The sequence below is a fragment of the Puccinia triticina genome, chromosome 8A, assembly GCF_026914185.1.
Source record: "Puccinia triticina chromosome 8A, complete sequence".
In the NCBI taxonomy this organism is placed as follows: domain Eukaryota; kingdom Fungi; phylum Basidiomycota; class Pucciniomycetes; order Pucciniales; family Pucciniaceae; genus Puccinia; species Puccinia triticina.
The window spans coordinates 191,277-263,365 of NC_070565.1; the positions used below are offsets into that span (position 1 = coordinate 191,277).

Sequence of the window (72,089 nt, forward strand, 5' to 3'; positions counted from 1 at the left end):
GTCATCAGGACGCACCGATGACCGGACAGCTGGGCGGTCATCAAGGTATACATGCCTCGATGACTGGTCAGACGGCTGGTCGTCAAGGCAGACAGCTCGATGACTGGAGCCGGCCGGTCATCAAGACGGTAGACACTCGATGACCGGCCATCTAATCGGTCATTAAGGCACAGATACAACTCGATCACCGGCCAGCTGGCTGGTCATCGAGGTGTCCTTGATGTCAAGGTACATGTACCTTGATGACCAGCCATCTGAGCAGTCATCGAGGTATACACCTCAATGACCGGCCAACTGGCTGGCCATCAACATATGTACCTCGATGACCAGCCAGCCGGCTGGTCTTCGAGGTATGAATGTACCTTGATGAACCGACCCGAGCTGGCCGGTCATCAAGGTGTATGCCTTAATGGCCGGTTGGCTCCGGTCATCAATGATCAAGGCCTTGATGACCGGCCGGCTCCGGTCATCAATGATCCAGCCTTGATGACAGGGATGATCAAGGTGTATGCCTTGACGACCGGCCTGCTCCGGTCATCAAGGTGCCTGTATACCTCGACGACCAGCCAGCTGACCGGTCATCGAGGTAAAATTTTGATGGCCAGCCAGTTGGCCGGTCATTGAGGTGTATACCTTGATGACTGGTCAGACGGCTGGCCATCGAGGTATACATGTACCTCGATGACCGGAGCCAGCCGGTCATCAAGGACACTTCAATGACCAGCCAGCTGGCCGGTCTGAGGTGATCGAGGTGTATCCTTGATGACCGGTCATTGATCAGTGTCTGCCTTCTTGATGACCGGCCGGCTCCGGTCATCGAGCTGTCTGCCTTGATGACCAGCCGTCTGACCAGTCATTGAGGCATGTATAGCTCGATGACCGGCCAGCTGTCCGGTCATCGGTGTGTCCTGATGACCCGCGGCTGTCCGGTCATCGGTGTGTCCTGATGACCCGCGGCTCGCCGGTCATCAAGTTGCACAACTTGGCTGGTCGTCATTTGACCAGCCAGATGAACGGCCCGGGTGAGTTATGTGTATCATCACCCCGAATGATGGTTTCCGGGGGCCGCACGAGTTTTCCGGGGGCCGCGCGAGTTCCGAGGGAAAACCACTGGCTGTGGCTGCGGAGAAAACCACACCCATTTGCAGGTGGTGCTATGTCAGCTATATTAATGATATCTTCGACCGTCAAGGAGTACATCAAGACCAATCACCTCCAAGCCTTCGGGGAAGCCGGCAAGTTGCCATCATACCCAAGCCCCTGCACAAGCGGTCAGGAATTCTGGACCTCCATCATACCCAAGCCCCTGCAAAAGCGGTCAGGAAATTTGGACCTGTGTTCAGCGACCAACAACCGCTGATTTGTTGGCCGATCACCAAGGGATGAGGGGAACCCAAGCGGGTGAGAGAGAAGAAAAAGAGGGGGGAAGATGTTCTGGTAATTTGGGTGGAAGAGAAGAAACAGAGAGGGGAAAATGTACCAGTAATATGCTACGGCCACAGCAGCTTATCGTTCAATGGCCTGGGCCCAAGTTGGCCTATGATGGATCAAAGTTCAATATCGTTTTCGAGCGCGGTGGGTAGCCAATTCATCCCGGCCGACACTTGATACCGCCAGGGAGCAGCTTCTAACCTATCTCGGCCGATACAACACCATCATCATCAGCATCTTCATTGCGTAATGTAGTTGGGCACACTCTGCTGGTGATTTCGGCGATCCCAACAGTGATTGTCCACCCGAACGGCTCATTTGCCTGCTTCATTGTGGCCATCATCTTCAGGCACCCTTTTTCACCTGTACTCTCCAGTAGCGCACATGTTTTGAAGTCCATTGAGCAATAGGACCACTGATCCGCTACTGAATTGCAGTCGCAGATAATGGGCATTGGCAACGGTGGATTCAAGTCCCTCGTGGCTGAACAAGCCAATACTGATAACCAAAAACCTCATATGCGCCGCAACGTGGTTTACCCCCCTGGGAGAACGTTTTAGTGCAGGAAGGGGCTTGCCCTACGTTTCAGTCACAGTATCAACACAGTTGTACTGTCGGATTCCACGGAATCCGACAGTACGACTGAGTTGGGGCAGCTTTGCCGGGGCGTTGGTGCAGCCTCAGGCAGGGGCTTGTGTGTTTTGGGACAGTTGTTCTGTCGGATTATGCGTAATCCGACAGTACGACTGAGTTGGGGCAGCTTTGAGGGAGTGTTGGTGCAGGCACCATAAAAAATCTCACTAATTTTGTTGAAGATTGAGAAAAATATTTGACAAAAGATTTGGGAACTTCAATTATGCATTGTGCTCCTATATCAGAATCAGTTATGAAATTATTCACCATGTTTGACGGTTGGTTGTTATTTAAGTACTGATAGAATGTTGATCTATTTTCATATATCATGTTTTCAATATTAAATCAGTCACATCATGGAAAACAAAAACTCAACAAAGCACCTGCCTGAGGCTTTTCTGAAGGATCTTATAATTTATGCCCTATCAGTTATTGTTTAATCATAGAAAACAAAATCTCAACAAAGCACCTGCCTGAGGCTTTTCTGAAGGGTCTTTTCCCTATCAGGGATTCTTGTTTGAAAATCTTTTGTGCCTTGGTGCTACTAAAATTTGAGTGTCCCAAATTGAACCTACATGATTGGCCACCTATTCAAAACTTGAATGTATGATTGGGCTACATTCTAGTGTTCCTCTGGTAGAAATCAAGGTCATATCCTCACTGTCCTTGTGTCTTTTTATATTTTTCCAATACCTTAATTTGTTCAGAATGTAAACTGATCACACTGTAAATTTCCAACTGGGCTCACCCAAAGCAATGTGTTATTATTATTATTTCTTGCTGTCTATATAGTATAAATGTTTAAAACATTGAGCCAAGAGACATACATTTTGGAAACTATGTACAACAAGCCAAGTGGTAAGAGGCATGTGAGGTACACAAAGTGAGTCTTGAAATTTCATGGGCAAAACAGGTTTCAGTTCAGTGTGTGATTCTGATGGAAAGAACAAAAACAGGGCTTTAATCCAAGCAAGTCAAAAATTTGATCAATTAATTCATGATTTTAATCACGTAATCCCATGGTTCTTACGTGTCACCGTGTGAGAATCCATTTCAATTATCCTAACCAAGAATTGTTAGCAATACTGAACCCTTGATCTTCGCATATTTAGCTCTTCTGAAATCTGATCCATCAAATCACCAATTTGTAGATAACAAAATAACTATGTCAAGTCAACCCGCTCCAGCATCCAAGGGAGCCCAACAAGGATACGCAAGCGATGCCTCCGAAGGACGTCTAGAATTACGACTCCTGTCAAGCGAAGTGGAATGGTACCAGCATCAACTGATTCCCGCCGATCAATAGTTTTTCCAACGGCTATTCCGAATAATCCATCAAAAAAACGTGTCCACAGTTCCTCTAAAGCTACCTCCGAGGCTAATTCAACTATCACCAAGGCAAAATCCCAAAAGAAGTCGAGATCCAATAAAAAATCTGGGGAGCCAACTCTGATCAACGCCGATGGCAAGTCATCAATTGAAATCATTGACTACGCTCAAAATTCAGACGAGGATAATGCAAAGGTCCATAATCCGGCTAAAAAGAAAAATAACAAATTCGATGAAATTATGCTTTTCTTCAAGGCACTGGTTTACATTCAGACAGATGTAAGTCAATTTTTGAAAGGGAGGAAATTTGAACTGAGAAAATTAAATTTGTAATTTTATTCAGGACCATAATCAACCTCCAGTCAACTTTGAATGTAAATGGTGCCGAAAGGTTGTCCGTGGTTCCGTGACGGGTGGTACTGGTAACCTCCGAGTGCACCGCGATGGATCTCGTCAAGCGGGAAGGTCTGCGACTGGGTGCACGAAACGGCATGTAGCAATTGATAACGGAGCCAAACTTCCTAAAACCGCGCAGCAAGAAGCCCAAGACGTCATAAATGCCAAAAGCGGTTTAATCACAAATCACTTCCATCCGACTGAAAAGTTTGACAACACCACCTTCAACCAGATTGTAACACTGTGGCTTATTCGTCAGGCGTTTCCTTGGAGTCGCGTTGAAGATCCGTACCTACGAGCGGCCTTCAACTATTGTCAAGCTGCCGCCACTTTGTTCAAACGAAAATGGGCTGCTAATTCCGCCAAAGTTTTGTACCTAGATTTGCAAAAATCCATGATTTCGAGCTTAAAAGTGAGTCGTTCTTTTCAGATCATCTTTAACATACTCCATTTTTTTGCAAGTCTAAATTGATTTTTTACCATTTAATGCTAGGCAAATGACAGTAAATTCAACCTTGTACATGATGTTTGGACGACCAAAGGTAATCGACATTGCTTCATTGGTGCCTCAGTTACATTTATCGACAACAATTGGAAATATCGGGTATATCATTTGAGTCTGAAGCTTGTTGCCTGGCACCACAAGGGGAGCATGTTGGCCGAGCCAATTGTTGACATATTGCAAAAATACCATCTTTCCAATAAGATAAGTATATTTTTGTCTTTTTTTCTGTCATGTGCAGCACAACTAACATAAGACAAAACTTGTTTACATGCTTTGCCAGACAACTGATTCAGCATCCTCCAACAATACTATGGCAAGAAAAATGCACGAAAAGATTTTTGAACAAGCTTCCGGGTCCGATTTTTCGTGGGATTATACGACCATGCACATCAAGTGCTTTTGTCACAAGATTGCTTTAGTTGTGACTGCTGGCTTGAAAGAGTTGAGACTCGCGACGACCGAACCAAATAAAACCAAGAAATCGTTTTTTGGAGTCTTTCCTTTCTCCAACTTGCTTGCAACAATACAGGAGGAGAATGAAGACGAAGGAAACTCTGATTCTGACGGGAATTTGGAGTCTGAAGAACTGGAAGAAGATGTTGTTAACGAGTCCGAAATTGATGAGGATGACGATTTCAGTTCAAGATCTGAATCGGAAGAAGAGAACACCGATCCCACCGACGACGAGAATCACAATTCCTCTAAAAAGAGAAAAACCAAAGGAAAAAAGAGGGGTACTACTCGTAACAAGGCTAATGAACTTGATGAGCTTACAAAAAGTGTAAGTCAATCTTTTTGTTTTGTAGTTAGCCATATTAAAACAATGATCTGAATGTTTTTGGTGTACATCTAGTTGGACGCTGTCATAATCAAAATCACAGGATCATCGGCTTGGAGACAGGCGTTTGAAAGGAAGGCTGCAGGAAAGAATCTTAAAAATCTGATTGCAGGGTACGGAATCCGCTGGAACATTAAGTATCAAAGTCGGAAGCGCGCTTATGATGCTAGAGAGGTCAGTGGTTTCACAACATTTAATCCGGTAAAAATAAAACAAAGCAAGATTTAAAAATCCATCTGTCATATTATAGGTTATTGATGCTCTTCTCAAGGAGGAATACGACAAATTTTCTGATCAAATCTCCAAGTCCAGCCGAAAAAATCGCCGAAAAAAGTTAGGCCACTTCAAAGAGGTCCAATTCAGTGGTTGGGAATGGTTGAAAATAAAAGAGCTTAACAATCTTCTTGAAGTAAGATTTTCATTTTGTTCTTCTTTTGAAAAATCACATTAAAGTTCAGTCAGAACTTTAATGTTTTTCATCCTTTTTCAATTCTAGCCTTTCGACCAACTCACTCGAGACATGGAGGGTGATGGACCAACGGGCTGTCAAGTTTTGCCACAATATTTCCAAACGATCGCAACCTTGAAGAAGAAGCAACAAGCCTGCCTGAAAGAAGACGCTTTGTATCCGATGTATTCTAAAATGATTGCCAAACTTACTCAATATCAGAATGAGGCGTTGGAATGCGAAACACTTGTGATGGCAACTATTCTTCACCCAAGTTATCGTTTGAAACTGATTGAGGTCTGCTGGCCAGACAAAGCAAGGAACGCTCGATCATTGTTGGAAAAACACTTTATCACCCGGAAGGATCTCCTGGCAGAGAAAGAAAGACATCTTCTCAACAAATCCGGCGTATTGGACCCGAATCCCGTTGAAGAAGAAAGTATATTCAATCAGTTTGATGCTCCTTCAGCTGATGTAGAAAGCAAGGAACTCAAAATTTACCTCCAAAAATTGGATCCTCCAACTTTCAAGTCAAAAGATGGGAGCAAGACTTTAGTGTGGTGGAACGTAAGTTTCATTTTATTCCAAAATTACTTTTAAGAGCGTGAACCCCTTTTTGAACATCTCATCCGCTTTTAGGATCATACTCACAACTACCCGGTCCTTTCATCCTTGGCAAAGGATTACCTTGCAAGTACAGCATCATCATGTGCTGCAGAGCGCACATTTTCTTCGGCTGCTGACATTTGTTCAAATAATCAAGGCAAACTAAAGCCAAGGACAGTTGAAAGATGTGTTAGCAGCCGCATGTGGCTCAAAGAAGATATACAAGTATCTGGTGTGTTTGAAAAGGCTCAGGGTGTTGTTAATAATTATTTGAAGTTTGTTGAAAACAAAAACAATCCATATTAGCACTTAGTCTTCACAATTATATTTCATTATTACTCAACAATACTTTTCTACACTTTATAAATCTCATATATCCTGAACTTATCCCCCACATGTTCTTTTTCCATTTTTTTGGCATCTGAAAAATACTCTTGAAATTTTTTGTCTCAATTTATCTCTACTTGGCTAGCCACTTCCAATTTTTTCACTAGGAATAACAATACACTAACTGTTATCCTATTGTTAACCTCAGGGATGCAATAACTGTTATTGTATCCACTATCACAAATACACTAACTGTTAGTGCATCCATTTTTGGAGATAACATGGATAACCACCACAAAATTTGAATTTGGTTATTGTTAACCTGCTATCTTTTAGCTACACTAACAATACAATAACAGCAAAAAATGAATAACACCAAAAGAAGTATTGTTATTTGCAAAAAAACAAGGATAACAGTATTATTGATGTAGTGCAGTGCAAAAAAATAACAATACACTACACTAACAATACAGTTAGTGTATCAGCCCACCGTTGCTCCAGGTAGTGAAGTTGGTCCCATTGAGTTTTTGGTGTAGTATTTGATTGAATTGAGACCAAGGGATGATTTGGACATGATGTTCAAAGATGATTGAGGTTTAGCATCCTCGATGATGTCTTCTGGCTGTAGTTGTTTGGCTAGACGGGCGGTTTCTCCGGTAGTATTGGTATGAAAAGAGTCGAAGGACTGATGATCATCTTTGTCTTTCACGTCTGATGTAGATGATGATGGAGATGATTGATCAGAGGGAATGAGGGTTTTCTGATTGTTGGAGGAGCCTGTTGGGTCTGCCACGGTGCTTTGCTTTGCAAGTTTGAAAGAAAAAGAAGGGGAACAGTCCTGTTGGTTCCGTGCTCTTTACAAGATCTGGTTCTAGCGTCAGTGGAGTGCTGGGCTCATAACCTATGACATGCCAGAGTGATGGCGGTGAGCTGCGGGACCGAGTGATGGGACTGAGAAGCAAACAAGAGAAATGCACCTGAAGATGGTGCGGGCAATCAGACAAGATGTGAGTGAGGAAGAAAAGAAAAAGGAAACACAAGGTATGAACTATCTTCTAATATACAAGCTTTGGAGCTAAACCTAATATGATGATAGTGAAACCTCAGTTGTTCCTCCTCACCCCGCCGAGTCGCCGAGTCGCTCCTGTGATAGGTCTGTGTAACTCAACAGCACCAAGAGGCTGATGTGGATTGATTGCACTACTTCTGGCCGGGTCATCAGGGCACGTGTAGGTGAAAAATCACGCAAAATCTTTTTGACCCAAGACAATGATCAGTATTTTTTTCATGTTTGGGTACAATGTGCAAGGAATGTATGACTTATACTAACAGTCACATCTGTGATTGTTGGGATTGCCTGTGGAACAGCCCGGCGTCTGATCCTTGCACTGGTCATAACCTACAATAACCAAAGTTGAGACAATTAGGTGTTGCAACGGATTAGCAAGCCCAATACCATACTTACCAACTTTGCAAGTGCACTCTTTTCATATTTGAGCATCAGTGACACTGGTGATGGCATCATTGTCTTGAGCATCATCTTGAGCGGCATATCCAGGGGGCAAATTCAATAACTTCCATTCATTGGACATTGCATCCAGATCGGCCTGCAAATGCAACGCATCCAGTCAACTGCCCTAGACATGGATGATTAAAGTTAAATGAGGTGATATGAGAGACTTACTTTGACCAATACAAGAGGAGTATTGGCGATGAGAGAGAGGTTGGAAACCGCTTGAGTTTGGCCGTAAGATTGGAGATTGGGCAGGAGAAGCTTCTGGGGAAGTTTTGCTCAAATCAGGTAGTTAGAGTGGGAATATTCATGCTTTCCAAATTCTGAACAGGAAAGCACATACTTGGACCTTGTGGTGGTAAACAAAACCCCTAGTGGTGTTGGCTGGATTAATGGATGGGACAACCTTGGTGCTGCCCTGGACCCCAATTGGACCAAGAGCAACTTGGTTTCAAATCAATTCAAGGTATATGAAATGAGCAAGCCAAAGATCTGGCTTGGGGAGCTGGGCAAGTGGAAATATTCAGAGAGAGTGAAAATTGCCTGAGATAAAATTAAACTCACACTTGCCATATGTTGAGCACGCTCCAGCTGACTGGTTGTGAGGCCAATCTCAATTCCAATTTGTCCGACCCTATTTGCTTTGCGGGGCATGGGAGTGTCCTCTGGGGCATGTTTTATGGGGTCCTGTGGGGATTCAGGAACACATTCACCAATATTGCCCTTGTGAGGTTGGCCTGGATTGCCATTGGCTTTGTCGGCGTTATTGGAGCCGGGTTTTCTGTATTCGCCTTTGCTGAGGGGAGTAGGGGTGAGCTCCGGGAGTTCTGTCGCTCAATAAAGGTCAGGATGTATCCTTGGTGGTGGCAAAGAGTCTCAAACGGTGTGGTAGAGGGAAAAGTGAAAAATCAAAAGTTTTTTCTCATACATATATTTACTTGTAATACGCCTCAAGATACCATTAAAAAGACCTCAGGAATGGATTCTACGGCAAATTTTACCCCTAGTCACCACTGGAAGCATCACCTGAACCCCACTGGATTGGAACCTACACTTCTTTGGACACTGGACACCCATCACACGTTCAACATACCCAGTCACCAGCCTGTCACAAGCCTCAAGTCAAGGATCACAGCATTATGCTTATACAAATCACAGGATACAAACATACATCTCCCCATCAGACTACAGTCATTACATATTATCAAGTACTCTTCTATTTCCATATTATGATGTCATCACACACTGACTCTGCAGCCTCAGACTTCATTTATGCACCCCCTGCATCCACCTGTTGACTCATGCAGTCTAATTTCACTTTACGCAGCCTTCATGCGGCCCTACTGCATTCTTATGACATCATTTATGTACCCCTGACACATTATGACATCATTTGTATCTACTCTCACCAGCTAAAATCCCTCACACTGTTGTTTAGATTAGTTGAAACCCTAACCCACAAGCCCTCTGGGGCTCCACTTTTTGTCTATATAAGGAGCTCTATCCTCCCCAGTTGTCAGCTCCTCAGCTCAGTATTCCCCAGTTATTTACATACCACCCTCACACTTACCATCACATCTATACCTCACCACAACCCTCATATTTGCAAATAACCACTGGACTCACTCTCAACTCTCACATACCTGTTGTCGAACAACTTCATCTGGAACTAGACCAGACCTATCACTTGATTAAAACTTGCCAAGCTTAGCTTGGTGGGTCTTGTTATCTGATAGTATAGAAGGGCAGAGTTTGCACCTCCATCATCCCCTTCTCCATTCATCAAAAGGGTTTCACAATCACTTTTGAGTCTTACAACGGTGTGGTGATCAATTCTGGAACACGTGTCAAATTGACCACGGAGCAATCAGTGCGGCGCACAGGCGGTGCGGAAACAGTGCAGAACTGAGCGGAGCGGAGCGCACAACTGAAGGCAACAGAGCGCAGAGCTCAACGGTGTGGAACTCCTACCGTGCCAGGCGGTAGGCAGTGCTTTGAAGGAAAAGTGGTGATGAGCCTGCCTTCCTGTGAGGTCCTAGGATGAATGAGATCTGAGAAAGACCAGAGAAAGGGGGTTGAACAACAATGTCAGTGAGACTTGTTGGTGGATTTGGGGGTTGAGGATCTGGAAAGGGATGCTGATGAGGATCTTGAGGGTTGATAAGGATCTGATGAGGTGATGAGGATAAGGATCTGAGAATCCTGATGGTGTATTTCGTGGATCAGAAGACTGCCATGCCCCCCCCCCCATCATCTGAGTTTGAAGTTCAAACTCAGACTCCAGGAAGTGAACATGTCACAGACATGTTCATCACATCCCTAACTACAAACAAGCTCTGCACAACACAAACAAAACAAAACACACAAAGAAAAGATCAACCACATACATAGAAAAATGAGGAGAGTAACATAAGAGGATGGGTGCAATGGATCAAAAAGAATGGAGAGAAAAATCAACAAAAATCATCAATATCAATCATAACTTCTTGAATCTTGAGCTTGAGATTTGAGATGGATAATCTTGAAGTCTTGATCTTGATAACTGGTCACTTGAATCTTGAGTCTTCATCTGGATCTTGAATCATGGACCGTCTGTACCATTTTGCTCACCACAACCGCAGAACTGGACTCAGACTAAGCAGGCCAGCGCGGACTGGATAGCGGAGGTGGTGATTGGGGGAATCCGTGGCAGCCAGAAGGGTGGCGTGTGGGATCCTGACATGATAGGCTAGACAGGGGCGTGGAAGCTAGAGCAAGGAGTTTGACGGCGGTCGAAGGCAAGCGGCGGAGACAACAGGAGTTGGCGGATTACATGCGTGTATAGCGCTTGGCGGATGACAAGTGTGGAGTTTTGGCAAACGGATTCTTCGGTCCCAAACCAAAGAAAAAGTGATCACATCTTTGGTTTGCGACCGTACAGCTCCCAGAGCTGAGGGGGCCAGCTCTGCACATCAATGGTTTTTAACCGTATAGGTACCTGAGCTGAAGGAGCCAGCTCTCCACATTCTGAGGAGAGTACAGCAGCCCAATGAAATAAATCATCAGCTCACCCAGCTCACAGAATCACCTCACTGTAGCCAGCTCACCCAGCTCTGCCCAACCCACACAGATCCAGCTCACCCAGCTCCACCAACCACACCAGATCACCCAGCTCATGCAGCTCCTGCACCACACATAATCTCCAGCTCACCCAGCTCCTGCACCTGTCATACTACCCAGCTCACCCAGCTCCTGCACCTGTCATAGTACCCAGCTCACCCACCCAGCTCACCAAGCTCCCCCACCACACATAATAACTAGCTCACCCAGCTCCCAAACCACACATTATACCCAGCTCACCCAGCTCCCAAGCCACACATAATACCCAGCTCGCCCAGCTCCCTAAAATACCCAGCTTGCCCAGCTACCTCACCACATCATACCTAAGCTCACACATAATCTCCAGCCCACACAGCTCCCGCACCACACATAATCTCCAGCTCACCCAGCCCCCGTACCACACATAATCTCCAGCTCACCCAGCTCCCGCACCACACATACTCTCCAGCTCACCCAGCTCCCTCACCACACAGCATACCTAGCTCACCCTCACCCAGATCACCCAGCTCCCACACCAAGCTCCCATACCACACATAATCTCCAGCTCACCCAGCTCCCGCACCACACATACTCTCCAGCTCACCCAGCTCCCTCACCACACAGCATACCTAGCTCACCCTCACCCAGATCACCCAGCTCCCACACCAAGCTCCCATACCACACATAATACCCAGCTCACCCAGCTCCCACACCACACATACTCTCCAGCTCACCCAGCTCCCTCACCACACAGCATACCTAGCTCACCCTCACCCAGATCACCCAGCTCCCACACCACACATAATACCCAGCTCCCGCACCACACATAATACCCAGCTCCCGCACCACACATAATCTCCAGCTCACCCAGCTCCCTCACCACACATAATACCTAGCTCACCCAGCCCCCACACCACACATATATAATACCTAGCTCACCCAGCTCTGGCACAACACATAATACCCAGCTTACCCAGCTCCCCAAAATCCCCAGCTCTCCCAGCTACCACACCACACATAATACCTAGCTCACCCAGCTCACCCAGCTCACCCACCACACATAACACCCAGCTCACCCAGCTCCCCCATCACACATAATACCCAGCTCACCCAGCTCCCCCACCACACATAACACCCAGCTCACCCAGCTCCCCCACCACACATAACACCCAGCTCACCCAGCTCCCCCATCACACATAACACCCAGCTCACCCAGCTCACCCAGCTCCCCCACCACACATAAAACCCAGCTCACCCAGCTCCCCCACCACACATAACACCCAGCTCACCCAGCTCCCCCACCACACATAACACCCAGCTCACCCAGCTCCCCCACCACACATAACACCCAGCTCACCCAGCTCACCCACCACACATAACACCCAGCTCACCCAGCTCCCCCACCACACATAACACCCAGCTCACCCAGCTCCCCCACCACACATAACACCCAGCTCACCCAGCTCCCCCACCACACATAACACCCAGCTCACCCAGCTCCCCCACCACACATAACACCCAGCTCACCCAGCTCACCCACCACACATAACACCCAGCTCACCCAGCTCCCCCAACACACATAACACCCAGCTCACCCAGCTCCCCCAACACACATAAAACCCAGCTCATTGGCTCACCCAGCTCCTGCACCACACATAAAACCTAGCTCACCCAGCTCCGCACAGCACATACTACCCAGCTCACCTAGCTTCCCAAAATACCCAGCTTTCCCAGCTACTACACCACAAATAATACCTAGCTCACCCAGCTCACCAGATCACCCAGCCCCCGCACCACACATAATACCTAGCTCACCCAGCTCCCACACCACGAATAATACCCAGCTCACCCAACTCTCCCAGCTACCACACCACACATAATACCTTGCTCACCCAGCTCCCGCACAACACATAATAACCAGCGCACCTAGCTCCCGCCCCACATATCCCGCACCACACATCCAATTGATTTCTTCATATTATGTGTTTGCAACATTGTTTTCATGGAAAAGAACTTTGATCCCTCTTCTACCTATGTATACAAATAAGGTCTGCCACATAGTAACCTGGAACTTCTTATGTTTCCATTGGTGTTCTGACACATCCACAAACATCTCTTCTTTACACATTTTTTTCCATTTACCAGAGGAATAAAATTTAGGGTACAGAGAATTGTCCCTAAAACTAATTCCTGGAAATCTTTAGCAATAGTGTGTCAGAATAAAATGACAGATAAACAGTTTGACGACTAGTTGTTGGTATCTCAATTCTATGCTTTAGCAGCACACACACAATATTTGCAGTGTTTGGTAATAATGTGCTTGAGTTATTTTGCAGTGCATGCATGGGAGTGGTGTTATGTGTTGCTTGTAGCAGAAAAGGCCAGCATGGCAAAGCAGAAACAGCACAGCCGGGCAAAGCAGAAACAGCACGGCGCAGCAAAGCTGCAGCCATCACCACAAGACTGAGTCACATACCACAATTCATCACACAAGTCTCAACCAAATCACCCCACCCATCAAGCCTACCATCTAATCAATTTCCAACAATTCAAAATGGTTGCAACTAGATCAAACCAGGCCCAAACAGGAGGAACAGTCATCACAGGTGGAATCAGCCGAAGAGTCGAACGAGGGAGTCGTGGAGGACGAGGCGGTAGAGGCGGCTACAGAGGGAGTGGAGGCAGTCAACGAGCTCAAGGGCAAGAACAAGGACCTAATGGAGTCGGAACGGCACACAAAGGAGGCGGACGGGCACAGGAACAATCCCAATCTGAATCGGGGGACAACCAATACCATACCAGTAGGCACCAACATAACAATCAAGAAGAAGAGCCCCTACCTTTTGAGTTAACATTGGAAAATTATGAGAGTCAATTAAACAATTGGACCGAAAACCAACTCCGAAAAGTTTTAGAAAAACAGAGCAAACCATCGAACCGAATCCCAACCAACATAGAAGAGGCACTTCGATTCCACAAAAGGAACTACATAAAGGCAATCTGAAAAGATGGTCAACTCATTTCTGTGTGTTCAATTAGAATAAACTGATTCACCTACTTTGCAACAACTAACAACTTTCCATTACAATCACAGGGGTGAAAATCAACCACCACAAAAAAAAGCAACTGGAATCGCTATGTGGCATTCAGCATGGACAGTGCCGAGATACCAGGTTGGCACCTCCTCTATAAACTTGTTTCAATATCAAAAGATTGACAAAGTTGTATTCCTTCAGTGCCTCCACGACATTGCTCTATTGGATGGGAGGAAAGGAATGTTAAAATAGGACAAGCGTGGAAGAAACGATCCCCGACTGAAAGAATGGTATTCGATGCACGGATATTTGGTTTCTTCTCCAAACTTCCAATCCATTACTGTGACGATGAAAATATGGAAGATGGTGAAGATGAGGAAAACCAACCTGCTGATCTTCTTACTCCAGAGGAAGAGGTTTTGTATAGACCCCTCTACGAAGATTTAGTTAACCATGAGAAGGTCGCATTGGTTGCCGACAAACCACCTGAGCTTGGCACCAAAGACAAAAAAAATGCCCTCAAGCATGTCATGCGAATCAATGCAGAGGTGATTGCAAATCTTTTGTTTTGGAATACTTGGTTGAGATACTGACCTATGCCCTCAAAGCTCTTTACTATTTCAAACCTTTACAACTTGACCTTCTATCTGTTGTCTGCCACCAGAAATCCAGGAATCAGCAGCTTCTGCAAAGAGTTATCAAACGATCAGTCCTGGCTGGGAGTGGCAAAAGACTACTGGGTTGCCAAGGAAACCTTTGAAGCATTTAGTCATGGACGGGATATTCAAAAAATTGTACAACGATGCTCTTTGCAACAAGCCTCTGAATCAGATCCCTCAGCTCCCTCCAATCCTCGCCACGCAAAAAGGCCCAAACGTAGTGATCAAATACGATCCCAGCTTCGTGCTCAACTTAACAGTTTGCTGGGTGAGTAATTGAACCACCATTAATCTCTGTGCAATGCTGATTTTTGAAATCACAGCTCAAGCTCTAGGCCGCGACAAAGTCAATTTTCCGAAGCAAAGGGATCCTTTGTCAATTGTATCTAAGGATTATCCTACTGTGAAGATTCTCCGATCAGAAGATTGCACTCTAAGTGAGGAAGTATTGATGGTCGGATTAGAATCAATGCACTCAGAATATAGAGAAAAATGGCTTAATGATATTGAGCGTGGGGCTTTCCAAATCCTTCCTCAAATACCCGAATAGTGTTTTTTCCTTAACTGCTTTTGATATAATTAAAAATTCATATTCATCTCAAATTTAAACCATTTTGCTTATCTTCAAGAAACAAAAGTTTTGAACTGATTTAATATACCGATTTTGAGCTTAACATTCAGATGATCAGAAATGGAGTAAAAATTTAGAAACTAATTAATAAGCCCGAATGATTTTAATTAGAAACTAAATACTAAACAGGAATCATTTGCTTGTTTTTGATTGATTCTATCTTCCTAATTTTCTTATCAATTTTACATTCTTCTTTGAACAAATCACGAACTTTTTCCAATGAGTATTCCGGATAAAGGGGTAGCCAGTATGCCGGATCACTAAAAATCTGTACCATAAAGTGTCAGACTTAGCTCTGAAAAGGACATAGTTATTCACAAAGGGGCTTACTTGATTACCGGCTTTGTACGCAGCCCCTCGAGCAATAGCTGAAAAAGTCGTAGCCCTGCTCCACATAGCCAGAGAAAAGCGCCTAGGTTCCTTGACTTCTTCCAAGAAGTAATGTTGTGCCACACCATGCAAAAGGATACGAAACGGTCCATGGAATGAGTATCCATGCAATCCACAGTATGCCACCCCAAGCAATGGGAGAATAAACTCCCCACCAAGATGGTTCCCGAAAAAGAATACGCTGTCCATTAAGAGGGCATTATTAATGTCGTGGTGGGTGTAAGGCTGCACATTCACTGAGACAGTTCGAGCTGGGAGGTAGTGATTCTCAGGAGTATATTTTATAATCAGGATGAACTTGTAGAAGACTTACAAGCAACAATTCGGTTGTTTTCTCGTTCAATTGCTTCTTTGACAGCCGAGGATCGATTTTTGGATAAAAATTCAATGGCACGTTCGGCAACGGCAGATGATTCGGGTAGGAAGATTCGATTTATCCAATACAAAAGCTTTGAATAAAATACAGTATCATATCGAAGCTCAACTAAGCCACAAAGGGTTGCACCAGTTTCAGACCGCATTGGTTCCGGAAGGTGAGGTTTGGGTTCAGACTTCCATTCTTCACCATGGCCCTGCAACTCTTCAGTCTTGATTTGGTGAGTTGAACATGGAATCTTCTTGTCGGCAGCTCCGGCTGAGAGTGGCTGCTTGCAGTGAATGTTGTGTAAGTTATTGAAACGTTGTCCAAAAGAAGAATACTCACACTGCCTAAGCCAAATCCATATGTTTGATGAGAGCACATTGAATCCTTGGCCCCCTTTGCAGAACGGACAAGGCCTTTTGGGTTGGATGAGAGTGGAAAGGGTGATTGCGGATGTGGAGCAGTGTTTTTGTTTGGACCAATGCGGACAGCCTCATCTTCTTTGATTTTAACAACATTTTTGGATACAAACGTATCCAGCGTCTTTATGGCCCGCACCTATTGGCAAAGAAATTGATGGGTTAAATTGATTCCATCCTGTTGACAACAAATTGTGGAATTACATACATCACAGGGCATATGGCCGGTCTTGTCAGATGGAGGCTTTGGTGGAAGTCCAACTCCAACACAAATACCACCCTCATCAATCAGCACAACCATGACGTCGGTTGGCAACACTTCGCACATCTTTTTGAGTTTGCTGGAATGCTGTAGAACCAATTCATATGTTGGAAAGCAGAGGCAAAAAGGTTTTCTGGTGCTGGGGTTAGTCTTCAATTGGTCCTGGTACGTCTGAATCCGAGTTTTAACCAATTTTGCTGCATTAACAATTTGATACATCAGCATGTTTTGAGGTGGGGTGGCCTCAGTAAAAGCCCCCTCAACCATTCCGATGATCTTGCAGATGTGATGTCCAGCATCAAATCCCTGCATTAGAAAGACTGCCAGTAGATCAAAGTCAACAACCTTTGTAATCGCCAAAGAATGCTGTTTCTGCAAGAAGTGGAGTGCTTGCAAGTTGAGGCTGGAGGTGTCTTTGTAATCGGAGCCCCGTTCAAATCCAACTGAAACCTGTGATTGGCTAGAATCCATCTTTATTGGTTGAATTCGGGGTCAGTTTTCAACGCCACCAGTTGGTGTAAGTGTTGTTGTGGGGTAAGGATCAATAACCCCTTGTCTTCGCGTCAAGTGGTTATTGATCCCACCATGTGGTGGCAGGTGAGGTTTCGCACTTCATCCCGCCATCACACAGCACCCTTGACAACATCCACCAACCTGTGAAATATTTTTTTTGTATGTATGAAAAGTTGCTTACTTTGACCATTGTATAGTTGATTGGCTAACTACCTGCACTGATAAACCTAAAAGCACTAACTGCGCGAATGATTAAATTTATGGTCAGAACACCAAAAGAGGTTATTTCCACAATAAGATATTGAAATTAGCAGTAAGTGAAAATGGGGGGGGGGGGGGGGGGGGGGGGGGGGTGCTTGGAATCAGTTGATCAGTGTATGCTCGGAATCCAATCTGATTGGAGTTCGTTTGGGCTGGATGCTGCGGATGGCTTGAGGATTGGCTGACTGATCGGGATCCATAGTACTGTTTGGATGAGGGTGGCTTGTGGGAGACAGGCACTTTTGTGACCTCGTGTATTTGATTCAGACCTGTATCTCTCATCATTCAACCAAAACATTCGAAAAAAAGAAGAAAAAAAACTTCAGATTCTCTGCCGCAAGAAATAGAGCGTGCATGATTAAATTACAGTCAAACTGTATCGGTTTTCTTGACAGACTGTATCCACTGCCAGCCGCGCCACCTTTGATTCTGAATGTTGGGCCCTGGGAAGGCTGTCGTACGGTTGCAAAAGAGGGCTTGGACCAGGCCGATAGCATTGGTAGATTTACCTTCTCCTAGAGGAGTAGGTGTAATACTGTTTGTGGGTGTGGGTGCAGTAAAAAAATCAGCTGGTTGGCCAGCTTGGACTCGATCACAGATGATAGACATACCCAACAACCCCTACATATTTTCCAGACTGTCGGGAGGTCCTGAGTGTACCTATGGCACTGGGTGACGGTGGCATTTTTGCAACGGAGAAGAGAGCAGACTGGGGTGCCAACGATATCACTCCGGCCCAAGACGACGGCATGCTTACAGGAGAGTTGAAAGCCGGTAGAGTCGATCAATCTGATGACCCCGGCGGGGGTGCACGGGTTAAAGAGTGGCTCGGAGCCCCTGGAGCTGAGCAGTCCGAGGTTGTACGCATGGAAGCCGTTGACATCCTTCTGGGGACTGACGGCCTCGGTCAGCCGACGCTCGCCCTCCTGACCAATCGAAGCTTTCAGAGGGAGCTGGACCAAGAGCCACTTACGAGCTTGATCAGGATTGTGCTTGAGGTACTTGCAGATGATTTCTGTCCATGATAGGCCGGGGCCAACGGTGTTTGGAAAAGACAAAATAATCCATGATCTTAATGAGAAATCAACTTGGGCCTACAAGTCCGATTGATCCAATGGTAGAAAAACTACATACCTTTGGCGAGGTTAGTGGTTGGGGTGATTAGGTACCCTTGGCGGTGATGGGCGTGGATTGAGCCCATGATCCGGCTGATCTGACCAAGTCGAACGCGAGCATATCAACTTGGGCCTACAAGCCCGATCGATCCCACAGTAGACAAACTACATTGTACATTGTTCACAGACAGATACATGCATTGGTAGATACTCACCTGATGGCGAGAGATGATAGACATCCCGTTTGAAGGAGGGTGTGCAATCGATGAGGTTGTACTGTCCGCCGGCCTGAGCCAGGCGATCACGTGTAGGACGGACCTCGTAGATCGGGACGCCGACTAGTCGCAAGAGCGTGGCGAACTCGAGCAGCAATGAGCCGGCGCCCGCCGTGCATGTCTCAGTACCTTCCCCAGCCACGACACCATATCTGAGATTAATCTAAGAGGTGTAGGGAAGGTAGTGAGTGAATGAATGGAGGAAGATTCAGGATAAGAGGAAAAGGTGGTGGTGGTGGTGGACGAACGCGAGCATCGTCCGTCCGTAGCCTCGTGGGCTGGTGCGTGCACCCTCGTCGGATCCTTGGACTATGCTGCCCCGGCGTCGGCGTCGGCGCTGATGGTCGGTCCGGGCGGTTTCCGGGACGCAGTCGCGTGTCCGAATGTGTCTTTGTCAGCGAGGAGGCCGACTGCACCTGGTTTGATGCAAACGACATGGGGTCTGAGACCCTGGGCTTCCAGTCGAACAGCTTTGTTCTAGAGGGCTTTGACGATCGTCCCGAGCTTTACCCCTTCTTCATGACAGTGGAGAAGAAGTTAATCCAGTCGAGGGGGATTGTGCTTGATAGGGCGGCGTTGTGACGGTCGTCCGGGGTAAGAGGTCTGTCAGTAGTGGCGAGGGAGATGGGTTTTCTGTTCAATTTTGGTACGATTTCAGTTCACGGGGGTGGCCATCATCAAGAAAAGATTCTGATCTACAAGTGGGATATCTTACATTCTTTGCCCTGCCTGATTGATGTGGGTCCGGTCACCGCCACATGTTGAGTTCAAGTCCTGCCGCCAGAGCATCTCGGAAATGGGGTGGACTGGACTGCTAGCATACATACAGCCAATCCGCCGCTTGCCATGACCTCACCTCGACGACCCAATCTGAAACTGTTCTAGGGGGAAGAAGAGAAGAAGATGGTGGGAGGGAGGAGGGGTAGAAAGGGGACAGGATAAGTGAAATTAAGAAATACTTACAGGTTGCTTGACCCCAGGAATTGATAGTTCGAAGCCGGCAATGAATGTGGTCCATGGATGTAGGCGCACATTGGTTTGAAGTGGATTGGGCCCCCGGCTGGGGAGTTTGCCCCCGGACCAGTATACACCAACACTTGATATTGAAGTCCTCCTCTTTGGCAATTCAAGAGTAATTTGCAAAGGAATGCAAAAAAAAGATAATTATGTTTGGCAAACCTGCAGATACAATGCAAGACAATTTGAATTGATCAAAATTTTCCTTTTGGGTAGATGATAATTTATTCATCAAAAAGCTATTGTTGTTAACAACAAGCACTGTTAATAGTTCCTTTGGGACTGGTAATTGTTTCCGGATGAACTATTAACAGTGCTGGACAAAAATGAAAGGATGTCTTTGATTTGCAGAAATGATTCTGAATCCAAAGACTTCCCACTGGCAACTAAGGCCCTGTTTGGCACTGATATAAATATAGGTGATATAATCACTGGTTAATTGAATAAAAAATACAAAATTCAACATAAAGCCTCCAAATGTTTTTTGTAGGCAACCTACAGTGCTGGTCTCTTCAACTGTGAACCCAGAATCAACTTATCCAGCCATCTTCAGCACCATAATACCATTATATCACTTCATATTGGTCAAAAGTGATATAATGGTATTATGGGGCTGAAGATGGCTGAATCAGTTAGATCTGATTTCAGATTTGAAGAGACCAGCACTGTAGGTTGCCCACAAAAAAAATTTGGAGGCTTTATGTTGAATTTTATATTTTTTATTGAATTAATCAGCAATTATATATCACCTATAATTATATTGGTGCCAAACAGGGCCTAATATGATTTTACTATCTTCAGACTTCAATGATTAACCACTTTGAGAGCAACATGCACTTTTTTTGTCTTATTTTTTTATTTGGGAATCAAATTGGATATTTTGATCTCAAAAAATTATCAGAAGTAATGAACTGTGCAAAACATCACAGAAGAGCAATCCTTTATCTCAATCAATAATTTATAATTCATCATGTGAGATGCACTGGATCCGGAATATAATTACAATGTCAGATTAGATACCTACTGATAATATTTCATTTGTTTGCAGCAGACCATTAGGACAGTTATGTGTACCTGCCAGAGGTCATACCAAACCACACTCTAGTATGACAATCTCATGTGGTAGTTTGGCTAGGTTCAATCAGGGCTTTGTTCTCATGACTTGACCAGAGAATGAATTCTTGGTCAGGTTGCAGACCCCACAACGGGGAGTTGTAACCAGGTTGTAACCTGGGAGATTTAAAATCAAAACTATCTCTCTCACACAGTTCAAGTTGAATCTTTCAACTCAGAGTTGGTCACCTTCAACTGTTCAACTCGAAATGCGTGGATTTGAAGGTGAGGGTGGCAAGAAGTCTTGACGGCGGAAAAAACCACGAACGGAGAAAGGCAGACAATACATACAGGAATCCAAACAGGCCAGCCAGAACTTTATAGCTTCAAATAGGACACACATCCCACCTTCGAACCTTCATGAAGAAACTTATAGTACTGATCACCATAATCTTCAAGGACAAGGAATCGACCTCAATCCAGGTGAATATGATGATCAACCCATGAATCATGAAGCTGATCCTCAGGTGCAGGGGCTTCACGAATACCTGACCAGCCAAAACTACAAACGAAGAAAACTATTGGAAGAAAAAAACTGGGAAGAGGTATATAATCAGATGTTCACCTGGTTCTACCAGTGTTCAGCTAAAACAAACACTTGGGGGAATCTTGAAAACTGGGATCATGACTGGAAGCCTGGATGCCACTGCGCAGAAAGTCGAACTCGACCTATGATTCTGGTTGATATATTAAGTTCTGCTGCCTTTCTAAACTTCCTTCCTTGACATCATTAAAGCAGTGGCTGAGACTGGAATTTTTCATACATATCTATTCAGCTCAAAAGCAGTCGGATGTCCAATTTTGTAAATGTCAGCCCGATCAAGTCCGCCTCATCCAGATGGGCTACATAGGTGGCTCCCCCAAGTTCCCAAGGACAGCTTTTTTGATTCAGTTGTTACAGTTTCACCATATACTATGGAAGAATAGTGCAGTGGCTATGTTACCATTTTCTAAAGCACTGGACGAGTTCTTGGATGCAAACAATCCACTTGTTTTGATCCCAAAGAAAAATGAAGATGACCCTGAAATCTCTGTTGGTGTAAGTTTTATTCCTCTTTTATCTTATTTTATGTGTTTAACCAGCCCATTTCTACAGACTCGCCAATGGAGAAGAACCCTTTCTTCAGCTGTAGATGCCTTTCGCGAAATGTTACAGAGGGAAAAACTCATATGCGACCAGCTTTTTGGTATGGGATCCATGGACAAGTTGGCTGATATCTGTCCAGTGTGTTATGGTCCCCATGTTCCTGGGAAGAAAGACCATGAACCCGATTTCATAGTATGCATGGATGGAAATTTTCAGCACCGGAGACATAAGGAAGCTAGTTTGGAGATACCTGAAACTCTCAAGACCCCGAGCCTCTTTGTACCTGCCGAAGAGGTTGCTGAAATGGAACAGTACATGAATTGAGCCTATCAGAGAAACAACAATCCTAGGGATACTGTAGTAAAAATTACTCAAGGCTAAACACATTGTGTTGATCGCTAATGTTAATTTTTTTCATTTAGGATCCGTGTGGTCAGAGCCACACAGCTGCGGATGATGCAAGGACTGGCGGAACCTGGAAGGAGTGTGACGATACCGGTTTATTTGGAATGGCATGTCGACATGATCAGATGATACGGATCATCAACATTGTTCAGAGCGGTGAAAAGTAAGTCTTTGGTTGGTTGGGTTGAATATCTCTGTCTTGCTAAAGTAACTTAATCACCCTTTGATCAAATCCGACCAATCATTAGGGCTTATTTCCCAATGACTATGATCAATAACCTCATAGAAAGTACCAAACAGGGCTTCAGTCGGAAGAAATTGGCTTTTTTGTATGATATTGGGTGTCATGTTGAAAAGGGTATAGTCCGAGTAAGCAAATTAAAATGAGCGATTGTTTTATAATTTTCTTACAGATTTTTTTATTCCTCTTTCCTAGCGAAATCAATTCCCAGAAGAACTAGAATCCAATCTTCTGATGTTCGGAACAAGTGTATTCCATTCTTATGTACATGAGTGGTCTTGCCAGCTTAAATACAATCCCAGGCTGAACAAGGGTTGGGGAATGTCTGATGGCGAGGGCTTAGAACGGAGATGGTCTTCCTTGTCCCCTTTGATTGGCCCACTTCGATACTCATCAAAAAACCACAGACTTGTGGCAGTCAACATTCAGTTGGAACATCACAACGAGATAGGAAAGACTTATTCATGTAAGATTTGAATACTCCGCATTTTTGTACATAATGAATCCCTGTATACTAATCCCGTAAAACAGTCCGATTGTTGTTACATTGGGCAAAGCATATATTAACGATTTTGAAAAAATCCGAGGCGGAATTGCAAGATATACGGGATGAAACTGGCTATGAATTGTCTTATTTCAAGGAGCAATGGGATCGGCAGAGGCAAATCCAGCTTTCAGCAATTGAGACCGATACTGAAAAACAGATGAGAGAACAAGTGGAAGCCCTTGTTGAGCTGGAGGACAAACTCCGAGAGACACAGTTGGGTTTTTATCTCTTATCTAGTTGTTTGTTGCACCAGGAATCAATATTTTTTTCCATTTGTTAAATACCCAGCTATGATATGATTCAACTTAGCCAGACCCGGAGACGAAATTGTACCGAGGCACAGTCACAACAATTAGGACAACTTCCAGATACATTAATAAGTCTTGAAAGTGAGATAGAGCAAGCAATTGAGACACTAGGCTCTGACAAATTCCGGAATTTGGCTGGCGGCTCTGGTTTGTGATCTTAAATCTTGAATAATGGAAGCTTACTTGTTAAGTTGTTACTCACAAGTATGTATTGGATGTAGATCCACAAACAAGGTCTTTGATCAAGCTTAAAATAAGCAAGTCAAAACTTTACGAAGCCAAAGTTGGTGTCCTTGAGATTCAAAGGAAGTGGGACCAAAGGGGATCCGGTAGGGCTTAACTTATCAAGCAACCTCTCAACAAGGATTCAAGCTGACAAAAGTTTACAACACTTTAGGAACTCGAGCCCAAGCCAGATTTAAAAAGCTGATGAATGCTAAGATGTGTCTTATGCGGAAGAAATTGGTTGCATATAATAACCGAGCAGATCATCACAATTCAACTTTCACCCCTGAAAACCTGTTAGAGACACCGACTTTAGATGATGTCAAAGCTTTTGAGATCGACAATCCTTTTTGGAATTTTGGCTCGCTAAACCATCCGTCTGAGCCGTGGGCGGTTGATTTGAACACAATAAATGGAATCCGTGCATATCTTCAGGTTACTAACTGCCAGGATGAGCTGCATCGAATTGCAAGGGAGGCGAGGCAGGGGATGCAATGGGCAATTGAAAAATCGAAGAAAATTGACAATATTGGTGCCCTGTTACAAGATTGTGGGTACACATATTTTTTGCCGAACTTCAAATCCAAACTGAAGTTTCATTACATCTTTGTCTATGATAGATCAGACAGGCCATGTCGTTCCTTCTTCAGAGGGACAAGATCAATTGCAGCAAATCTGTTCAGAGAATGGATTCCCTGTGACTGTACTCCAATCAATTTTCAGCAACCTCGCCAAATCTCACTGTCGTCTTTGGATGTCGTGGAATTGCCACTGCTTGGAACTGCTGAGATGGAGTCGCCCCTTTGTTGAAACTGCACACGAAGCTGAAGAAAATCTCAAGGAGCAGTGGGATTTATTAATCATGAACTCCCAGGAAATATGGAGAAAACTAATTGGTGTTGAAACCGTTATGATGGAGTTTGAAACACCGGATGATCAAGAGGAGGAGGATGTTTTAGAGGATGAAGCATTACAATTCCACGAAAATCCATTCCCATTTAACCAAACAGAAGATATGTAGTTGCTTTAGCTGAAAAAGAAAGAAATGTATGTGATCTGCAAGTGTGCAACTCGTTCCAAACTTCCTAATACTTTCCTCTCCTGTGGCCCATCGGTCCCCAATTATACTCCAGTTTGTCAAGATTGTGGGGGTCGCGGCACCCAGGTGTCGCACCCGTTTTCCTGAAAAATAGGCACCGCACCCGTACCCGGCACCTGCCGGCGGGTGCCGCGGGTGTACCGGCGGTGTACCGGCGGGTGCCGCCGGAAAGGATCCCTTCCGGGAGACGAGGCTGTTGTAGTCTTGTTGTCCGCAAGGGATCCGCGGACGACGAGGCTACAACAGCCTCGTCGCTCGCAAGGGATCCGCGGACGACAAGATACAGCCTCGTCGCTCGCAAGTGATCCCTTGCGGGCGACGAGGCTGTATCTTGTCGTCCGCAAGGGTTCACTTGCGGACGAGGAGGCTGTATCTTGTCGTCCGCAAGGGATCACTTGCGGACGACGAGGCTACAACTCGTCGTCCGCAAGTGATCCCTTGCGGACGACGAGATACAGCCTCCTCGTCCGCAAGGGATCCCTTCCGGGAGACGAGGCTGTTGTAGCCTCGTCCTCCGCGAGGGATCCGGACGACGCGGCTACAACAGCCTAGTCTCACTGAAGGGATCCCTCCCGGACGACGACGCTACAACAGCCTCGTCTCCCGGAAGGGATTCCTCCCAGACGACGAGGCTACAACAGCCTCGTCTCCCAGAAGGGATTCCTCCCGGACGACGAGGCTACAACAGCCTCGTCTCCCGGAAGGGATTCCTCCCGGACGACGAGGCTACAACAGCCTCGTCTCCCGGAAGGGATTCCTCCCGGACGACGAGGCTACAACAGCCTCGTCTCCCGGAAGGGATTCCCGCACCAGGCACCCGCGCGCGGGTGCGGGGCAGGTGCCGGAGGTACCTGCCAACAGGTGCCGGGTACCTGCCGCGGGTCCAACAGCAGATTCTCTATGAGTTGGCAACTGTCCGCGGCTGTCAGCAACCTTCAAGCACAATCACCAGCACTCACTTGTCCAGGAGCTTGCACAGTGTCTGGTGGGAATAGGCATCCAGCCAGAGAGTGGGCTCATTGGGCATGTTGAGCTACACACTGGGTGGGGGCACACTGGGTGGGGGCACACTGGGTGGGGGCACACTGGGTGGGGGCACACTGGGTGGGGGCACACTGGGTGGGGGCACACTGGGTGGGGGCACACTGGGTGGGGGCACACTGGGCAGGAGACAAAAAAAGACAGTGGAAAGGGCAAAAATGGAGTGATAGGGTGTTGGGAGGCTGTTGAAGCTGAGGCGTTTGAAGGTGTTGACCGGGCCTACAGGTCTGGTTCCATGAGACAAACCCCTGTAATTTCTTGAGGCCATACAGATGTTCTGTAGTGCCAGAGTTGGCTTCATTGGATGGAGGGGCAGGAACAACAGCCCAGTTTTCACGCAAATACAGGAAAACCAACTGGAGTGTTGTTTCTTCCCAGTTTCTACTGTCCTAGACTGGCAAAATTTATTACGCTATGCTATGGGGACACCCATCCTGCTACACTAACCTATAGTGTAGCTGATTTGCAACAACTACTGCTGCAGCAGTGCCACCAGCATCTGGACGTCTGCCACTGCTGCATTCCCCCAATCAATCTTCCTATCACCCTTTGCCACCCTTGGACCTTATAACCACATTCAGACACAGAAAAATCAGCTCACTGATGCTGAAAAAGCCGTCAGTGGTGTTCAGCAGCTGTCAGTGGCCATTCAGCTGTTTTCCCACTGTTCTGCCACTGACACAAGTAGTTTTCAACTGGAAACAGTGTGAGCAGAGGCTCAAATCACTGTGCCACTGATTGGTTGCTGATTGAGCAAGCTGAAATTCAAGAAAGTTCTCCAGTCATTTCAATCAGTGCTTAGCACATTGCTACACCAGCTGATTTGCAGTGCAGTGCAGCCCTCCCAAAAGTTGCCACACTGACAGTTTTGCTTTTCTGTTTGCATCACAGCCATTAGTGCGGGGAGCTGGGTATGTGTGTGCTAGGCGGAGCTGAGCATGTGTGACACTGTGGGCCAGCTATGCTAACTGTAGCATAGCAGAATTGTGCTAGCTTTGAGTGTAGCATTATCAGAATTCTGCCATCTCTTTGCTAATGCTACACACACAGGGTGCAAAAAAGTGACCCTCACTGCAAGAAAAAGTTGCGCACCTTCAAGCAGTTCACATGTGAGAGCATTGGGAAAAGTTTCGGTGCTACTCCATCCTTTGTTGAGTTGTGTTGACCAACCTTCAATGCACATTCACTGTGCATGATGCACAGTTACTGTGCAAAAAAAGACTGTCAAGTGTCTGGGTGGAGCTAGAACAACTGCTTTTGTATGCGTGAGTTTTTCTTGTAGTGCATATGTTGCACTACTGCACCATGTAGCAGACTTTTGGCCTATCTTGACCTATTTGACCACCAAAAGGGCCATAGAGAAGTTAATGTAGCTTATTGGCAGTAGCACATTGCTATTCTAACTCTACAGGAAATGTGGACACTGTTAGTGCTGCTACACTGAAACCAAGTGGCCCTGTAGCGTGGTGTAGCATAGCAGCCTACCATTGATGTGTGTGGTAGGCAGAGATGGGTGATTTGGAGATCCGGACAATCTGGGTATATCTCTGGTGCTGGGAGCTGGGTGAGCAGGGTAAATGTTTGGTGGGCAGAGATGGCTGTACATATTAGTGCGGTTGGTGGAGCTGGGTGAGCTAGGTTGTCAGCTGGCTACTATGGCAGAGCCACCGTGAAAAATAAAAATATAAAAAGTAGTTTTACATATGAAAGAGACATTATTACTCTTACATATGTAAAACTACGCAAAAACATTAAATACATATATAATTAATTAATTACTCAGCTTTATGTAATTAATATGTAAAATATTATAGAAGATTCTTATTCTACGGGTAAAATAACCTTGGGTACCTCACTTACAAGTACCCTTAATTATTACCCCTTCCTTGTGTAAACTAACTACAGAGTTTACGCAAGTGCATTGTATGCACATATATATATAACTACATATACTTACAACCATTTTCAGTGACGTAACTGAGGTGTTGTGTACAGTTCAAAAGATAGCTTTATTTGTTGTGTGGCGCACCCAAGCCCGCGTGTTCTGTTGCCTAGAGCTCAAGCCCGCGCCCATAGTGTACATATATGCATAATGCATAAACTAGCCCGCAACCAAAGCGCTCAGGCTACCAATAAGTAAGAATGGGCCAGAATACGCCCCAATAACAATATTACATGTGTTATAGGGCTTGTACACATGTAATTAATCACCAAACAAGATGTAATTACCACATCATTCAATATGAAAACATTCTAGACTGAAAAGAGCTCTTGCAGCGTGCACAGGAGACACTAGAAAGCGCCCCAGCTTCTCCCAAGCCTCACTACACGTAAATTACAACTGTAGTAAATATGTAGAAGGGGTCAAATGAACTGGAGCAATCAATGAGCGCCTCCAGAACATGTATAAAGCACTGCTTACACGTGTACAAGTACACAGAAGCCAGTTCTAGTACCTTCTGTGGCACATTTCCACGGAAATGAGCGTCACAGAACCCCCAAACCAGCCCCCATGACGTGGAAGGCATGTGTAAAATCACGCAGAACCTCTGTAAATGATCCTTGGCAACCCTTGTATCCAAGCCCCAAGGTTCCACGACCCACAGCGCCTTCTAGCGCAACCAAATTGCCTCAGAATGCGCCCACAAGTGTCCCCATGTCCCCTGGGCGCCCCTGGAGGCCTGCCTAGGCTATAAAAAGGGCCCTTTATCCGACCAAAAAGAGATTCCCCAGCTTTACATTACCTACTAGAATTTTACCCGCCTTCAACAGCCTCATTAGCCTGTGATTTGCCAGGTAAAATACCTACTTTCGTGATTTTTAGCCCCAATTTCCGCCCTGAAGCTGTCCAGTAACCACCCTGCCCTCAAGATTACCTCTTCTGAGCGCCTCCAACTGCCCAACTTCACGCCTGAAGAACCTCAAGTGCCCCTAGGGTCTTATACTAGTAAGTTTAAGCCCCTTCTCTTGAGATTCTCCGCTATTTCTTTCTGGGATTTGAAACACCCCTGTTTACAGGCCCCAGTTCTTCATTCTAGAGGGATTAAACACCCCTGATTTATCAGGCCCCTCTTAAAATTACATATATTCATTTTATTACGTCAAATTGGCCCAAATTGGCCCAAATTGCCTTATTCTTACGCCTTAATTCCCAACAATTACGTTGGAATTAACCCTTATAACCTTGTCTTAGAGTTTTATAACTCTAATCTTTTGCTTTGCACCACGTGTAGCTAGAAGGATAATATCCTTGGCATCACGTAGGCTGACATAGGTATATTTGTGGCCCAGGGAGCTGGGAGCTGGGTGTAGTGGTGGGGTTGGTAGAGCTGGGTGAGCCAGGTATACATGTGGTCCGGGGAGTTGAATGAGCTCGTTGTGGCACTGGTGGGTTTGGTGGAGCTGTGTGAGATGGGTATATGTGTGGTCCTGGGAGCTGGCAGAGCTGGGTGTTGTGGTGGGGTTGGTGGAGCTGGGTGAGCTGGGTATATGTGTGATCCCCGGAGCTGGCGGAGCTGGGTATATGTGTGGTCCCGGGAGCTGGCGGAGCTGGGTGAGCTGTGTATATGTGTGGCCCAGGGAGCTGGGGGAGCTGGGGGAGCTGGGGCTAGTGGTGGAGTTGGTGGAGCTGGTAAGCTGGATATATGTGTGCTCCTGGGAGCTGGCAGAGCTGGGTGTTGTGGTGGGGTTGGTGGAGCTGGTAAGCTGGATATATGTGTGCTCCTGGGAGCTGGCAGAGCTGGGTGTTGTGGTGGGGTTGGTGGAGCTGGGTGAGCTGCGTATATATGTGTGGTCCTGGGAGCTGGCGGAGCTGGGTGTTATGGTGGGGTTGTTAAAGCTGGGTGAGCTGGATATATGTGTGGTCCGGGAAGCTGCGTGAGCTGGGTGAGCTGGGTAAATGTGTGGCCCAGGGAGCTGGAGGAGCTGGGTGTGGTGATGGGGTTGGTGGAGCTGGGTGAGCTAGGTATATTTGTGGCCCAGGGAGCTGGGTGAGCTGGTTGTGCTGGGGTTGGTGGAGCTGGGTGAGCTGGATATATGTGTGGTCCTGGGAGCTGGCAGAGCTGGGTGTTGTGGTGGGGTAGGTGGATCTGGGTGAGCTAGGTATATATGTGGTCCGGGAAGCTGCGTGAGCTGGGTGAGCTGGTTGTGGCATTGGTGGAGCTGGGTGAGCTGGATATATGTGTGGTCCTGGGAGCTGGCGGAGCTGGGTGAGCTGGGTAAATGTGTGGCCCAGGGAGCTGGGGGAGCTGGGTGTGGTGGTGGGGTTGGTGGAGCTGGGTGAGCTAGGTATATGTGTGGCCCAGGGAGCTGGGGGATCTGGTTGTGGTGGGGTTGGTGGAGCTGGGTGAGCTGGGTATATATGTGGTCCGGGAAGCTGCGTGAGCTGGGTGAGCTGGTTGTGGTGGGATTGGTGGAGCTGGGTGAGCTGGATATATGTGTGGTCCTGGGAGCTGGCGAAGCTGGGTGAGCTGGGTAAATGTGTGGCCCAGGGAGCTGGGGGAGCTGGGGGTGTTGGTGGGGTTGGTGGAGCTGGGTGAGCTGGGTATATGTGTGGCCCAGGGAGCTGGGAGAGCTGGGTGTAGTGGTGGGGTTGGTGGAGCTGGGTGAGCTGGGAATATATGTGGTCTGGGGGGCTGGGTGAGCAGGTTGTAGTGGAGCTGGGGGAGCTGGGTATATGTGTGGTCTGGGGAGCTGGGGGAGCTGGATATATGTGTAGTGTGGGGAGCTAGGTGAGCTGGGTGGTGGACAGAGCTGGGGGAGCTGGGTGGTGGACAGAGCTGGGGGAGCTGGGTGAAGCTGTGTGGTTGAAGGAGCTGGGTGAGCTGACTAATTGGATTTCATCTGCCTGGCTCTCCTGTGACTGTGGAGAGCTGGCCCCCACAGCTCTGGGGGCCATTCAGTTTGAAACCGTCAATAAGGAGAGCTGGCCCCCTCAGCTCTGGGCGCTATACGGTCCCAAACCAATGATATGACCATATTTTCTTCGGTTTGGGACCGAAGAATTGGAGTGACACAGGTGCAAGTGTCCATGTGTGAATGGAGTTAGCCAAATATGGCGTGCGTGGGAGGCGGGCGGAGGATATCTTTTAGTTCTCTTCCTTTTCTCTGTAAAACCACAGTGGGGGAGGGAGGATTCTGCATCATACTCCCCACAGACTCTCTTTATTACGGTTTTACTTTACTTTGCAGATTGTTGTGCTTCTTTTACTCTGCATAATTTGCGGAGCGGAGTTTTTACGTTACAGACTTGCTTTATGTGTTACAGTTGTGCTTGCTTTACAACTGTTTTCTTGCGGTTTTTGCGGGTTATCTTGAGTATTGAGTCTGGCAGGAGGGGGGTCGTTTGGTGAGTGGCAGGAGGAGTGGGAGTGGGTCCGAGTTGGTTGGAGCGATCTCCCATGAATGATCTGTTTGTTTCTCACAACATGTACCCGTGATTTCAACAGAACACAAACTGTGGTGATTCCAATGGACCCTGTGAATCTGACTGATCAGTGATCACTGACCGCCATGATTACAACAATTCAGCCACCTCCCGTGATTTTGACTGACCTGATCAGCCATCCTTGCTCCCCCCAGAATACCCATGTGCCTCTGAGTCCAAATTCAATTCAATTTTAATCATCAGAGTAAACACCACAGACACACATCAATATAGTAACTCACTCCAACACCATTGAATAATACTGAAAAATTTCAATATGGCGGAAATACCTGGTGAGGCTTTTCTGAAAATTCTGTGCAGGCAAGTGCAGGCAAGCACTGATTGATCTCAAGTTGATTGCAGGGTTCACCATGTTTTTAGATGCATATGGTGCTCCAAGCTACCAATTTGATTACTGTCATGGCCGCAGAATGAAATTTGTGGATGAGCACTTAAGCTCGGCGGCCCACCTGAATGCTGTCCGTCAAAATGTGATGATGAACCAATTAAATATAAGGCAGCCAGAGATGGTAAACACTGGTCCGGCGGTACATCATGGGCCTTCACATATGGATTGGGACCATTCCTGGCCTGCCCAGGATTCATTCAACACTGAAATTCAATTCCCGGAGACAATGCAGCCTGATTACAACATCAGGGATGATGATGATGTTGGTTTTGGCTCAGAATCTTCAGGGGTTCACCATCCCCTGTCTGATTATTCTGAAGAATTTCTATCTTGGGAGATGTTTGGAGATTCAATAATTGCACAGCAGGCAGAAGCACAAAATACCCCCCAAGTGGGTGGAAGTCCAGCAGTGGATTGGGATCCTTTCAAAAGTGAAGAGGTATGACCAATTAATTGTGCATGGTGTTGCTTCATAGGTCTCATTGAATTGCTCAATCTGACTTTACAGGATTTCATGGCATGCCTTATTATGGGATATTTGCACAATCTCATTTCACGTGTGACATACCTCCAACTCAGGATTGTCCTTAAGATGAAGAAGTTGGTTCTGCCATATTGGGATGTGGTACTCAAAGCAAGAGAGAGAACAAGAGCCCTGCTGAATTTTGTCAATCAGGAGTCCATCAGCGTGTGGGATAATAAGATATTCACCATTAGTGTAAAAGGAATCTTGACCAATGTGTGTGATTAAATATCATTGAAATACCTGATTATTATGCTGAAATAATGTTTTCCCTTTTATAGGAATTGTTGAATCCGTACGTAACCAAGCATCTGGAGTTTTATCCACATGTCCCATGTGGGGATCCAATTGATGGAATTTGTCAGAGCTTCAAGTGGAGAGAAGATCTACTGTGGGATGTTTGGGTACAGATGGTCTACAATGGACCAAAGCATTATTACATATATGAGCCCACACAGCTGAAATCTGGCGATGTTGTGATCCCCACTTATTTTTACAAGGCTAAGGGGAAATTATATGCAAAATGTTGCGTTCCTGAATATGAGCCCAATGGAACAGGAGAAGAATTTGATATCATTATTCCAGCACATGTTAAATTTAATGACACTGATAACCAGCGGGTTGTGGATATATTGGATTTTGACAAGGTCTATTCCAAAATATCTGAAATTGTTGCGGAAGATGGTAGAAAGTTGCCAATAAAATGTGGCAAGAATCTGTATGGTGAGTAAATCATTCATCATCACAAGTATGAGATGCCAATTTGAACCATTTTATCTATGACTGATTTCTATTTATAGAAGAAGACAAGAGTGGTCAAAAATTACCAATTGATCTTCCTAACCCAGTCCAATCAGGAATACAATTTTCAATTTGTGGCAACCTCCAATGTGGCTAGTTGTTTGGAGTTAGCAGACCCAATCATTGAGGAAATTAAGTAAGTTTTTTCACTATTAAAAGTTCTCATTGTACACAATGTTAACATTAGGTCATTTAATTAATATTTCTACCAGTGATATGAGGGTGAATGGGCATTTTGCTTATGATAGCCTACTGAATCAGAAGGTACTTATCATGAGTATTGTCTTAGTTGCTCTTGGAGATTCACCAATGCATGCTGAGATGACCAGCACATCAATGCCTGCAAATGCCAATAGCCCATGCTGTATGTGTCAACTGTCTGTGGCAAAGAAGGAGGATAAATCATTGGTGGATTATGTGAAAGATTTTTTGGGATTGACCACAGGGGGCAATGTGGTAAGTAAATCAGCAAATGGAATTGCAGTATTGTTATTTTATATCTGACTATTGATTTGCCTTCAAGCCCCCCCCCCCCCCCCCCTCCAAGGCAGTGGGGAGAGACAATCTCCAAAACGAAAAAGTTTTGGAAAGAATCCAAAACAGAGGCCAAGACTGAATATGACAGGAAAACCAAGGAAAATGGGCTCAAAGACAACATAAATGTAGAATTTGTTGAAAGGTACCACCAGAGGAATAAGCCAGGTCAAAAAAAAGAGATATGAGCAATCAAAAAATCTTGTTCAGACCGGCTATTCAACCGTTTCTAAACTTTGAAGGGTGAGTCCTACTGATCAAAATGATATTTTCTTCACACTGATAAAATAAAATACAATCCATAAAAAAGTTTTGATGGGTGCAAAGATACACCAGTAGAGATCTTGCATGTATTGCAGCTAGAAATTATCCAATAACTTCTGCGTAACTTCATGGATGGCCTTAGTGAGGGAGACAGAAGGACAGTAGAAGGAAATTGGAAGTCTTTAAACAAAGATGCACTCAATATTCCCTCCTTAAGAGCAGTTTTCATGGTCACCAACTACAACAGTTTCATTGGAAAACACATGAAAATAGTTATTCAAGCCGCCCCGTTTGTATTCTTTGCATTCATGAACAGACAGCAGGAGGATCTATGGATGTCCATGTGACTTGTGTACATTTGTTTACCAAAAAAAATTGACAACCCGGAAAAATACATTGAAGATATTCAAAAAAACATTTATATATTCTTGTATCATGTGTTGAGCATGACTGCTCAGTGGGTCAATAAATCAAAATTCCATATGCTCCTCCATCTACCAGAATCAGTCAGGAGGTTTGGCCCGCCTAGCTTGTTTTCATCTGAAAAATTTGAATCTTACAATGGTATAATGAGGAATTCTTCAATTCGTTCAAATAGTCAAGCCCCAGGAAAGGACATAGCAAACACTTTCTCCAATTATCAAGCAATGCAACTTATCTTATCCAGAGTTTTTCTCTACAATCACACAAAAAACTACCATTTCAGGCCTTCAAAACATTTCACAGATGTATTCAAATTCAACAAGGAAGTACAAAAACTCATGGGAATAGACCTTTCTGAACCAATAAGATATCCAATATTGTACAATGGTGTGGTGGCCACTGCCCGGAGAGAATGGAGTTATCCCACCAAGGTTCCTGTTGGAAAATCACCCCTCAACAAAGTAGATATTGGTTTCAAGTATTAAAACAGATGAACATGATATAGTTCAGAAAGGAAGCTTTGTCTTGGTGAGTTTGGATTTTGTAGTATGAAGGTGTCAAACACATATTTATGAAACCAGCGCCACATGTAGATAGCTAGGCGCAAGATGTACCCAATTGTTGCATGTGTGGCATCAATTTGGCAAGCAGCACATTCATCCCAAAAATTTTACATATAACTAAAAGCTTACCAGTCTGTTGGGGTCAATGCATTTTATCAAATGCGGGAATACAGAGACACAAATAAATTTATTTACGCAAGAGCTGAGGTGAGGGAACCAATATGAGTGTTCTTGAAATCAAATATTGTACACAACTGAGCAAACTATGTTTTCTCAAAGAATTTGATTTGTTGCCTCAATTTCCAACATAACTGCCATGATGCCCTGTGTCAGGTGACCCTTGAGAAACCAGCCAGAGTAGGTAGACAAGAAGGCCAGACCTCTAAATATGTTTTCAATCATCAGCACAGTTCAAATGACGGCTACATCCTCAATGCCTGCTCATTAAGATCAATAATTGTCAGCCATCTGCTAACGCAGTCAGCACAGAGACTGACAAACTGCGGGCCGCCACAGAAGATGGCGACCCTGCCACCGGCGGCTCTGTAGCTACCGGGGTTTGGATCCGGCTGGGAACAGAAGCCGTGGAGGATGACTCTCAGGAACACTGTACCTGAGCCAATGTCGCGAGTGAACATACCCACTGGGTAGGTTCTAAGGAACTTCTCACGAAGTTCTCTGAATGACGACCCGTAGTCCGCAAACCACAAGCCAACCAGCTAAAGGCTGGGTATAAAGCATGAGGGATCTCCGCACATAGGATGGTCCCCCAGATCATTATTAGTTACCAGGCCCGCTTATTTGTTGCATCGAAGATACAACGATTGGGGCGCTTACTTTCTGATCCACCTTCCCCCACCTTTACACTTCTGACTCCGCTCTCGACCTCGACTTACCCGAATTACGTAAGTCTAGGTTTTCTTCCTTTTCTCTCTCTCTGTCCTAGAAAGGACTCTCTCTTGAATCTCTTAGATTCCGGTTGTATTCGCTCAACCAGCCCCTCCAGACGGAGGCGCGGCTTTTCTCCTTGTGCTACGGCCAAGTCGAGCACCGACAGACAGTCGTGACAGCTGAGATCAGCCGTCAAACCTTGATTATATCAAAGGTTTCATTCAGTGCGTTGCCACTATAGAGGCACGCCCTGACATTTGGGGGCCTCATCGGGAAATTTTTTTTCCTGAGCCTGTGTCTTTTCAGAAGCACTTACCAGTGCGACTTCATTTTTTCTAGAACTCAATTCGACGACTCGAATTTCATTCGCTCACACTGCCAGTATATTTGGCTGGGATGAAGTCATCCCAGTTTAACTGGGATGCACTCAACCAATTTAAAACAGGTTGATCCCAGCCAATGAAATATAAAACCAAGGGGGGTACCTTGGATTTATATTCCATCAGTTGAGATCAACCAAGTTTAAATTGGTTGAGTGCATCCCAGTTTAACTGGGATAACCTCAACCCAGCCAAATATGCTGGCAGTGTCAAACGTTTCTTGCCCTACGGTATCCAACAGTAAGTAAGCGTTTGCCATTGTATTTGGAAGGTTCAACGTTTGAGCTGAGAGGCCGCTCCTTTACCAGTGTCATCAAGGCAGATGTCTCTCCATAGTTTCTTTCAATCCAATAGACCTTGTCAAACGGCTGCTGCCAGCGGGAAAAAAGGTCCACAAGATGGGGATGAAGATCTCTCTTACTAAATGTTCCTTTGGCTTTTCGGAACTGAAGGCCCTGGGCCACATTGTTAATGGTCTGTCTCTTGGCATTGACCAGCACCGGGTTGCCGCGGTGCTCCTGAAGCCTATCCCAGTAACAGTAAAGGAATTACAATCGTTCCTTGGTTTTGCCGGCTATTATCGGCTACATATTAAGGATTTTAACCTCATGGCGTCTTGCCTGTATAAGATATGTAGCCCAAATGTTGCGTTTGAAATGACGCTGGAGCGCATTGAGGCCTATAAAGCTCTTTGGGTAGCGCTTACTACGGCTCCATTGCTCTTTCACCCGGACCCGTCCCGTCCATTTTTGCTTTATGTTGATGCGTGCATGGAAGGCATCGGGGCTGCGCTGCATCAGATTCAGATTGTTGGGGACAAGGAGCAGGAGGGCCCCATTTGTTTCATTTCGCGGCAGCTGAAGGATTCCGAAAGGAAGTACGGGGCTTCCCAACTGGAGTGCCTCTGCCTCGTTTGGGCGTTGGAAAAGCTGTACTACTACTTGGATGGCTGCGTGTTCACCGTCATTACAGACTGTGTGGCGCTAAAGTCCTTGTTAAATATGAAGACGCCGAGCAGGCATATGATGCGCTGGCAGATATCAATCCAGGAGTGGCGTGGCTCCATGACCATTGTCCACCGGGACGGCTTGATTCACAAGAATGTGGATGGCTTGTCCCGTTGGGCCCTGCCAAACAACGAAGATAACCCGGCCGCCGACAAGGAAGACACTCCGCGAGAGGTGCCCATAATGGCAATCAGTGTCAGCGGTTTGGCAACGGAGTTCTGGGATTCGGTGGAGCGGAGCTATGACAGTAACCCCAACACGGCTGCCTTAGTGGGTATTCTCAGATCCAAGCACTCTCAACCCAACCTGGTGGCGCGGCTGGAGGAACCGTGGGCAGCCAATTTTTCGGCAGGCCGTTTCCTGCTTTTGGATGGTCTGCTGTATCACCGTACGGGTAATCACTGCGCGCTCGTGCTCGTTGACGAGGATCATATTAGTACTATGCTCCACGAGTGTCATGATAACGTGGCCGCGGGACATTTCTCTAAGGACCGTACGGTCGAGCGGCTCCGGGTACTGGCTTGGTGGCCTGGGTGGACCGCTCGGGTGGAGCAATACTGCTCCAGTTGCGACCGTTGCCAAAAAGCCAACCGCGCGACTGGAAAGCGGTTTGGACTTTTGCAAGCTATTGAGGAGCCCAAACAGCGTTGGGAGGTGATCAATATGGACTTCGTCACCGCGCTCCCACCGGGGGGAAAAGACAGCTTTAATGCTGTTCTAGTGGTGGTGGATCGCTTCTCCAAACGCGCCCGTTTCCTCCCTTGCTATAAAGATAATACGGTGTTGGATATCGCGCTGATCTTCTGGAATTCTATTGTTCACGACGTCGGTTGCCCTAGGGTCATTATCACGGATCGTGACCCTAAGTTTACCTCTGAGTTTTGGCAGAGTTTATTTCAGCTGATGGGGACGAAACTTTCGTTCTCTACTGCATATCATCCCCAGACTGACGGTCTGGCCGAGCGTATGATCCAGACGCTCGAGAATATGGTGCGCCGCTATTGCGCTTTTGGATTGCGGTTCAAAGATAACGAAGGCTATACCCATGACTGGGTTTCCCTTTTGCCAGCGCTGGAGCATGCCTACAACTCCAGCGTTCATTCAAGCACTGGGAAGACCCCGTTTGAACTTGAACGGGTCTGTATCCCTCACATGCCACGCAATCTAGTGCTGAGCAAGGCTGTAACCCTACACCCGTCAGCCGAACGGTTTCAAGATATGATGGTGCGGGCGGAGGCGCAAGCAAGCGCTTGCCTGGCGGATGCGGTTGCATATAATAAGGAGCGGTGGGATAAGACGCACCAGGACCACGACATTAGAGTTGGTGATTGGGTGCTGGTTTCCACTGTGAATTTCCAGAATTTGGGCGGAAATAGGAAACTAAAGGACGCGTTTGTGGGGCCATTTTTTGTGAAAGCCTTGCATGGGAGGAACGCAGTTGAGGTGATATTAACAGAGGGGTTTGACCTTAAGCACCCCACCTTTCCGGTGAGCCTGCTCAAGAAGTATGTTGTTGACGATCATCGACCTTTGCCCCCTCCCCCGGTGGTGCCGGACTTGATGCCGGAGCACACCGATGACAAGGTGGCGTTCCGCATTCTGGACAAAAAACTTACGCGTGTCCAAGGGCAGGACTCTTGCCTCTATCTGACTCGGTTCAAGGGGCTTTGCGCCGACCATGATAAATGGCTACCAAAGGAGGCTATCCAGAACGCTGAAGTTCTGTTGCGCAAGTTTCGCGCTTCTAAGCGCCGCAACCCGGGCACAACTCCTATCAGAGCCGTGCTTTTTTGGGGGGGCGAGTGTCAGCCATCTGCTAACGCAGTCAGCACAGAGACTGACAAACTGCGGGCCGCCACAGAAGATGGCGACCCTGCCACCGGCGGCTCTGTAGCTACCGGGGTTTGGATCCGGCTGGGAACAGAAGCTGTGGAGGATGACTCTCAGGAACACTGTACCTGAGCCGATGTCGCGAGTGAACATACCCACTGGGTAGGTTCTAAGGAACTTCTCACGAAGTTCTCTGAATGACGACCCGTAGTCCGCGAACCACAAGCCAACCAGCTAAAGGCTGGGTATAAAGCATGAGGGATCTCCGCACATAGGATGGTCCCCCAGATCATTATTAGTTACCAGGCCCGCTTATTTGTTGCATCGAAGATACAACGATTGGGGCGCTTACTTTCTGATCCACCTTCCCCCACCTTTACACTTCTGACTCCGCTCTCGACCTCGACTTACCCGAATTACGTAAGTCTAGGTTTTCTTCCTTTTCTCTCTCTCTGTCCTAGAAAGGACTCTCTCTTGAATCTCTTAGATTCCGGTTGTATTTGCTCAACCAGCCCCTCCAGACGGAGGCGCGGCTTTTCTCCTTGTGCTACGGCCAAGTCAAGCACCGACAGACAGTTGTGACAGCTGAGATCAGCCGTCAAACCTTGATTATATCAAAGGTTTCATTCAGTGCGTTGCCAATATAGAGGCACGCCCTGACAATAATGGAGCACAGGACTGAGTTCAGGTTGACATTTGCGCCTATCACATCCAAGGATTGGGAAGAAGCCACTATAAAAGGAATGGAAACATGGCTCCATAGACCACATCATCCAAATCCAAAACACAAAATAGCTGCCATTGCCAAGAAAAAAAGACCCCTAGCGTACCTCATCAAGTACCCCTGAAGCCCACCCAAATACCTGGCCAAAGTATTGTGACACCAACCTAACTCATCAGTTCCCCAAGCCTCAGGAGAAAACATCATATTCAGTACCGGCCACTCAAATCCATCAATTCAATGTGGATCCTACTAAAGCACAAACAAAAATGAATCCACATTATCCGCAAACCTAAGCTCCCCCCGCTGCACCCACAACAAGTAGGCATGACTCAAATTATCCAGGTATTCATATGCATTATATCCCGCAGGGCAGATGACCGGGATAGAACTCACTCATCGAGAGGGTCGTTTCCTCTTGATGACTGGGACAGACCCCGGTAATCAAGAGGAAACAACCCTCTTGATGAGCGGGGTCTATCCCGGTCATCAAGAGGGTTGATTCCTCCCAATGACCAGGATCTGTCCCGGAAATTGAGAGTAATTAACAACCCTCCCAATGACTGGGACAGACCCCGGTCATCAAGAGGAACCATCACTCCCAATGAATAGTCTGTAGCTGTCATCGAGTGGGGGTGTTGAATAAAAAAAAGCACAAGTACCTGCGGTACCCACAAAAAGTACCGCTGGTACCTGCCTGCGGGTGCCGTGTACGGGTACGGGTGTCTGAATATCACGAAAAACACTGCAGGTACCCGGACACGCAGCAGGTACCCGGGTCCACTTGGCAATCTCTAGTGCAAGCATGTCAAATGCACCCAGCTTGCCACTGTACCAGGACCCAGGCTCAAACCTGGCCCAAAGAAGAATGAGTGCAAGCATGTCAAATGCACCAAGCTATAATGGATCACTTTATCCAAAAACTGATATGCAGTATAGCCCTTGTGGATCCCAGTATAACAATCAAATGTTCTACCAAGATCCTAGAACAACTCCAGAAAGCCCATACATAACACATCATCCAAATTGGTACATCCAATCAGGCCCAACTAAGAGAAGAAAAAGCATCTCTGATTCCGTCTCAGTATTGACCCCAGACTATCTGAGGCGTCATCACAAAAACATCTATCTATTCCAAATCTACATATAACTAAAGAAATGGCATCTGGGGGCCAAACAAACCAGTACAAATACCTGTCATGCAAGTAACGCCGGCGTCAATACTTTTTTGTATCAACCGCGTCCGTTCAATGCAGAGTCTGTTCCCTCTGGATTGACTCTGCTTGAACGGACTCCTGGTGCAACTCTCTGAAAGGATTTGGTAAGAGAGTTTGCTCTTTTGCTTGAACAGACCAGTGACTCCATTAAAGCAGAATCCAGAGTCATGTTGTCAAGTCTGTTCAAGCAGACTCATCAAGCGGACTTGGTGAGCAAATTTCACCAAGTCCACTCAACCATATTGCTTGAATGGACTCTTATCACACATCAATAATCAAGCCCATTCAAGCAGATTGCTCCAACGGACTCTTACAGACACCATTTCCATTCAAGCAATGTTAAACTGATAATTGATCTGCATGAATTCAGCAATCACAACTCCTACATAATTCCCCTCATCATATATGCTTGAAAATCCCATCATCATCAACTTTCACACTCTCTTCATTCTCAACAATCCCATTATCATTGATTCTCACCCTCCCATCATTACCAGCAATATTCACATTCCCATGTTCTTTTTCTCTGTGGCAGGAGCACCAACAATTTATTTGATTGTTGAGTATGAGGAAAATCTTGAGGCTGATAAATAGAATGTTGGCAACATTCTATTTATCAGCCTCAAGATTTTCCTCATACTCAACAATCAAATAATCCAAATCATGAGTGGTCTTCATCCCCAAATTTCCATCAACATTGAAAACAGATCCCCGCATACACAGTATCATCAAAATCATGAATCTCCTGAAAATTTCAATTGTCAAACACAAAACCAATCTAAACACAGTATCATCTAAATCACGAATCTTCTTACAATTTCAATCCTCAACCACAAAACCAATCTGAACACAGCTCGCACAAATCTCCATCCCAGCATGGAAATAACAATCATGGCAACCACACCTCCAGGTTGTCTATTTTTAACTTGCTCAACTCCCAGAGTGCTTCACCAAGAAATATGCAGAGTCCATTTCAAACTTATGAATATTCTTCAAATCTATCCCCTGTGCAAATACCCACAAACTGGAATGACCCACCTGAAATTGATTTGGGCCTTATTCAGGAACAAATTGATTCAAGTTTATCTCAAGAGCAGGATTTTTAAATGATCCTCCTGCTGGAAATTTGGTTGATCATGATTTCACAGGTAACCATTCCTTCGGAAATATTCCAAGAATGATGTAAACAGACCAAATGCATGGTGTTGGACTGAGCCTCCTGGGTTCAGGACAGAAACTTTGAGGGCAGTGAGATGTTGTGTGAAGTGTCAAGCCATAATCTTCACAGGACAAACAACCTAACTTTGCTGCTGCCAAGGCAGGATCACTTCATAAAAACCACCCCCACGCCCTGAATTGCTTCAGATCTTCAAAATTACATATCAACACAATATACATGAGGGAAATCAAATCATTCTATCCATCCGCTTGATAAATAGCAACTTCACATTTACATCTCTTGGAGTCAATGCCTCAACCAGAGATGCACTCAACAATCAAGGTGAAGGTATCCATACATTCAAGGTGAAGGGTACAATTCACCATAACATTGGAAGTATGCTTCCAATTTCACAGGAATTCCCCAAATTCTTACAGCTGGACATATATGACACAGAAAATGAGTTTGAAAATCACAGAGTTCATGGTCAAGATCTACTTCCAGGACTTATGCAAAGAATCTAAACAATCCTTCACCATTAATCTCCCCTCATGCAACAGTTTGGATTTGTTCCATCTGAAATAAATCCAAATCACTCATTAAGGCTTACTGATAATGCTACAAATGTGGATCAAAGAGTTTACAAACTCCCAACAGGTGACCAAATTGCTTAATAATAATGCTCAGGAACCTTTATTGGAAAATGGGACTTTGTAATGGAACCAGGTTGGGCCCAAATGTGATTTACACAAGAGTTGTATCAGGTAACAGAGTTAATGATTCTGTGCCCATCCCTCAGAGTCACATTCCTTTCACATCTGACTCAGATAAGTCTGGAGCTGTCTGGACTGCCTTCCAAGCTCATACACAAGAAATTTCCTGTCAATCCGGCCTCCTCCCTCACAATCAATAAATCTCAAGGTCAAAAAATTGGTAATTTTGGTATTGTACTTCATGAACCTGTGTTTTGCATTGTCAAGAAGCAAGTCAAGCCAAACTACTAAGGTAGTGATTCCACAGCCTGAAAGTGGCCAGCCTTCAAAATAAACCTCAAAAATTGTTTAAAAGGAATTTCTCTTACATTTTTAGAGTTTTTGAGTATCTCTCATCACCATTTTTCCAAATATTTACTTTTTCAATAACAAAACAGTTGAAATTTGGTTTCTCCTTTGACTGAATGCATAGTCACCCTGAAATTTTATCATCAAAGGTTTGAAAATTTTATGTCATTTCCTTTGCTCTGTCCCATTCCCTTTTGGGCCCTTCACATCCTGTGACTTTCACACCCCCGGTAACCCCAAATTTGGGGGCTATTTACTTGCTGTGATTTACAAACCCCCATGACTTTAACACCCCCTGGAACCCCAAATTTGGGGTATTCCCCTTGTGCAAGGAATAAGGTAGAGGCCAAGACATTTGGACCTCCTCCTTATCCACCCACAAGGTGGGATGACTACATATGGAAATTACCTCCATCAATACAAGCATTTGTGGAGGAAATTTTTGATGTTAAAGGAGATGGACACTGCGGGTTCAGGACAGTGGCATTCTGTCTGGAAAGAGGAGAAGGGGATTACATGAAGATCCGGAAAGAGCTAATTCATGAATTGACACAAAGGCAAGAATTCTATAGAAAAGCAAACCCTTTATACTTTTGAAGAGCATCTACAAATGTTGGATGCGCCATCCTCTGATCCATGTGGCCCAAACTATTGGATGGGGATTGTAAGGACTCCAGTTGGGAGTCCTTCACTGTCCGTTGAGTGGGGCACAGAGGGGGGGGGACCTTGAGACAAGATCTAGTTCATGGGGCTGTATATTGCAGATGGGGAACAATCTAGCCGGGAGAGATGTGAAGGGCAAGATCTCTCAGTATATACAACTCAGGGAATCAGAAGGGAAAGGAGAGAGAAGAAGGAAAAGGGGAAAGCTTACCTAGCCGGGAGAGATGTGAAGGGCAAGATCTCTACCGGCTAGAATGTGGAAGAGAGTGTAGACTAAGTATCAGGCGGATTATCTAATCTAGTGATAGCTATGTGACATCTTTGTGAGACCCCAAAGGAGGGGGCTTACAGGGATGCCTGGGATGGGAAGGCTTATTGCCAATGCCTTTCAGAGACCATTATTTTTTTACTCCATACATGAGTGCCAATCATTTTTCCCAGACTTTGTTGGTCCAAATGACAACCGGCCTATTACTTTTGCATTCATTGCATCAAAGCAACATTTGGTTGCTTTGAAAATCAAGTCTATTACTGAATTCCCAGTTCCCAAACCAGTTGGATTTGTGGGAGAGTCATTTTCCCAACATCATATGGCCTGGCGGTACAAGTATCAAAAGTGCATCAACCTTTACAAAATAACCAAGAATGAGAAAGAATATGCAAAGATCACAGGCCAGCTGTAAAAAGAATATCATTTTGTAAAAGCAAGAGATGAGGTGTTGAAAAAATAAAGGTTGGATTTTACTGCTGTATGGTACTTCTTATGGTACTTCTTACCGCATGGGACATGCCTTGCAATCAAGTTGTTTAGGATTTACACATTGTCACTGCAAAAAAAACTGTGTCAACTGTGAGCAGTTGACATGCGGCAACTCTGAGGAAGCTTGTGGTGTTACACCAGTCTTACTCAAGGTTTAACTCAACCCAAGCTTCAATGCACAGTCACTGTGCACCTTGCACAGTGACTGTGCCAACAAAGGCACTATTGCATTCATGTGGAGTTACAATGGCAGCTTGGATTGAGTATCCTGCATGTCAACTGCAAGCAGTTGACCAAGTTATTTTTGCAGTGTGTTCTTATTAAAATTTCATACTGGTTTTTGTTTTCAATATCTATATGTGCATGTTTGGCTGTTTTATTTTTCTTTGAGTTTATTCTTTTCTTTGATGATTTGTTTCTCTTATCATTCATTGGTGGCTTTCAACAGTGCAGCACATCATTTGTGCTCTTGGTTACATGTGATGTAAGGATTTGACACTGAAATCCAAACAATCACTGAGGAAGAGGGGCAGAATATTGTGATGAAATGAGGGAAATCTACTGATGAGAGAAGATTATTCATTCAGGAAAAGGAGCTGAGAAATTCAACCAATCATTCAGGAAGAGGATTTGACAATTTTGGAATTGCAGGAGTAAAAAGAAATCTACTACAAATAAGGGATGTACTATATAACAAGAGATATGGCTAGAATTGAGTTTCTTGAGCTTCACAAATAGCAGAGGCTATCTTTACACCTCTCAAGATTGCCTGCGCCGGACCCCACTTCAAGCCAAGGTCACGCAGCTCACTGTTGCTTGTACCTTCAAACAATGTCCAGTGAAATATATTGTGGTTTGTGATCATGTCCTGGACTGGTTGGTAGTCCAGGGGGATATGAAACATCAAGAGAAATTGAGGCATGGAGAAAGGAGGTGGGCATGCTAGTTCCAAGACCGGACTTCTGCCTCTTTGGAGGTGGAGGACAATTAGCGGAGATTGTGGCGTGTGCATGCTTGTTACGTTTGGGCACCTTGTCAAAGTTGAAGGAGACTGCGGCGCTGCTGGCAGGCTTGCAGGATGAATCCTGGGTGAAAAATTCACAAAAGTATGCAATCAGCAAGCAGACACAAAAAAATAATGTGTACCTAATGTACACTGGAAGACTTCCCATAGGATCTACGCCCCCCGTACAGACTAAAATTTCACAGGTCTAAACCTTACTTGCTGGTGAAAAGTGATTGAGATCAATTTCTCACCAGCCAGTAAGGTTTAACCTGGCCTGACAGATCTGAATTTTTAGCCCACGGGAAGTCATCCACTAACTACCACCGTCACAATGGCAAGATTGTCCTTTGCCATGGTGAGGACCAACAAGACCATTGCATCTCAAGACAACTTGTGCACAGCATCCACAAAAGAACAAAAGGTATTATCGGCCAAGGTGATTGTGTCCTTGTCAAACTTGTCTGGCTCCAGTATCCCGTAAGACCACTTGATCGCAGATTTGCGGCAACTATCTCAATTGGATAGATGAGCAAGTTAACATTGCCCAGGTGCAGGATGGTCAGGGCTTTGAGGAGTGAAAAGTCAAGGTTGTTGAGGTTCAGCTTCATTGGGATGTCAGGAGCCTTTGACAAGGAGATCCGCTTCAACTTTGACTCGGATTGTCCATTATTCTGGACTTGGATGTAAAGCTTGTGATCAATATGGATTGATATCTTCCCATTGGCTGATCTTGCCAGGGCCAGGTTGTTGGCTGGAGTGGGGGTGGTGGGGTCTGCAGTTGGATTCATGATAGGTGAGTTGGAGTATGGCGACTGAGGTGCAGTGTGCGGTGTGTTGTGCTTGAGAGAGGAAGATGATCCGGAAACACCCATGGATTGCACAATGGTGACAGGCATTTTCCCATTGGCTCCACCAGGCATCTGTGCATTCCTTGTGTTTCTTCTCAAGGGAGCAACAAGGAATTCACAACAAACACAGATGTTGTGTTCTTTTTGGCACCACCGGGAATTCAAAGGGTGCTGTGGATTCCTTGTTGGTGGAAACGACAAGGAAATCATGTGGAACACTCTTGCTGTGTTCCTGTTGGCTCCACAGGGATCTCACCTGTTTCCCCATTGGAATGATGAGGAGATCCCTGGTGGGTGGAGACAAATGGGTATCCTGGCATGTCCACCCATATTTGATGTGATGGTGATACTGACGGGGGGCACAGTGAATTCCATGTGGGTTTCACCAATCCGGTGTCACTCATTGTATCCACAAACCGCCTCGCCAGGAAGTACCCCCGGCGTGTAGTACAAGTTGAGTGTATAGTTTGAGCAGAGGATATGTTGAAATCTCATTCTCTTGGGTGTTCTACCAACAGCGCGCTGATTTGCGCATCACTCGGGGTCCCCAATTGGTTCCCAATTCCTCTCATTTCCGTTCTCTCCTCCATTCTTTCTCACCTCTAATTTCTCCCCACAACTCCCTGAAACACCTTCATTGACCAGTCTCACCAGCTCCGCCATGTTATTCCTGAAACCTTCTTGCAACCACAAGCTGGCCAACTGAAGCAATCTCTGCAACCACAACTCAGCCACTCGCTTCTCATCTATAAAAGCAGCTTGTTTGCTCACCTCAAGCCTCTCCTCAGCAGAGTTCTCAACTTCAAACTTCAACATTCAGCCCTTCTGCTTGGCCTCCGCTCCAAACTCTCACCCTCGACATCATTCACCATTCCCATCCTCAAGTTTCCAATCCGCCTTTGCATCATCCCATCCACTCTACTCTACATCCTTTCTCTCTTTTCAATCATCATCCAATCTCATCACCTTTGACCCAACCTCGGTCACACCTCAAGCTCAACTCCTCTGATTCTAGTGGCTCCGACCCACTCTCTAGACCTCATCAATTGGATCTTTCCAATTTGGTGAGAAACAACACTATCCTGCCTTTGTCAATAAACTCCGGTCGTCAACTTACTCACCATCTGAACCTCCCTTCTTGTTCTTTCTTTTCAGTGTCTACTATATCTCGTTGTTTGATCTTATCTATCTTAGTCTTTCCGTGCTTGTCCCCTCAAAAACTCGCTCTCACCGTGGTATGCTCACCTTCTCTTTGAATACAGTCTATCGTGCCATTGTTCAACAATTCTTGATATCTAACTTGTTTTTCATCTCAGTTCTGGTTCTAGTTTCAATAATAAAACCTGTTTTTCTTCAGGATATGTGATAAGCTCCCTGGCACCAGAGTCATGATGAGGTAATGTAAGATTGAGTTGAATGGGATTGATCATGGAATTCTATTCCAGTCATTTGGAAATTTTGCCTGTTGAATGGGAAGCAATCCAAGTCTTTACTCAACTTGTTAATGATTAATTTTGTTGACGAGTAGAGTAGTGCCAAGTGAAGCACTTTGTGCTGATCTTTGGTTAAAGGAAAAAGTAGGTGTATCCCTAAGATTTTAACTATACCTTTTATGTTAACAACTTGCCTCCTTTTTACTCATATGTGGTTAGATACTTGAGATTCATAGTGTGCAATGCTAAGGGCGAAATTACACCTAAAAAAAAACTATTACGCTGAAACACCCCTTGCGAGTGATTCTCCTCTGTGAACTGATGGATTTGTAGTTTATGTAATTGGCTGTTTGGGGCGAGGCTCGCTGGCCGAACCAGCCAGCAACCAAACGATGAGCCAAGAAGACTACATCGACCCACTCATCGCACTCGCACCCACCCCAGCCAACCTATCGAGACTAGCAGCAAACCAGAACCACCACGAACAGATCTCCAGGGTCTTCACCACCGCCTATCTCAGAGCAGCCAGCACCGGGGACAGCGACCTGCTCGAATGGCTGCTCTCAACAAACAGACAGCAGCAGACCACCCCCCCTGACGGTCAAACCACCACCACGACCAGCCCGATCCTCAGGCAGGGCCAGCCGAGACAGTGGATCGAGCTCGACGCCAGGGACGAAGACGGCTCGCCGGCTATCATCCTCGCCGCTGCATTCGGACATGCCGAGGCAGTCAGGGCCATCGTGGACGGGCTGGGCGACCAAGTCGTCGACAGGAGAGATGCTGGTCAGTCGCACGCTCAACTGCCTCATCAAGCTCAACTCACCCCCATTCTCCCTCCACACACAGTCGGCTGGACCGCCCTGCACTGGGCTGCCCGGAACGGCGACCTGACCATCGTCTCATACTTGCTCAACCATGGCGCATCCACCTCGCTCGTCTCATTCACCGACCGGCTCCCATCCGAACACCCCTCCTCAACCCTCCCCTCCCACCTCCACAGCCGCGTCTCCTCATCCTGCTCCACCTCCACCTACGCCGGCTCAGACACCCGCTCACTCGCCCCAAGCGACCACGACTCCGCCTCCACCACCACCACCCCACGCCGCCATCCCAAGCGGAGGCGGCGGACCAGGGCTCGCGGGCTCCGGCCCTACGATCTCGCCAAGAGGGACGAGCAGGGAGAGACGATCCGGGAAATCCTCAGGATCGCTGAACAGGCTAAATCATCATCATCATCAACAGCCACAACCTCCAACCTCAACCCACACTCTCGGTGTAACTCTCAAGCCTCGATACGCAGCCTCAGACTGGCCGAGATCCAGTCCGAGGCCGACCTGGCGAAATCTGAAGCCAAGAAGATCATCCAGCTCGCCAGACTAGCCTCCAAAACACTCGAGATCGACCCCAGCCTACTAGGACTAGAGCCCGATCCGGCCACCGAGAACAAACCCACCCACCATCATCCTAGCCTTCATACACAACAGCAGCAACAGCAGAGCCAGCCGACGATCAGTGGTCTCATGGCCAGCTTTCACGAAGAATGGGAGCAGGAGCAGCGCGCAGAAGAGTTCGAGTGGGAGCACTGCCAGCCGGACCAGATGCTCGTCTGCTCACTCGAAGAACTCGAAGGCATCTTCGAGGCGGTCATCAGGACCATCGAGCCTCGCCAGGCCAGATCGGACCGCTCGGTGCCCGCGAACGTCCTGTTCTTCTGCGCCCGTTTTGCAGCCCACATGGGGCCCATCGAACTACTAGAAGAAGTCTTGCTAGGCGCCGTCGATCGGATAGAGGAAATGATCTTTGTAAGCCTGTTGTTCAAAACCACTACTCCCCCGTTCCTTGGGTTGTTCTGAGCTTATCTCCGTAACAGGCTCGCCAGGAGAATATGGCCAACTCGACCTTCTGGCTGTTCAACGCAATCTGTTTACTGTACTACATCAGACGAGAACCCTTGCTAAAGGAGCTGACAGAGCCAGACATCCAGCTGCACCTCGAAGACCTGGTAAACGAGATCTACGTGTTTATCATCCGGGATGCCGAGCGGCGGCTGGACAAGCTGATCGACTCGACCATCCTCGACTTCGAGCCCCTGCCGGAGATGGCCGTCGAGTTCGAGCCCGAAGGCTCCTGGCGCTTCGTCCGCGCACTGACTGTCAAACGCAACCGGACCACCTCCTTCAGACCCTCCATCCCTCGCTTCAACACCAAAGACTCGACCAGCAGCGATAGTCCTGCCCTCCTCCCCGCCAAACCACCCAGCTCGGCTCTCAACCCGCCCAGCTTGTTGTCTGGACACGGCCCCCGAACAACGAGCGCACCCCACCACCCCTCCTCCCCATTCTCCCAACCACAACCACACCGGCAACACTCATCACTATCACCATCATTAAAAAGCCCCAAGCTGATCACCGATCTGCTCTCGTCGGTGCTCTTTGTGCTCCAAGCGTACGAGATCCACGGCTCGGTGATCGTGCAGATCTTCTCGCAGATCTTCTACTGGCTGGGATGCGAGACATTCAACCGGATAATCTCGCGACGAAAGTATCTGTGTCGGTCGAAGGCGATGCAGATCAAGCTGAACGTGACTTCGATCGAGGAATGGGCGCTCGGGAACCGCCTACCTTCGGGGGTGGTCCGGAAACACTTCGAGCCCCTAGGCCAGCTGCTGAAGTGGGTCGAGTGTCTGTCCGCCAGCGGGGCCCAGTCGTTCGACCAGCTCATCGAGATCGTGTGTAGTCTCAAGACGCTCAACCCGGCCCAACTGCTCAAGGTCTCGAGGGACTATCGCTTCGAGGTCGACGAGCCCAAGCTGTCGGAGGAGTGTCGCCAGTACCTCGTCCAGACCCAGCAGGACTGGGACCGGCGCCGGATCCAACGGGTCTCCGAGCTCGAGCTGGTCGACCAACAACACTCCTCCTGCCCCTCCTCCCCGTCGAGTCCGACCAAGGGGACAACGGAGGCGAAGAAGGACGACGGATTAGCCCAGGCGATCGCGGCCATCGACCGGGCCTTCGGGGGCGAAGATGAGGAGGCCTATGGGCGGTACGAGCCCCCGGTGGCGCCGGAGTGTCTCGGCGAGCTGCTCGACTCGCGCCAGATGCTGCCCTTCGGCCTGCCCTCCTCGACGGAGGTCTTGCTCCGGTTCAGGAAAACCGTGCCCTTCGGAAGCCTCAAGACTTACCTGATCCCGGATGAGCCGAAGCCTGGCAGTCAGTGGTGGCACACCGCTAATGGCGCCGATGATGATGATGATGATGAGGAGGATGATGATGAGGCCGGGGGGTCGGATGACGACGAGCAGTGGGACGGGGAGGGGGAGGAGCACAGTCTGGAGGGAGCAGAGGACGACCGGGCGGCTCAGAAGACGCCCCGCATGTCCGCCACCTCCCTCGCCCTCTCTCACTCCTCCCCTCCTCCTTCCCAACCCTCCCCCTCCAAACCAACCTCCTCCCCCTCCCCCTCATCGCATTCGCCTGTCCTTAACGCTTCCTCTGCGGCCAGACCGGCCCCCGTCGCCTCCGGATCCGTCGTCCCTATCGTCCCCTCTCACGTCCTCAAACGCATCGACCGGTGCTTGTTTAAGGCTAGCACGGCCGCCACTTGACACCTCCCCTGCCTCTCTTATCTGTCTGCTTCCCGGTCTTTTCTCCTTGATTGATCTCGTTTTTTTAGTGTGTGTGTGTTTTTTTCTTTTTGGTTACTTGATGGGTCTTGTTCAGTTTCCTTCTCCTCGGGCTTGAAGGTTTGTTAATACATCAGTGGATCAGTGAATAATCGTATACGTATCATTTGTCAGCATATATATAGCCTCTTATAGAACTCCCCCAAACACACGAAAAAACTTATATATATATATATATACATGTGTGTAGATGAATCCCTCCACGCCGTTCGTTATCTTGACTGTTGCATACTTACGAAAACAGCTCATGTTCTCTCCGCACTCTGTGGTTACTCTTCCATCGCATCTTGTACACAAACACATCCAGCTCTCTCTTCCAGTGTTCCTGAAACAGATGCTCGTGCCGCCAGTCGGGATGGGCTGCTCATGGTGGCCACCGTCCATGTATAGAACATCTGCATGCCAACCTTGCAGATTGGAACCCTGCATATTGTATGATATTCATTTATGTATTACATATTTCAGCGCTCCTCGTGATAATCTTGTGGATCCGCATGATTTATGTATGTAATTGTCGGAAGAAGGTTTTATGAACAGATAAGACTAAATAAATATCGGTGACATCCGCCCCGTCCCGTGAGCATGTGTTGTGTTTATGTATTGGGCGGCGGGAACGGCAGGACTGGCGGTGAGCGGTGTTGTGGACTATGCTGTCTGTTTGTAAATACATAGATCGCTGATCTTGGCTGTATTAAATAAATACTTAAATACTTTTGCTCTGGATTGCCGAAGCGCTTACAGAAAGGGAGTGCTCTTGATCGGAGTCTATTGTATCATGATGTTGACGGGGGTGGTTCGTGGCGCGCTGCAGGGTGCTCGCTTGGGGCAGTGTACATATTGTCTGGCCGGGGCTGCCTTGGGTCTTTTGCCGGCGTCCATCGAACTTGATACAGCGACATCAGGGTTGACGATGGCTGGGCGGGATGACGTCACCAGGCTTGGGTGGGTACATAGTGTGGGAGTGTATGGGGTTGTGGGGGTATGTATGTGTTTGTGCGGAGTGTCGTCTCCTCCTTCCCTGCTTCCCTCTCTCCCTCTTTCCCTCTTTTCCTTTTCCTTTCTTCTTTTCCTTTTCCTCTGCGAGTGAGTCTCCAGACTCCAGTCAGCTCGACTGTGTGCTCACTCCCAACACCCCCCACGCTCCCAGCTGGACTGCTGCCGAGTATCACATGAGACTGAACTGACCGACCGACCGACTGGAGGATGACCACAACTGGCTATATGCATCAGAAAATAAAAAACAGAACCTGCTGCATTCCACGAGTACATTTCCCTAAACACCACTCGGCTGAACACCCCCCCATGTATCCGAAAGCCCACATATAACTCCAGTCACTCGCTTCAGCCCCCAGCCCCCAGCCGTCACTCGCTACCCTCTCCTGATCAGATCTCCTGGGTTGAACCCAACCATGTCTGCTGCTGCCATCGCTCAGAGATTCCAGCCAGCCCCCGACCCACCCTCATCCCCCGCCAGCCACATCACCAAACTCAGAGCCATCCGCCCGAACCCACCAGACCCGAGCATGTCACACGCCCATGTCACATTCCCCCCCTCACCCTCGCTTCAACCCCCACCCTATTCCCATCTCCCCTCACAACAACAACACCACCACCACCAACAACAACAACAACAACAACAACAACAACATCAACAACAACATCAACAACACCAACAACAACAACAACAGTATTCTCAACGTCCCAACTCGCTACTCCTATCCCCTCGCTCACTCACCCCACCCTTACCCCCCCTCAATACCACCTTCATCCCGGCTCATGCACCCTTGTCCCCCCGGCCTTCCCATCCGCTAGCTTCCCCAGGTGTCTGTCCGCCCTACCTCTACGAACTGGCTCAAGCCGATCGACGCGCTGGATCCGGATTCATCAGCCGCGAGCCCAGCCTGCCGAGCATCATGAGCATGCCCCGCACCCGCCCTGCCAGCCCCGACCCCCTCCACCACAGTCGCAAGACCTCCTTCGCAGCCCGTCGAGCCAACCTCGCCACCGGCCTCCCTGCCAGCTCGTCCAGCCCCACCTCCCCCCAAGTCGCTCGCCGCTTCTTCACCCCGACCAGTGCTCGTGGACTCTCCAACCTGTGCATGTTCGAAGATGGCCTCCAGCATTACGAGCGCGTCCGTAGCCCCAGCCTCAGGGGCCACTCCAGGCGCGGCAGCCTCGTCCTCCCAGTCCCAGATCACCCCAAGGACGAGCTGGCCAACGAGATGTTCGAACTTGATCTGTCGGAAGACCTTGGCGAGGAGACCTTCCGTCAGACCCGTTGGAGCGATGACGAGGATGACGACGCCGACTCGGAGAGAGCCCACCATGCTACTGGGGCCCGCAAGCTGTTCAAGGTCGGCGATCGGGTCGGCGTCGGCACCCTCCACCAGGGATACAGGGTTCGCGATCTCTTTGACACGACCCCGAGGAGTGCTGCTCCCAGACTTGCCACCAAGACGAGCTCCGAGAGCTCTGGAGAGTCGGGAATACTTGAAGTCGTTCGGCAGATCGGGGTCGGCAGTTAGTAAGTCAGATAGATCCTACAACATCCCAAACACAAAAAAAAAAAAAACTCGTATGGTTACCTTATCTCATCGCTCATCGATCTGCAACAGCGCGGTGGTCTACTTGGTCAGGGAAGTCCTCTTCGATCCTGCCCTCGAACCCGAACCTGCAGGGCTCGACAGTACGCTCTCACAAACACCAAAGGCATCCGATGGCTTTGCTTCATTGTCAAAGCTTGACACGCTCTCCTCTTCCCGTCCCAGAGGGCCGTCCGAGGGGGTCGTTTACGGGAAAGACTTCGCCCTCAAATGTCTCTGCAAGCGGAACTTGAGCGACGAGTTGTTGGTCCTCCAGCGCGGCGAAGCCGAGTTGCATCGCTCCTTACCTCTACACAACAACATTGTTGCTCTACATCGGGTTCGTCTGGTCTTTCTCATCTACGTGTCAGCAGCCTACTCATTCAATTCTATTATCCCTCACAGGCCCTCGAAACTCCCAATTGGCTCTTCCTTGTGATCGAATATTGTCCCGGTCAAGACTTGTCAGTAGTTTTTTTTTTTTGCTTGTCATTCCATTTTGCTCATTAATCCATGTCCCTCCTGTAGGTTCTATTGGTTGGAACAAGCCAGAGACAGTCAAGATCTCGAATCCCTCTCTTCGCGCACCAACTCGTGCGCTCCCCACCTACCCAGCTCCATCCAGCCCCATTTCCATCCTATCGAAGACAAACCGCGTGAGGTCAATCCAGCCGAACCAACAGCAGTCTCCTTCAATACCCCGCCGTCCCCTTCTCTACTGGCTAGCACTGCTGACGACGAGATGCTTTCGAGAAGGAGGCTGCGACTGATCAGCAAGATGTTTGTACAGATGTGCGAGGCTGTCGAGGCTTGTCATCAGGCGGGGGTCTGTCATCGGGACATCAAACCCGAGAACTTCATTGTTGTCGACGATCGCAAGGGAACTCTGGGCGACAACTGGAAGGCCCAATCTACTGATCACCCTATCGGCGTGCGGACTTCGGTTACCGTCAAAATAACCGACTGGGGACTAGGTACCAGCTCGAAGGCTTGCGAGGACTTTGATTGTGGCAGTAAACCTTACATGGCCTACGGTAAGTGAAGCAACAATTTTTTTTCCTTGGGGCAGAAAACTAAACTCACCACCCCTGACATCTTTCTCTTCTTCACAGAATGTCGGAACAACCTCAACCCAACATATGATCCGATCCAGGCGGACGTCTGGTCCCTGGGCATCGTTTTGCTCAATTTGTTATATCATCGTTGTCCCTGGGCCGATCCTAGCTGCTCGGATCCCGACTTCCGCGAATTCCGTCACGCCCCCGTCTCTTTCCTCCAAGGTCGATTCGAGGGCATGGCCCAAAGTGTTGCGACCTTCCTTGCTGAAAACGTGTTTTGTGAAGTGGGCACTGGTCGCAGCCAGCGCAGGATTTCGGCTGGCAAGTTCGGTGAATGGGCCCAGAACCTGCTCCACCACATGGGCGGTGGTCTGTCTCACGCATCAGTCTCGGATGCCACGATCCCCATGTCGCCCTCTTATACCCGCGGTGTTATTGACCAACGTCGCAGCCTCCGAGGATCGTCACTAGGTGGATTATCCAAGCGATCGTCTCAGCTGTTCCACCCTATCAACCTACCCCCTGCGGTTCCTGAAGTCTTATCCCCACCGGAGCTATCGCCCACGGAACTGCCGGTAGTCATCGAGAAGGAGGTCATCTGTCCGTTCGAAAAGGAGCCTCTCCATCACTGGCCCGAGAAATCATCGGACTTGAAGGATTATCCGGAAGAGGCAACAGAGATCCTGACCGATGTGGTTCTAAACCCCGGGGGTGAGATCAAGGAACCCGCGGATGTGGTCGGCGAAGACAGCGAATCATGCACATCTGCCAGCAAGATTGGATCCGATAATCCGAAGCGGAGAAAGCGGGGCGCGCGAAAGGGCCGCAAACTGGAAGGAAGACGCAATGGGAGCGAGGCGGGATACCTGTCGTCGACGAACGAGCACGAGGGCGACATGCTGGACGGGCTGGCCGAAGCCTCACAGAGCCTAGCGCGCGAGATCAGCCAGGCGACACGGACTAAGCCGAATGAGGAAGGCGGCACATCGCTAGCAACAACAACAACGACAACGACGACCAAGAGGAAACTGAACATCGCCGAACGGATGATGGAGAAGTTCCGGGACGGCTCGAACCCGGATCTGCAAGCGTTTGTCGCCCGAGCACGGGCCCGAGAAGCGGCGTACATGGGCAAAGCCTCCTCGAACACGGCCTCTGCGCCTGCCCAGCTCCAGGACGTCCACCACCGCTATGGGGGCCAGCGAGGCCTGTTCGACCGCGCGGCACTGTCGACAACCAGTAGTTCTGGCATTGCGACTACGTTGAGTACCTCCAGTAATACGAGCTGGGCCGGTGGCGGCTCCGACGCTTCCTCCGCTTTCTCTAAGCCTCACACCCACTGGACTTCGGCCTCCCATCGCCGCGAACGGATCCAGAAAACTGGCTCGCCTGCACCTGCTGTGCCCCCCGTCCCGCCTCTCCCTGCTGCCCCGCGCTCCCTCGGCCCTCCTACCACCACCCCTAACCCTCCTCCCTCGACGACTCCTCCCGTGGGCTCGAACCCAGGGACGAATAAGAAGGAAGAAAGTAAAAACAAACTCGCCCAGCTCTTGACTTCTTTCAAGCGCTTCAACTCGACCGTCGGCAACCACCACTCATCGTCTTCCTCCTCTGCTACTACTGCTGCTACTTCTATCTCTTCTGCTGCTTCTACCAATCCTTCTAACCCTTCGGCTACCAATCCTTCTTCGTCCGGCCCTGCCGCCACTCTTTCTTCTTCTTCTTCTGGTTTCTTCACTGACAGTCGTTAACGAGAGCATCTTCTTATCCACACACACTCCCCTATTATCCCCTGGCCCTTTTCTCTCACCAACACCCCGCTTCCTCCCCCCTTTTTTCAGTTTGTTTCTTCTTTTGGTTTTGTATAAGGAGGAGGACGAGGAAGGACGCCGGCCGCACCCAACAAAAGCCCGTGTCCCGGACGGGCACAGCAGCCGGCCCTCCCGCGCCGACGGCTGTCCGGCCTGCCCGGGCGGTGTCTTGCCGTTACTTTTTTCTCTGTTTTTTTGTTTTTTGTTTTGTGAGATATGTGTGTGCGGTGGGCGCGATGATAAATATATATCAGTAATTGTAAATATATATGTGTCTGTGTTTGGCCGCGGGCTGGTCTGTGTGTGCACGAGCTTTGCCGAGTGCGGTGGTCTGGTTTAACATTGCGCACTTGAGTGTATGTCTTCTTTGTGTACACAGGAAAGGGCATTCAATGGCCGTAACAAGTGGGCCTTGGAGGACAACTTGTCAGGTATCTCTCTGGTTGGGAGGGGGTTATGGCTGGAGGAAATTTGCCTAGCATTGCCCTGCCTTCCCCCTCAGCTCCTGCAAACATGCCCCAGAGCCAAAATACACTTCTCGGCCTCAGCTTTCAAATGGCGCTGGTCTCAGCTCCCCATTCCTTACCATTTTTGCTGTAACTGATGTTTTAAAAATAGATAAAAACACGGAGAAATGTAAGCTGAGGGTCCACAGCCATTGTGCCTGGTGGATCTTGGATTCACAAACCCGCAGATACCTGCAGCCACACAATTTTTCCATTTTGTTGCAGATAGGATATCCAATCTTGCATAATATCCAAAAAACCAAAAACGGATCTCCAGGCAACAATCGGGCTATCCTACACTCTACTATAACTGGGCCTTTCTGTTATTGTATAGGTCTGGTTGTACCACCCTATACTCATAACTGTACTAGTATTGGCCCTTGCTGCAAGTGGCCCGTATAGTATTCTGTGGTTTTTCTCTGGAAGAAAAAATACGGGTATAGTAACTTTTTTTGCCCCTGGTTACCGCAATAACACACTTAACCAGGTGTAAACATAAGGCAATGACATGTGGGCTCCTGGTGATGGTACAGGCAAACCATGCTACCTATGTTGTCCTTGCAGTAATAGCAAGGGCTTATTTAGGAACACCGGGTAGGTCTTGTTCTGTTGAGAGATTGTTCTCTGTGGCTCCAAACGTGGGGGTCTGTTCCCTTCAACTACTTCAAAATCCTTCAGCAGCCTTATGTGGCTTTGTGAGGATTTTCCCCTCTCAGGGGACTTTGCTGAGGCCGGAAAGGCTTTGGGTGCTCTGATCCCCAAGCCCAAAAAATAGATAGATTTTCATCCCTACTGAGTAGTGGTACTGGCCACATCTGGCCAGTATAGTATTGAGACTTTTTGTATTTCTTCCTTCATTTGGATATAGTACTAGAGGCCAAGGCGGCTTCGCCGCTGCAGGGCCCAAAAACCTGTGTCAACTTCCTAAGGGCCCACCTACCATTTCTCCCTTGGCATAGTCATTCCCTTCCAGGCGCCCCCAAATTAGGTATAAAATTATCTCATACACATTCATAAATTTTGATTGGAGGACTTCTGGTTGGCTAAAATTCTTAATCTAGAGGGAATAGCTAAATCTGACTGGCTTGTTGAAACTTATCAAGATCAAGTTTTCACCAGCAGACAAGTTTTAGCACCTTCCTCTCATGATATTCATTAGGAAATGGTAAGTCTGACAATAATGAGTTCAGTAAATAAATATTCAAAATTGTGAATAGATTTCCAAAAAGAAAAGAGCCCACCCCCTCCACAACATCTTGCTTTATATTGTGAATAATCCACAAACAATAATTTATCATAAACAAGGTGAGACCACCTTGTCACATATTTACATATATAATTCACTTGATGTTACAGTGGGAAATCTCAGAAGGTCCTCTATTAAGCAACTACAATTTCTGACTCAGGGTGGTCCTTCAGCCCCACATCAACTCCAAAACGTACTTCAATCAAAAATTTCAGGGATCCTCCATGGAGCCATACAAATCAACATTTCATTTGGTATTTAGAATGTTACATACATCCTGTGAAGAAATAATTCTAAGTCAGTCCAGTTGAAGTCTAAGTCAGTCCGGTTGATTTTGAGCTCCAGAAATCATTAATTCACCTAGGTACCAAGCTTGATGCCAACTCTTCCACTCTGCCAACTCCCTGGAATAAAATCCCCAGTCAATAGTCTTTTCTCATTTGTACCTGAATTACTTACCTCCACAGTAATTTTTTTGCTATCTGCAATTTCACCAGTGAAAAAATTTCCTATTGCACAAATCTTTCTTTCAAAACAATCAAAAGCCCTCTAATTATGTGAGCCCTCTGCCCTAACAGAGACCAAGCACCCAACCCTTACACAAGCTGCAGGGAACATGAAGGTCGTGGGATACTTTGGCCAGAAATCAATCTGGTAAGTTAGAATAAATCCATAAAACAAAAAAACAAAAAGTTGAAACGGTCCAACGTACTTGGCAAAGACAATACATTCAAATTACTATTCTGTTTGATGCCATGTTGGACCAGTCAACAAGATTAGCGGTGTATGCAATATTTATGGCACAATGACACAATTCTTACAGGGGCCCACTGACTTTTGTGTTGATACATACAAAGAACGATTGTGGGGGTGGTCTACTTCCTGCGAGACTTTTGGACTTCGAGAAAGTCGTCTAGGATAGAAGGGTTGAGTTTTTTGCGTTTGATCGAGGGGAGAGAAGAAGATTGACTGGAGACATGAGCGTGGGGAGTGGCTGACTGAAGTGTGGATGGAGGATGAAGATTTGGGGGTTTAACGGTGGATAGGGGGGACGGGGCAGGAGGCAGAGAGGTGGGAAGCATTTGGCGAAAGCCGAGGACTCCAAGCAGGCTCCATATTTCTTGGAATAAGCGCAATTGGATTGGTTGATTTGGAAAAAGAACGGCCCGCCGGCTGGGATGTTGTCATGCTTATGCTGGCTCAGCAGCTTATTCAATCGCTCGGGTGGGTCCAAGGTCCGCCAGAACAGCTCGAGCTCGTCTTCTGATCGCGCAGGCCGGAAGGGGGACTGCGTGTGATGGGCCGCCTGCGGTCTGTTCAAGATGAGCGGCGTTGCCTCTGTACACGATGTGCCTGTGAGGTCTGATGGACCAGTGCGTGCAGCACCTGATGATTAGTAGAACAAGAGATAGTCACGCCAACCGCGAAATACGCCAAACTCACCTATGGATAACAGGTTTGATACCGACTCAGGTGTTTTGCGGAGCGGTCAGTCACACAATGCAAGCCCCTCAAACTAATCGACCTGAGCTCTCTAAACGGCTCGTCGGAGGGAAGTTCGCTGGGCCGGTCTGAGGACTCTTGCAGAGCGGTTGAGAGCGAGCGAGCAAGATGGGCGATGCCGAGGTCAGTGACAGAGGTATGGTCGAGGACGATGGATCTGACTGAATTGCCGATGAGATTGTGCATGTCCAGGGCGCACTGGTGCTTGGGTCCAGTGCAAGAGGAAGGAATGAGGGCGGTGCACGCGTCGAGGTAGCGGCAACAGTTGCGGGGCAATTGTGAGGGATATTCTGAATGGCGAGGCGGCTGAGGCTTGCAAAAACCTGTACGGAGGGCAGTGTTTATCACCGTCTACGGCTCAGACAACAGTCGATATGGTGATTGCCATAGTGAAGCCGAAAATTTTCAAGGTACATACATGAGGTGGGCCGAGTACTTAAAGAGGTGGATGCTGGAGCTGTTTCCCCCCAGGGGATCCGGTTTCGTCCTACCCCCTCCCTGGAGGCCCCCTAAATCATTTGATTAGGCCCCTCCTTGATTTAAAATTTGACCGACACTTTTTTGTGTGTTGCTGCGGCACAGGCTGGAGGGTCATTCCAAGGTGCTTCTCATGAAGTGTTTGGGGAATATTTTCAACGGTTTTTTGGGTTTTGTGAGATCATTGACTTACATTGTGGTCTGAGGAGGTGTTTTGGAGGGTTTTTTGCTAAAGAACACACGCCAAAACTTAGATCTGAGGCACCAAGATTGTGTGAATTCAATAAACTTGGATTTCCAAAAAAAAACCCTCATGTAATTGGATATAGTATTAAAAATTCATTACAGACAATGGAAATAACAGTACTGTTATTGGACCAAAAAAAATACAATAACTATACTATACCAATATCTGTATAGTAAAGGCCCACTGTTGCTCCAGGGCAATGTTCCTTCAGGATTCCTTTGCCCTTCACAACAGATTCTTTCAATCATTTTTGCAGTTTATGCCTCAAAATATCAGGTAAGGGTGCACATCAGTCCTGCCAAGAGGACAGTTTCCTGAGATTTCTCTGTACTTGTATTGTTGATTTTTGATTTTTGAATTGTGTTTTTGTGTTTTTGGGGTTATTAATCCTTCCTTTTTCTTCCAGCTTTCAGACATTATGTGTAAGCCTCTCCTACAGAGACCCCCCTGGACCCTCCATTTGAGGGGCTTAGTTAAGCTAGGTGTTGACTGCTGTTTTGGAAAACATTTTATCTTGAGTGATATGTATCACCAGGGGTGATTTTGACACACTCTCACACCAGGGGAGATATGTTCCCACTCCCCAGGGAGTGCCACCGCTGAATTTTATGTGAGTTTTGGTCGGATGTCAGCCGGATGGGAATAGTAACTTATCCCTAATCTGATCAAGAACTCTGTCAGAAGTGAGTCACAAGAAAGTTGAAATTAATCCAGAAGTGATTCACAATTGATGCATAAGTACGGCAACGAAATGAGGCTGAATTGAGTCTCAAGACAGCTAGAAGAAATGTGGGAGGTAACACAATGTTGTGTAGAACTCTTTGATTTGCTTTTCTTAATTGTAGTACAACTGATGTGCAATGAGACATTAGTACAAGCCATTCAAACAGTAATTCCTGTTGAATATGTGTTGCGCATCAGTGTAACTGAATCATTACTCCAGAAAGATTTCGTGTTGTGGAATGAATGCCCTTGCAAAGAAGCATGCTTTGCCCCACCTCAAGCCCCATTCCACTGTGCAGGACAGGCAGGGTGAATGTGAAATCTGGCAAGGAAGTGTGATATTTTAAAAAAGATACTACTCAAAATGTAAAAAGAGCTATAAGGCTAACTGGATGGCTAGATAACGGTTACTTAACTGCAAGGTTCATTCATGTGACGTACCAATGCTTCAGGGGAAAACCTTATATTTTGCAGTCGTAAGTGAGGTCACTCCCACATATCCCACATATTGGATATTCAATTGTCACGTTAAACATAGAAAAACAATCTTCATGAATATCCTTGCCTGTGAGTTTACATAAAGATTCAATATCCAAAGGGGCAAAGGGGAGATGATTTCATGTTCATGATATGTTCAAGTTGACCCTGCATGCTCTTGTAATCAAGTAGCGATTTGGACCACCCTAACCCAACCTGCAGAGCTCAAGAGCCCAAATACAAGTGCCAAACAAAGTCAAAACAGATTTTTTGATATTGTCATGCTCAGTGATACCCCCAGTGGTCCATCTCTGGAACGTTTCAAAAGGAACACACTATCTCCCCTGTCTTTCTCAGTTCGCATTTGTGTAACAGAATAAATCAAATTACCCATCCCTTTCCACAAATGTCTTCAACATTCTGTCTTGGCCAATTTATCATCACCTTGCCTTCCACTAGGACTGTAACACTTACTTCTGATGTCCCTCAGGTAGCTTTTCTTCAACGAGGCCGACAGCTAGTTCACATATACTTATGGTGTTCAAAGTTGGTTTGCATAATTTTATGCATGCATAAATCATAAAATCATAAAAATATTTTGGTGAGGAAATTTTGTATTACATAATAAGACAGTCATATCCCCTGCAAAAAAATATTTTATGATTTTATGATTTATGCATGCATAAAATTATGCAAACCAACTTTGAACACCATAACTGCGCGCCACATAATTGCTTTGGAGATCTCAGCCAAAAGCAGAGTGAATATCTAGGTCCATTATTAGGGCCAGTTTCCAGCTGTTCAACTCCACCCACCCAACCAGAAATCCCTCCCAATGATGTAGCTCTGGTGAAGTTGCGTGCCTTTCTCGTGACCAAGAATTGTATACAGCCTCAGCTGAGGGGATGTGTCTTCAGCCGCTCGGAAAACATATCTCAAGTCCAATTGGCCTTTGAAGCTGCCGAAGTGGAACTAAGCCCAATCTGGAACTACAGCCCAGATGTTTTCTTCGCAATTCCCCACCTCACTGAAACCACTAGGGACTCAAACTCCAGACCAGCACCTTGGCTCTCGACATTGCTTCAAAAGTGCAAGACAAGTATGAAACCCCATCAGATTTCCGCCCTAAACTTCCTCCTCAAGAATGAGGACTCCGAGAACAACAAGCCAGAAGCCTTGTGGTACCATCATGACAATGCCTGGCTTCGCGATTACTGCGAGAAAGATTCAAATTCTAGCGCGAAGGAACCAAATCACAACAGGTCCCAGGGATCGATACTAGCTGACAATATGGGATTAGGAAAGACGTTAACAACCCTTGCTTTTATCCTGGCAACAAGTGATAACGCAAGAAATTTCCGACAAGCTGATCCCAACAAACGATCTGCAGCTACACTAGTCATCTGCCCTCTGGCAACCCTTTCAAATTGGAAAAACAAAATTGATCTCCATTTCAGAGATCACGCAATCCCTTATGAGGTTTTCCATGGAGACAATCGGAAGAGCCTTACTAGTGAAGACCTGCAGTCGACAATGCTGATTTTGACAACTTACGAAATGATCGGAACGAGTGGTAACAAGAAACACCCCAACCAGCACAACATTGGAGCTCTAGATCTGTTCTGGTTCAGGATTGTATTGGATGAAGCCCAGTAAGTGAAATGATTCATGTGGACAATTGGCATACATGGTTCTGATTTATTTTTACGATGATAGCTTGATAAGGAATGCAGCAACGCACCGAACCCAGAGCATTCAAAATCTTCAGTGCCAGTTTGTTCTTTGCTTGACAGGGACACCTGTCCAAAACCGATTGACCGACTTGCAAAGCTTGATTACGCTGTTGAAAATACATCCATGGGACGAAGAGTGGGTATGGAGGAGCTGTCTGGTCCCTCGAATGAACGTTGGTGCTCAAGAGGCAATCAAGACCTTAAGCCAACTCATGGAAGCTGTTTGCTTGAGAAGAACAAAGGATGTTTTGTTGAATCTCCCCGAGAAAGTGGAGAAATTCATACTTGTCAAAATCAGCTCCAAATGGGAGGAGATTTCGAAGGATCTGCACCAGACGTTCATCCAATATTTTGGGAGGCTAAGAACAGCGGGGGAGTGATGGGATTCATCGGAGTTTTTCAGACAGTTGACAATGCTTCGTCAATTTTGCAACCATCCATTATTTGCAAGATCAGAGATACTTCATCAACCAAAATGGCGATGGCAGGATTCAGGAAAGATTGTCCACCTAGTCGACAACCTGAAGGTCTTCTTGGGAGGATTTTGTGGAATTGAAAGGACGAAAGCAGTGGTATTTTCTAGTTTCACTGGGTTTCTGGGGATGTAAGTTATGTTGTTTTGCTTTGGAGCATGGAAAGGGGATAGATGTTGATTCTGATTCAACCTTATAGTATTGAACGGGCACTTCAGGAGAGCGGTATTGGATTAACCTGGCTTACTGGGGACCAGACAATCAAAAAACGTGATGAAAACCTGAATCAATTTCGAACCAACAGACAGTGTAATGTTCTCTTGGCCTCAATCCAAGCTGCTGGGGTAGGCATTGATTTGCGTTGTGCTCAGAATGTGTACATGATGGTAAGCCATAGTTGTTTTTTACAGGCATAGAAGAGAGCTAATAATACTACATCATTCAGGAACCGGGGTGGAACCCTGCAGCAGAAGTCCAAGCTGTCGACCGACTTTACCGCTTGGGACAGGGTCATCCAGTTCATGTATATCGATACTATCTAAAAGGGAGCCTGGAAATGAATATATATCAGGTTCAAAAGAGGAAAGGAGAGCTTGCACTGTATGTGATTTCTTGCTAATTTCCTTTTTGTACTTACTGATTTGAGAATGTCTCGTAAATAGGCTAAGTGTACCATTGGGGGGAAATGAGCAGTATGAATGTGCTCAGCTACTCATGAGCAATATGACAGCTTGAAAGTCGCTGAATGTAACTCACGGTGGACAGCAAGCCTTATCTGACTGTTAGCAATTCCGAGAAGTTGATGGTATCCGTTGGATTAAGAAGATTTCTCTGGGACTCGGAAAGCGTCGACAAGTATTCGAGGGAGTAGCAGTTCAACGGAAGATTACGAGGAACTTCCTTGAAGCCAGCTGGAGGAGATGTGGTTGAAGTCTGCCTGCGAGCTTCCAAGACAAAATCATGTACAAATTGGCGTCCTTTGGTGCTGGTCTTCTTCTGAATAAAAATCTGATCCAATTCTTGCGCAAATTTTGAGAACTCCGGTGACCTCCAGAGCAAAGGGATTTTGAACAGAGAGCGAGGGGGATTGATCTCAGTTTCAGAAGTAGCCTTGATGTTATCAAATAAAGATTTCGTGTTAGGGTTGAATGGGAGTGTAGAGAGCATTTCTTGACGGTGCTGCGAGATCTGAAATGAAGAAAGAGCTTAGCCCACATTTTGGGCAAGAGAAAAGCAAGAATGTGGCATACCTGCATTTGTACTTTGGATTTACATTCGGATTTTTTCTTCTTGGATTTGTGCTGTTCTCAAAACTGACCCAATCGTAATCCTTTCTGCCTTCCAAGAAACCATCTGTGGAGAACGCCAAGCTGGAAGGATGTGTTTGAGGCTTCAACCGGATCCATGAAAAAAGGAGTAAATGTTCCAGCTGCATAGGCATTCCTCCAATGTTTTAGGATAAATTTTGCGAAAAGTTGGTTCCAGTGAGAATCCCATGGATGAGACCAGCGAAAAGTAACACCAGGAAAACAAGATTTTGAGAGGTCTTGGACAAATAGGATTCGAAAGATTGGGGATATCTTCTGTGAGGTGGGTAATGTTGAACCAACAGGAATGGGATCAATGGGCTGTATGAGAATGGAGTCTGGCAAGTTAGAGCCAATGTGGAAATCGTGGGCAGAAGGTGGGAGCTTCCATGCCTCTGAAGGAGTTTTCTTGCGGTCATATTCTATGTCTAAGAGAGCTCGCGTGAAGGCAGCAATACAACGACTAAATGATGATTTGGAATTGGGGAGGATTTTTGAGTATGCAAGATTAACTTTTGCAACACCAAAAGGTGGTTTGCCATTGGCGAAATGAGTCTGGGATAAGGACATTCTGAAGTAAAGGAATCACAGGACAAAAGAGCAGAGTCAGGAGGGGGAAGACAAGAGGAGGTCCAGATTATATATTACACAAATCAGGTCGTGTCTAGGAAAGTGCAAAGGGATGAGGGGAGAGAGAAATTATTAATGTGAATGAAAGGCAAATGAGAGTTTATGTAATTGACAAAGGGCCTTGGCCAACTCAGAACTCAGTTTGGCTCTCATTTGATGAAAGGAGTTGTATTTGGTCAATTGAGTATCCCTCTCATGTACGCGCGTACATGGGGGTGACTTTGGGCAAATGCATTGCTTGTTCCAGCTTGGTATTACAATCTGAATATTTGGGCCCATCACATGTGAAAACACATAATCGGTTTTTTGCCCTCAAAGGTTCCCGCCCATGTACGCGCGAACATGACAGTGACACCCACCAGATCAAATATTGGAGAGTACATGAGCTGCAACCATTGCTATCTCTTCCTCGTGAGCAAACACCAATACCATGTATTCTTTAGTCCCAACATCCAGCAGATTCAATGCCTTTCCTGAGTGTTAAGCCAAAGCAATATACCTTTGGTGTAAAATTCTGATCACTGTATAGCATAACCTAATATTTCCAGACAACGTCAATACATCAAAAATTGATTGCTAGCTGAAGTAGATTCCAAAAGCAGAGACACAGACATGGGAAAAAGAATAGATTTGTCTGACGTGCGGGGGACACAAGCCATCTCATTGCGATACACAACCACAGACATCAGATAGATAGGAGATCGTGAATTTCTCACTTGAATCTGGATCAGAACAAACCAAAGATTTACTACCATCCAGACAGAGGAAGCACAGAACAGAACCAAAAACAGGAAACCATGAGGCAGTATTGTGGAATCCAGAGAGAGATAAGCCAGCTAGCTGTTGGTAGAAGGAACAGTTAGTTACAGGAAGTTAGCAGTTGTCTTTTGTTCTGATAACTTACAATCAAACTATACCCAATCGTTTACCCTTGATCATCCTAAGAATGCTGGCCTGCTGCCGAGCCGCCCAATCCCCCTGGGGTGGTATCTGGCGTGGAAAACATCAATGGTCCTTGTCAAATGTGAATTGAAAAATCAGCTCAGCAGAAAAGTAGAAGAAGAACTTGAGGCCAAATACCTTTTCCAAGACAGTTCCTTTTCGCATCCCATATGGCCTTGACGTTTGGGATTGCCCATTCAGGAATACGCATATCTTGTGCTCCCGCTCTGATTTTTCCATCACACAAAATATACCAACGCCAAGCCTCATGTTCCCTTTCTTTGGTGTTGCTAATGTTTAATTGTTGCTCTTCATGAGAATCTGGCTCAAAAATCTTGAGTGATTCATCAATCATTGTCTGCATGTCTTTGAGCCAAACAATTTGTATGGGAGATAGAATAGTACGAAAAGGTTCCATTGGTTGATGAGATGTTGGATTGAGATAAGATAGGTCCTCTGCCAATTAATATTTTTTGTAATGGGGGAGGATGTCATTTCCAGAGTTGTGGACCGTGGGTACAACACCCTTTTTATGATGTAAAATTTTATAACAGGCTAACGCAACCACAAATATGTGGATTCAGTTGATGCAGTCTTCTCCGAAACAGCATCTGAAGGCATGATGGTCGCGGGGTTACAAGGGGCATTAGAACTTGAGATTCAATCCAACCAAAAAATGTACATCCAGTTCAACGAGGAAGCATCACAGGGTGAGATGAAGTCCGACCTGGGCCAGCTCCTCATGAAAATGTACTGAAGCACATGATATGTACATATGCTCATCTTGCTATCTAAATGACTTGCACTTGTGCACGATTGTAGCACATCACATCAACTTGGTGGCTTGCATATTCTTTGGTCAGGTGGTGAGTCAAGATATGCACATGCAACTTTTGGGTGCCAAGTACGTAACTGTTTCCTCAAAACATTCATGAAAAAAGTAGATCTTGGTATCTGAGTAGCGATGATATAAAGCTTGCATCAACCAGCTTTCCCCAACTTATGTATGAATGTGAATTTTTTCCTCGTGTCCCATCGAATATCTAGAAGACGTCTGAAATTACTCATCCCCAATCTACTCGAATTAAAACAAACAAACTCGCAACATGCCTAAAACAACCAATCTTGTTTGCCATTGTGAATTCTATGGGTGCAACACCACGCAGCATGCAGAAGATGGCGGTGGAATTGTTCCTGGGAGGGTCTTGGGACGGAAAGACTATCAATTGCATCAGAAGAAAGCAACTATGCAACTCCAGAAGGAAGGGCCGAATCATCCGGAGGCACACCCAATGGGCTCTAATCCGATCCGGGTGAGTTGAATCACATCTGCTTTAAAAGCATAGTTAGATCTTGAGCTAATCCAAGTTTGACCCAGACTGGTCTGACTGCCTCCACCTCTAATCCACTGGAAAACAACACGAGGAAGGCGCCACTTTTGGAGGAGCAGTTTTGCACACAGGTCATGATTCAGATGGCCCAATCTGTCTTAAAAGACAAACTGAGCAAAGATGGGTCCACATCTTTCCTCGAGTCAGCAAGGCAGAACATCTCATTCTTGGCAGAGCTGTGGAGCACTGAGGAACGAATTATTGATGCTAAAGCAATGATCCAACAGATTCCCAAAACTAGAGATGCAGTTTTTCATCGACTTGGCCTTGTACCAGATCTGACAACACAAATATGTTGCCAAAAATGTTTTGCACTCTACCCTCTGATAAAAGGAGACAAAAATCCTCCGATCACATGCACCCAGTCCTTCTTTTCCCAATATCAGGGGTATTGTAAGTGGGCTAAGTTGCAAGAAATCGTACCCAGATGTGATCAAGCCCTCTTCAAACTTGATAAACAGCAAGCATCAAAACCAATTCGGACATACTCATACTTAACTCTCAAGTCATGGTTGAAACAGCGGCTTTCTCAGAATTCTTTCGAGACCTTGCTAGACTCCAGCCTTCCCAAAACTAGATGGGAACCACACCACAACATGGAAGATGTGTGGCATGGTCAAATCTGGCGCGAATTCCCCAACTCCGACGATGGAACTGGGATATTTACCCAGAATTCTGGAAATCTTGTGTTCAGCCTATATCTTGACTGGTTCAATGCCGAAGGAACTTCAAATCTGGGGAAGCATAACTCTGTTGGAGCGATTGTCTTGATCTGCTTGAACCTTCCTCCAAATCAGCGCTACAAGCAGGAAAACATATTCCTTTTCGGAATTATCCCTGGGCCCAACGAACCCAGTCTAGACGAGGTGAACCATCTCTTACGACCGCTGGTGAATGAATTGAAAGAATTTTGGAATGGAGTCTTCTTTGAATCCACTGCTTCTCATGCTCAAGGAAGAACTATACGGGCTGTGATGTTTCCCCCAATCGCAGATCTTCCTGCTCTCCGGAAGGTTGCTGGATTTGGAAGTCACGCCTCAATTAGGTTTTGCTCTTTTTGTATGTTGAGCAAGCATGAAATTGAGGAAACGGACACCACAAAGTTTACCCGGCGGACGAATGAAGAGCACCAAAAACATGCAAAACTTTGGCTTCAACTAGAAAATGCGACTGAACGTAAGAAGTTTGTGAAGGAACATGGCGCAAGATGGAGTGTGCTCAATGAGCTCCCATACTGGAGGCCAATAGAATTCTGCTCGATTGAATTGATGCATGCCTTGATTTTGGGTGACTTGAAAGATCACACAATGCGCTTCATGTCATTGCCATCAGTCGCATCCAAGCTTAAGGATATTCAAGAGAAGGATGCGGAATGGCAGAATGACCAGTCATATACCGATACTCTGTTTGCAACAAATTGTGTCCCTAACTCCACCAACAAGGGCAAGCGGAAATTAGACGATATTGAAGAATCAAATCAAACCTCTGAAAAACCAAACAAGCGAGCCCGTGCAGCCAAAGCCAAGCAAACACCAGCCACAACAACGCTAGGTCTTGGTCAAAGCAGAACATGTAGTGATGCTGGTGCAACATCAGATGGGTCATCTGCCCATTCCTATAGCCTGCGGATGCGGAAGAAGGCGCTGTGTGACGCGAATGAGGAGGTAACCACCGATTCCGCAGATGAGAGTGGAAGTGATCACACTGCCACTCGTCCTCAACATAGAGCTCGCAGAGCTGCTGCATCACCAATTCCGGATTTCAACCAACCGAAACTCTTGCCAGAGGAGCTGGACATAGTACGGCGGACTATCTTGCATACAATTGTACCCTCTTGGATTGATAGGGTTCCACGCAACTTGGGATTGGCTACCCACGGATCTTTAAAAGCAGCAGAATGGCTGATACTTTACAAGATCTACTATCCCATTGCCTTGATTCCTCTTTGGACCACAGCATACAAGGATTGCGCAACTGAGGAAAGCAAAATAAGGATATCCTCACTCCTAGAATCAACTACCTTGCTATCCAAAATTTCTCACTTCCTGCCCAAAGATCAAACTTCAAGATCTTGATGAGCTTGACAGTTTAATCTTGGATTATCGAAAGTGTCTTCAAAAAGGCTGGCCAGAAGCACCAAGCAAGCCAAATCTACATCTGACACAGCATTACTCTGAAGTTATCCGCCGATTTGGCCCACCTCAATCGACAGCAGCTTGGGCACAGGAAAGAGTTAATGGAATGTTGCAGAGGATGCCAACAAACCATCACATCGGTTAGTCTCATGCTTATTTGTGTGTAATTATTGCCATTGTGAGAATTTAATTACTGAGAAGGTGACATGTGTATTGTGCTTAGATGATATACCGAAGACATTGATGAAGGAATGGCATATCAACTCAACATTCCAGTTAGTTCTCAAAGACCACACTGCAAAACACAACCGCGGCTCGGAGGACAACAATAAGAAGAAATCTACTCAGTTGAACAGAACTCTGATGTCAAAATGGAAGCGGGCGGTGGCTGGAAAGGAAGGTTCAAGGGGAAAGCTTGGTCAACATGCAGGTGTACCCCCACTTAACTCAACAGTTGATCTTGTTGAATACATCAAACTCAACGGCAAGACATTCACAACTAAAGATCGGCATCCAGCAAATTCTTTGGTTGAGTTCTACCTAGGGAAGGACCAGCGATTCGGTGAAGTGGAGCAAATTTTCCAATCGGAACAAACAGCTGGGAAAACTTGGTTGATTGTGAAACCATTCAAGGAAGTGGGACGGGAGGAAGATCCATACAAGGATTACCCAGATCTCAACTGCCGCTTAGTGAAATCTGATCACGACCTGACTGAGGTAATTGACAGTGAAAGGGTCATTGGACATGTTGCAATTCTTCTAAATCCAATCTCAACATTTGGTTTTTGAAATACAAACAATGAGTGCTGTGGGATTGGGGACAGCTGTAAGTCTCAACAACTACCATTAAAACGTGCTGGTCTATGTCTTTCTGATATTTTATTTGGGCTTTATTTACACATGAAGGGATGGGAAGGCCTATGCAACGATTTTTAGGCATAAAACAAAGGGGATCATTATTTATTTGTTAGCCACATGCTCCCTTTTTTTGAATTGCAACATCCGTATAACTGTATTTTCCTCCATTTGGAGAAACAAAGTGGAGCCTGCCTGAATTGCCCGGCAATTCCCCCCAAATTTGTGTTCTGCTTATAACTCCATCCAACATTGATTTTCACGTTTTCCTTAAACTATTCC

General features: G+C 46.7%; 6 protein-coding genes across 6 annotated transcripts; 4 read left to right on the top strand and 2 right to left on the bottom strand.

Moving 5' to 3' along the window:
- Positions 1 to 3,229: 3,229 nt before the first annotated feature.
- On the top strand, positions 3,230 to 3,950 carry PtA15_8A22 (uncharacterized protein; the record flags this gene model as incomplete). Its single annotated transcript, XM_053171637.1, has 4 exons — positions 3,230 to 3,336; positions 3,420 to 3,672; positions 3,737 to 3,858; positions 3,929 to 3,950. The coding sequence occupies 4 exons, from the start codon at positions 3,230 to 3,232 to the stop codon at positions 3,948 to 3,950; spliced, it is 504 nt and encodes a 167-aa protein (XP_053022676.1).
- Positions 3,951 to 8,000: 4,050 nt separating this feature from the next.
- PtA15_8A23 (uncharacterized protein) lies at positions 8,001 to 17,332 on the bottom strand (the record flags this gene model as incomplete). The annotated part of the gene is made up of 10 exons (XM_053171648.1): positions 8,001 to 8,120; positions 8,198 to 8,290; positions 8,370 to 8,444; positions 8,591 to 8,853; positions 15,458 to 15,467; positions 15,557 to 15,697; positions 15,760 to 16,070; positions 16,133 to 16,463; positions 16,523 to 16,738; positions 16,808 to 17,332. The coding sequence occupies 10 exons, from the start codon at positions 17,330 to 17,332 to the stop codon at positions 8,001 to 8,003; spliced, it is 2,085 nt and encodes a 694-aa protein (XP_053022677.1).
- Positions 17,333 to 18,140: 808 nt separating this feature from the next.
- PtA15_8A24 (uncharacterized protein) lies at positions 18,141 to 19,814 on the bottom strand (the record flags this gene model as incomplete). Its single annotated transcript, XM_053171659.1, has 6 exons — positions 18,141 to 18,170; positions 18,247 to 18,650; positions 18,770 to 18,848; positions 18,940 to 19,177; positions 19,274 to 19,414; positions 19,741 to 19,814. The coding sequence occupies 6 exons, from the start codon at positions 19,812 to 19,814 to the stop codon at positions 18,141 to 18,143; spliced, it is 966 nt and encodes a 321-aa protein (XP_053022678.1).
- A 4,643-nt stretch (positions 19,815 to 24,457) lies between these two features.
- Positions 24,458 to 24,989, top strand: PtA15_8A25 (uncharacterized protein; the record flags this gene model as incomplete). Its single annotated transcript, XM_053171670.1, has 2 exons — positions 24,458 to 24,518; positions 24,589 to 24,989. The coding sequence occupies 2 exons, from the start codon at positions 24,458 to 24,460 to the stop codon at positions 24,987 to 24,989; spliced, it is 462 nt and encodes a 153-aa protein (XP_053022679.1).
- Positions 24,990 to 48,418: 23,429 nt separating this feature from the next.
- Positions 48,419 to 51,633, top strand: PtA15_8A26 (uncharacterized protein; the record flags this gene model as incomplete). The annotated part of the gene is made up of 5 exons (XM_053171681.1): positions 48,419 to 48,812; positions 48,876 to 49,831; positions 49,900 to 51,238; positions 51,371 to 51,404; positions 51,531 to 51,633. 5 exons carry the CDS (start codon positions 48,419 to 48,421, stop codon positions 51,631 to 51,633), a joined length of 2,826 nt encoding a protein of 941 aa, XP_053022680.1.
- Positions 51,634 to 53,120: 1,487 nt separating this feature from the next.
- Positions 53,121 to 57,102, top strand: PtA15_8A27 (uncharacterized protein; the record flags this gene model as incomplete). The annotated part of the gene is made up of 7 exons (XM_053171692.1): positions 53,121 to 54,231; positions 54,353 to 54,633; positions 54,699 to 54,757; positions 54,822 to 55,327; positions 55,406 to 56,301; positions 56,374 to 56,734; positions 56,858 to 57,102. 7 exons carry the CDS (start codon positions 53,121 to 53,123, stop codon positions 57,100 to 57,102), a joined length of 3,459 nt encoding a protein of 1,152 aa, XP_053022681.1.
- Between the last annotated feature and the right edge of the window lie 14,987 nt (positions 57,103 to 72,089).